This window comes from Hevea brasiliensis, chromosome 17 (assembly GCF_030052815.1).
Source record: "Hevea brasiliensis isolate MT/VB/25A 57/8 chromosome 17, ASM3005281v1, whole genome shotgun sequence".
NCBI classification, from domain to species: domain Eukaryota; kingdom Viridiplantae; phylum Streptophyta; class Magnoliopsida; order Malpighiales; family Euphorbiaceae; genus Hevea; species Hevea brasiliensis.
The window spans coordinates 56,755,533-56,816,480 of NC_079509.1; the positions used below are offsets into that span (position 1 = coordinate 56,755,533).

The 60,948-nt window shown below is 28.3% G+C and overlaps 3 protein-coding genes and 1 long non-coding RNA gene across 4 annotated transcripts; all 4 read right to left on the reverse strand.

Moving 5' to 3' along the window:
- Positions 1-33,510: 33,510 nt before the first annotated feature.
- On the reverse strand, positions 33,511-36,530 carry LOC131175567 (TMV resistance protein N-like). The gene is made up of 2 exons (XM_058140203.1): positions 35,763-36,530; positions 33,511-33,670 (listed from the first exon to the last, which is right to left on the reverse strand). Exons 1-2 carry the CDS (start codon positions 36,509-36,511, stop codon positions 33,625-33,627), a joined length of 795 nt encoding a protein of 264 aa, XP_057996186.1. The 5' UTR covers positions 36,512-36,530; the 3' UTR covers positions 33,511-33,624.
- Positions 36,531-43,902: 7,372 nt separating this feature from the next.
- LOC131175413 (uncharacterized) lies at positions 43,903-45,624 on the reverse strand. The gene is made up of 2 exons (XR_009145603.1): positions 45,566-45,624; positions 43,903-44,290 (listed from the first exon to the last, which is right to left on the reverse strand). It is a non-coding gene; the product is annotated as an uncharacterized LOC131175413 (long non-coding RNA).
- Positions 45,625-45,788: 164 nt separating this feature from the next.
- LOC131175316 (disease resistance protein RPV1-like) lies at positions 45,789-49,119 on the reverse strand. Its single transcript, XM_058139042.1, has 5 exons — positions 48,650-49,119; positions 46,960-48,028; positions 46,401-46,841; positions 45,946-46,302; positions 45,789-45,827 (listed from the first exon to the last, which is right to left on the reverse strand). The coding sequence occupies exons 1-5, from the start codon at positions 49,117-49,119 to the stop codon at positions 45,789-45,791; spliced, it is 2,376 nt and encodes a 791-aa protein (XP_057995025.1).
- A 2,204-nt stretch (positions 49,120-51,323) lies between these two features.
- LOC131175317 (TMV resistance protein N-like) lies at positions 51,324-53,733 on the reverse strand. Its single transcript, XM_058139043.1, has 4 exons — positions 53,448-53,733; positions 53,265-53,403; positions 52,574-52,643; positions 51,324-51,458 (listed from the first exon to the last, which is right to left on the reverse strand). Exons 1-4 carry the CDS (start codon positions 53,731-53,733, stop codon positions 51,324-51,326), a joined length of 630 nt encoding a protein of 209 aa, XP_057995026.1.
- Positions 53,734-60,948: the final 7,215 nt, after the last annotated feature.

Here is a 60,948-nt window from a genome sequence, read left to right on the forward strand (position 1 = left end):
GCTCCATTTGTGCATAATTTTCTTAATTCCTAATAGACTTAATTCTTTTGCTTTCGCTAAGCCCATGCAACCATAATGAAAGAGTTTCTGTTCTTTCCACGTTACATGCTTATTATGAACATGCTTCAAGATTCTAAAATTGATGAAATTTCTTGATTCTCTCATTGACACACCATAACACCCTTCTTGAAAAGAATTTGTCCTCAAATCCTTGCCAAGGACATTAAGAACAAGATCTAAAATGTTCACTCTTCTTCATTCTCAGTTCATCATTTGTTTAAATACAATATAATCTTTTTAAGGTAGAGGAACAAAAGTGTCAAACACTTGTGGTATCTTGACTTGCACCACTTCAAACCTGCAATTTGACAAAAATAATGAAACTTCTTTGGGAATTATTAGTGATAAAGACATTAACTCCTCATATTCATCTTGTACTATGGAATCTAAGGATAGCAATTCTCCCTCATCAATATACACAACAATTTCTTCCATAACGTCATTTTGCCCCTTCTCTGTCAAGAGTACTTCATACTTGTTTTTAACTTTTTCTTGAATAAGTTGTAAGCTTGTCTCCTCTTTTAGGTTGGAATTTGATGATGTAGAGGCTGATTTGGTATTATGCATACATTGTCATTACGCCTTATATGCAAATTGAATTAATTCATCCAAAGAATCAAACTGTTGCAATTTAACCATTCTTGCAATATCATGTCTAAAACCTCTAAAAAAATCTCACAATTATTTGCTGTTGAGACTCTTGACAATAATAACATCCAACGAAATCTATCAAATATTCTTCTATACATTTGTCACCTAGTTTTAATTTGCACAACCTAGTCATTCTCTCTGAAGCTTGAATGATATTGTGAAATTGTGAGAAACATCTTCATAGTTTGTTGTAAATATATATTTTTTTTGTATATATATAGAGAGAGAACACTTAATTCATGCACTCCCTCATGTGTTTGCACTCTCAAAAACACAAAGTGCTACCATCTAAGCTTTGATACAAAACTAATGTGCCTTGATAAGGGAAGAAATAACGCAATCCAATTGAGCAAAAAGGAAATTTGAATTAAGAGAAAGAAACAAGAAAATTAACATTAAACAAATAGGAAATAAATAAAATTAAAGCAAGAACACTCAAAACACAAGAATTGAATTCTGTCAGATTTTTACTCTTTTGGTATTTTCTGGTTTAACTTGCAACAAAGTAACAAGAAAAGATAAAAGAAAATCTTTTTGTGGTTTTAATGTTTATTAACTGAAACTAAAAACAAAACAAGAAAGATAAAAGGATAAATAGAAGAGAGAAATTCTTTGATAAGTTCAGAACACCATAAAGAACTCAATTTTTAAGGGTAGATGCCACACAAGGAACAATGTGATAAGTCAAGTAATTTGCCACAATTACACTAGATTGATAAGAATTAAAATTGATAACACTTTATTTTGCTAAAATTTCTCTTCATTCTCTAAAATCTCTAAATTGTGTAAAACATTATATATGTGAGCTTATTTATGGGCAAAGATAAGAAACTAAATTAGAAAATTACAAAGAAACTAATTAGGAAATTAAGAAAAACAAATCTGGAATAAATCCTAATAAAAATATGAAAAGAAAATAAATATTCTTAACTAATAAAGTGTTAGCCAAGATCTTTCAAGATATTAATAATCTCCAAATATTGTATTCTGAGTTAACAAGTCAAAATTTATTCATATTGTTCCTGGCCATAATCTTTGAAGATCTTGGAGAATATTTGATAGTCAACTATGCCAAATTGACTTCCAACCCATATATTAACATAAAAGGTATCAAAAATACTAAAATCTTCTTAATATAGGCTTCCAAAAGTAAAAAAATAATAGAATATTATGGACCCCTAAATTTCTAGAAGACTAAAGGGCCACTACAAGGTAGCCCAATACATGTCCCATTAGTGTGCTCCATTTGAGCCTAATTTTCTTAACTCTAAATAGGCTTAATTCTTTTAGTTTCTCTAAGCCCATGCAACCATAATGATAGAGTTTTTGTTCTTTTCACCTTACATACTTGTGATGAACATGCTTAAAGGTTCTAAAATTGATGAATTTTTTAACTCTTTTGTAGGCACATCAGTAGATTTCTCTTAGATATTCAAACCTGCAATTTGACAAAGACAATGAAACTTCTTTAGGAATTGTTAGTGATAAAGACATTAACTCCTCATATTCATCATCTTGTACTATGGAATCCAAGGATAATAATTCTCCCTCATTAGTATACACAACAATTTCTTCCATAACGTCATCTTGCCCCTTCTCTGTCAAGAGTATTTCATGCTTGTTTTTAACTTTTTCTTGAATAAGTTGCAAGCTTGTCTCCTCTTTTATGTTGGAATAAAATGATGTAGAGGCTGATTTGGTATTATGCATACATTGTCATTACGCCTTATATGAAAATTGAATTAATTTATCCAAAGAATCAAACTGTTGCAATTTAACCATTCTTGCAATATCATGTCTAAAACCTCTAAAAAATCTCGCAATTATTTGCTGTTGAGGCTCTTGACAATAATAACATCCAACAAAATCTATCAAATATTCTTCTATACATTTGTCACCTAGTTTCAATTTGCACAATCTAATCATTCTCTCTGAAACTTGAATGATATTGTGAAGTTGTGAGAAACATCTTCATAGTCTGTTGCAAATATATATATATATATTTTTTTTGTATATATATAGAGAGAGAACACTTAATTCATACACTCGCTCATGTGTTTTCACTCTCAAGAACACAAAGTGCTACTATCTAAGCTCTGATACCAAACTAATGTGCCTTGATAAGGGAAGAAATGACGCAATCCAATTGAGCAAAAAGGAAATTTGATTTAAGAGAAGAAACAAGAAAATTAACATTAAACAAATAGGAAATAAATAAAAAATAAAGCAAGAACACTCAAAACACAAGAATTAAATTCTGTCAGATTTTAACTCTTTTGGTATTTTCTGGTTTAACTTGCAACAAAGTAACAAGAAAGAATAAAAGAAAATCTTTTTGTGGTTTTAATGTTTATAAACTGAAACTAAGAACAAAACAAGAAAGATAAAAGAATAAATAGAAGAGAGAAATTCTTTGATAAGTTCAGAACACCATAAAGAACTCAATTTTTAAGGGTAGATGCCACACAAGGAACATTGTGATAAGTCAAGTAATTTGCCACAATTACACTAGATTGATAAGAATTAAAATTGACAACACTTTATTTTGCTAAACTTTCTCTTCATTCTCTAAAATCTCTAAATTGTGTAAAACATTATATATGTAAGCTTATTTATAGGCAAAGATAAGAAACTAAATTAGAAAATTACAAAGAAACTAATTAGGAAATTAAGAAATACAAATCTGGAATAAAATCCTAATAAAAATATGAAAAGAGAATAAATATTCTTAACTAATAAAGTGTTAGCCAAGATCTTTCAAGATAGTAATAATCTGTCAAGATTGTATTCTGAGTTAACAAGTCAAAATTCATTCATATTGTTGCTGGCCATAATTTTTGAAGATCTTGGAGAATATTTGATAGTCAAATATGCCAAATTGACTTCCAACCCATATATTAACATAAAAGGTATCAAAAATACTAAAATCTCCTTAATATAGGCTTCCAAAAGTAAAAAAAAATATTAGAATATTATGGACCCATGAATTTCTAGAAGAATAAAGGGCCAATACAAGGTAGCCCAATACATGTCCCATTAGTGTGCTCCATTTGGGCCTAATTTTATTAACTCTAAATAGGCTTAATTCTTTTACTTTCTCTAAGCCTATGCAACTATAATGAAAGAGTTTCTGTTCTTTTCACCTTACATGCTAGTGATGAACATGCTTAAAGGTTCTAAAATTAATGAAATTTCTTAACTCCTTTCTAGGCACATCAATAGATTTCTCATAGATATTCCTTTTCTGTTTGCTTGACATTAGTTATTTTAGAAAGTGAATGTTTATGCAGTTAAGAAGTTTATTATTCCTTTTTGTTTTCTTAGATTTTATTTATTTTAGAAAATGGATGGTTTCATTGTAATATCTGTCATTAATGGACAATGATAGACACTGCATTTAGACTTAAGTGTCTCATATGGACATTAGTTTTTTAATCTAGTTGGGCAATAAAAAAAATCTTTTAAATTATTATAATATTGATCCATCTAAAATATTAATTAATGGCAAATGCAACATTTAAATATAAGGACTAATGACAGATGCAATATTTTGACAGAAGTGTCTTGTATACCTTACTCAAAAAATTTTATAAAAATTCATTTTTTATTATTTAAAAGAAAAATAAAAAATAGACCACTAATTTTTCAATTTAGTTTTGACCAATAAAAAACCTTTTAAATTAATGGAATATGAACTTATTAAGTTTTTGTTTAATTGTGCCAGTAAAAAAAATAACATTTTAATTGTCCACATTAAAGTACTCTAAATTAAAAATTAATATTTGGAAGGAGCCAATAGACTTTTTAGCCCCCAAATTCAGTATTTAACGAATGTAACATATAAACTTAGGTATCTTGTGTATTTTATTTTAAATTTTTAATTTTTGTAATTTTCTTATTATTTAAAAATTGAAATTTAAAAAATGAGCCACTGATTTTTCAATTTAACTAGGCCAATAAAAAATAATATTTTAAATAATTTTTTGGAGTTACAAGTGAGAGTAATACATGTCTATTTTTAAACACTTCCAAATTAAAATTGATGGAGTTCACACCATGCCCGTTATATAAGAGAACAAGGTATAATTCCTTTTTCATATTCTTGGGTTTTCTTGAAAAGTGGATATTTATATAGTTAAGTAATTTATTCTTTCTTTTCATTTTATTAGATTTTATTTATTTTAGAAAATGGATGGTTCCATTATAATAATTGCCATTGATGAAGTTGACATCATTTTTACTAAATAAAATAACAAGATATTCTACTTTTCATTTTTATAGATTTTATTGGATTTTACAATCTATTGTTTTGACGTTGCTTCACATTAATTATTTCAGAAAAATAGTTAATTTCATTGTTGAATTTAGGATTGATGGAGTCTACACCACTTCTATTATAACAAAAGATGGTTTTCTTGAATTTTGCACATTGCTATCTAGATGGTTGCAACGCTTTAATTATTTATAGAGTTAATAACACTTATACTATGAAAGAGAGGACTTGTTCCTTTTTGTTTTCATTTCTTATATCTTTCGTTATTTTGATATTAGTTATCTCAAATTAATTATTTATCATAAACATTCTACTGGTGAAGATAATTGTGAGTCCACTAAACCAAGAAATGACTTAAGTTGAGATTTAATATTTGTAGGGCCTTAATGGAAAATGATTAAAACTGAGAACAATATTTTGTATTTGTAGAGATTCCAATCAAATATTCGTGATGAACAAAAATTGTAAATTTTTTTTATAATTTTATTATTATTTAAAATTGAAATTTAAAAAATGAGCCATTAATTTTTCAATTTAATTGAGTCAATAAAAAATGATCCTTTAAATAATTAGAATATAGGGTCATTGCCTTTTTAAAAATGGGTCAATAAAAAAAATTTAACCTTTTAAACTTTTGTTATAATTTTTTGGAGCTACAAATGAGAGTAATAGATGTCCATTTTTAAACACTTTCAAAATAACTTTGATGGAGTTGACATAACTCCTACTACATAAGAGAACAAGATATAATTCCTTTTCCTATTTTTGGATTTTATTAAAAAGCAGGTGTTTATGTGGTTAAGTAATTTATTATTCCTCTTAATTTTATTAGATTTTGTTTATTTTGAAAAATAGAAGGTTCCATTATGATAATTGCCATTGATGGAGTTGGCACCACTTCTACCAAAAAAAATAATAAGATATACTTCCTTTTCCTTTTCTTGAATTTTATTGGATTTTGTAATCCATTATTTTGATGTTGCTTCACATTAATTATTTTTAAAAATGGATGGTTTCATTGTTGAATCTAGGCTTGATGGTGTTTACACCACTTCTACTATAACAAAAGAAAAACAATATATACTTGTTTTGGTTTTCTTAGATTTTGCGCATTATTGTCTTGATAGTTGCATTTACATTACGAAAGAGAGGTATTATTCTTTTCTGTTTTTATTGCTTATATCTTACCTTATTTAATATTGGCTATCTTCAAATTAATCATTTATCATAAACAGTATGCTGGTGATGATAACCGTGAGTCCAATAAATCAAGAAATCACTGAAATTGAGATTCAATATTTGTAAAGACTCAAAGGAATATGATTGAAGTTAAGAACAGTATTTTATATTTGTAGAGACTCCAATCAAACATTCATGATGAACAAAAAATTGCAAAAATTTTATTCTATTATTAAACATTGTTGGTTATGCAAATCTTTGATGAGTGGCAATTAAACTTATGGATCTATATTACTAGTGAGCCTAATTTAATTCTATTTTGATATTAATTTTTTTTTATCTTTTTTAATATTAATTTTATATTGCCTGATTTATTAGTTTTTAAAGTACTTTGCGTTGTATGTATATCAAATAATTTATAATTATAATTTTTTTACTTGTAATATGTATATAATATTAAATTTAATTATTTTAATAAGAATATTATTTTTATTGTTAGTTTAATTAGTTTTATAAATAAAAATATTTACTAATTTGAATTTATTTTTTTAATAAGATTTTTTATAAAAATTTATATATTATAATTAATCTAATTAATAATATATAATATTAATTCAATTATTAATTCAAATATAATAAGTCTTTAAATATAAATAAAAGTATAATATAATAATAAGTCTTTAAAAATATTAATGTGTAAAAGTATTTTTTAATAAAATAAACTAAAATTTCATGCAAGTTTTCATATAGTATTAAATTCACTAAATTTTTTTTTTTTTAAAAAAAATATGTTTGATTTACCAATATCATAGTATTGTAATATTTTTAATAATTTGAAGCTGGTGTTGATTTTTTTTAGTGAGACTATATTATTTATTTTTAATATAAAATTTATTTATATATTTAGAAAATAAGGATAATTATTAAAATATATTCGATGATTTAAAATTATTTATAATTTCTTATCTAATTGATGCATTCACACTTTGATTAATTTATATTTATAATACTACATTTCTAATCCTAAAAAAAATGTATGTACTATTAAAATAATTTTTAGAGATAATTTCAAAAATTATAGCTCATAATTTAGCATATTATTATTAGAAGGATAAAATTTTTATTTTTATAAAATTAATATTATAAAATTTTATGATATCATGTTATTTTTATCTATTTAAGAAATGCTAGCATCACAATTTCTTATTTCAATAAGTATCAATGTCACGTTAATATTCTATTAAAATTATTACAAAAATATATTTTTATATTTTTTAAAATACATTTTTATACATACATGTTAAAAAATAGTTGTATATCAATTAATTATAAATAAATAAGTTTAGCTTTTTTTAATAGTTCATGTATTTTTCTATATAATTTATATTGTTTTAACAATTTATTGTGTTCATTTTATTTATAATCTATTAAATATATTCACTTAATATATTTTGTAGCATTGAAATTTTTATATATATTGACGATTTTACTAATTTATTCATAACTCATTTTGAACTGAACCAATTAAAGAATCTAGATTTCATTATACTAAATAAAGTTCATAGTATAATAGTTATTTAATTAATTAAGTCTATGACTTTTTTAAAACAACCTATTCATATAAAACCTTTGAAATGTTTTTCTAATTAAAGTAATAGTTTAGTCATAAATATTAATTTTATAATTATATTAAAATTATCATTTTTATCAATTGAAAAATAATTATTATACCAATAATTGTAATAACATAAATAAAAAAATTAAGAATATTTTATTCAGTTTAAAAGTTTATCCTTCATTCATATTTTTAAATATATTATTATGAAATATTAATTGTTATATTATATTTTAAAATATATAATTTTATAAGGATATTCAATTAATAAGTTCACCCCTCATTCATACTTTTTATAGATTCTAGAACTAGATTATAGACATTATAATATGTTTTTATTTGAGTTTTATGATGATAAATTCCTATGGCCATAATTGTTCCATTTTAAATTAAATCAACCTTAATTTAATAAAAACCGTCAAACAAATAAATTAAAAAAAAATCCAAAAAAGATAAAATATTATTTTAATTAAATATAAATGAAAGTGCAAACTTATAAATTAATAAAAAAATAATAAATTTATATTAAAAACTTGTCACTGTAAAATTATATTTCATTAAGAATTACTCTTCTTTTTAATAAGATATAAGATAACATTTTTTTAATCATAAAAATTCAATGACGTGGCTCAAATTGCTACCAAATATTTTTCTAGCTGTTTTAGTAGATATAGATTTTTGTTTTTTACTTTTGTAAAATTAAATAATTCTAAGATTTTTAGATGGAGAGAGGGCAATAGAAGATGCGAGAGAGAAAAAAATAGAAAAAGAAAAAAAATTATATTTATTTTCATTATTTAGTCTTTTATTATAAAATTAAGTTTTATTTATTTTGCTGAAATAATTTTTATATTTTTTAAATATTTTTTATGAAAATATTTTTCTTTATTTGATTATAATGTTAAATTAATTATATATATATTTATATTATATATGTATAAGTGTTTTAATATTTTAATAAAATTATTAAAATATAAAAAATAAAAAATTTATTTTTCCTTTGATATATATACACATATGAATGAGGGGCAAGCTTTTCAATGGGTAAAAATACTCTTAATTTTATATTATTTAAATTAATTACTTTTAGAGTTTTTGCAAACTAAAAATTTCAAGTCCTACTTCAACTTAACTCTATATTTTCATTGTAATATAAAACGAAATTAAAATTATATAAAATATTATATCTGAAAATTAATTTTTTTAAGATAAACGGATATATATAAAAATTAAAATTGTTACAAAAAATCCATAATTATAAATTATTTATTTTAATTAAAATTTTTATATAATTTTTAGTATTTATATAGACATGCAATTATAAAGGAATATTATTCCTATACGCCTATCATTTTAGCAATTCTTCCAAATCTAAAAGCAATCCTATTTTTTCCCACTATTTTTACCTTTTAACATTATTTTAATGAAAATTATTATACATTTATATTCAATAATTAATAAAATAATGATTATCCACGTTGCTTGGTTAGGCAAACAACAAAACCTTTTTCCTTATACTTAATACATAATAGTAAATAAATATATTATGATAGGAGTTCACATCTTATTTAATTATATTAAAATTTAAAAATATTAATTAAATATAAAGTATTTTTTTATCTATATTAATACATCAATTAAACAATTAAAATTAAAGTAAATACATTAAGATTTAAATCTAATTTTATTATTTATTTTTTTAATAATAATAATCTAAAATCTAAATATTTATAACCTCTGATCAATATATATATATATAAATCAAATTAAACCACTATTGGGATTAACTGCAAGTCTGATTTAATACATTTCTTATGCAAAACTATAAAAATAGCAACTCTTGGTTATTTTATTTCAAAACTAATACTGACATTGTAAAAAGTCATTCCTAGTTTGTTCAATGGTGAAATTACTTTGAAGCTCTTCTAGACCTTCTCATCTTAGAAGTATAAGAAAGTTTCATCTTATTCAAATAATATTTCAAAACCCTCAGAAAAAGAAAAAACAATTCTCACTCTTTTTCCTTTTCTGTACAAAATTCTTTCTACTTTGGGTTCTTGTTTGATTCCTTGAATACCATCAACAAGACGACATCAATATCCTTACTAAAAAATTCAAGGTAAAATGGTAGGACTCTTTTAATGTTTCGGAGTAAATTTTAGAGCCAGCTGTTTAAGATTGGCTCAAAAATTAAAACCTCCTCCCATGACCATCAAGCTCAAATTCAAACTTCTTGGCCCAAAAATCTCCTGCTAAGCTAAACTTACAGCAACTAAAATATAAGAAGAATACTTTGCAATTATGAAACAACTTTTGTAAGGTAAGTTTGATTCATTTGTAGCAGATTCATATTTAGAACCCATCATCGACCTTAGTGATAAAATGAAGATGACTGCTATGGGATCTTTTCTTAAATCAAATGTTCTTCTTCCTAAAAAAAAGGAGTAGGGGTGAGCACTATTCGGTTTAAACTGAAAAATCGAATCGAACTGCCTTAATTCGGTTATTCAGTTCGGTTTTTTATATAATTCGGTTCGGTTGAGTTTTGTATTTTAAAAATTTCTGTTATTTTGGTTCTGTTTGATTTTAGAGAAAAAAAATCGATTTGAATCGAATCGAACCGAATAATATTTTTTATTTTTGAATTAATTTATTTTTATGGGGAATTTATGAATTATATGTGTATATATATATATATAAATTGTTTAATTTCATTGATTAATGATTATTAGGTTCAAACTAAGGTTAAAATCAAACCAAATAACTTGAAAATCAAGTCTAAATTAAAAAATTAAGCAAAATTTGGAAATCGATTGGTTTGAACTGAACCTAACCGAAATAGAGTGGTTCTGTTCGATTTGATTTTTCATTTATTTCAATTTGATTCTAAAATATACTAATTTGATTTTGGTAATTTAATTCGGTTCGATTCGGTTTGAACTGAATGCTCACCCCTAAAAAGGAGTACAAAAGTCAAAAAAGCAAGATACTGTTCCTTAACATGTTAGTTTCTGACATTCCAAAACTATAGTCTTGACATATGAACTTTCAAAAAGTAGAAGCTTTAGGCGTATTCAACTAAGCTACTTTTACAAAAATCTTCGCTGCAAATCATTCCAGCTTTGGATTGATAGAAGATGCTCCTAGCTAGCACTCACGGACTGTGTAGTGAGTAATCATGGACTTAGGGGTGGCAATTCAAGTTAATGGGTCGTGTTCGTGTCAATATGCGACACGAATATGATTAAGGTCGACACGAACACGACACGATTAACAAATCGTGTCAAAAATTTAAACACAAATACGATCCTTCTATTATACAGATTACACGACATGACACGATATGACATGATTAATATTAAATTGTATTAGGTGTATTCAACATGATACGACCCATTTAACACGAAATAACCCATTTAACACGGTTTGACACGACTTAACCCATTTAACATGCTATATAAGTGGGTTCATGGGTCATAGTGGGTCAAATGGATTAGTAGGTCACGGGTCAACACGTGACACAAATATTAAATCGTGTCATAAACGTGTCAAGTTGGGTTAGCGGGTTAACCCGTAACATGACACGGTTATAACCGTGTCATAAATAGGTCGACACGAATTCGACATAAATACAAATAAGCCTAACCCAAACACTATATTTTCATGTCGTGTTCGCTGGTCGTGTCCAAAATTATCACCCCTACATGGACTGCACAACAATTTTCAAAATCCCAAAATTACCATTCATACTTCTTTAAAATGAGAAGTTCCTCCATTTGGGAGAAGAGCCAAACTGAAGACAGAGTCTTGGAAAAAGTTCAACAAAACTCTGCTAAAGAAACCTTTGTTAGTTTTAGCAAGCTCATGTGCTGAGCATTATTGTATCTCTTTTCTTGTAATCGCCACACCTTCTCTGTAACTCCTTCAAATTCAATAAAATACAAAACTTTTTAGTAGGTACAAATTCTTTTCTCTCTTATATTTGTGGACATTTGCTGATGTCATGAGTTTATATTTTCTATTCATTATTCATGTTTTGATTTTCATCTTCTTCATACATGCATTCACCTACTGTTGATTACCCCTTCAGATCCTAAGTAGTGGCATATATATCCTTAACTTTTATATTATTTATCATATTATTAAATTTAATAAAATGACAATCAATTTAATAATCAATTCAGTCGGTTGCAATGAGACTAGTTGCAAATAACAACTGACAACCAAATCGATTGTAAATCAGTTGCTATTTGTAACTAATTTAGCAATCGAAAAGTTGGTTGCTAATTTAAAAAAAATTAAATTTGCAAACAACAAATAAAAAACTTAAATAAATAAATTTTTCAAAAATTACTAAAATAATAAATTATTAATGAAAAATTAGTAGTAAAAAATTAATATAAAAATATTATTAAAAAATTAGTAATAATAACTATTATAAAAAATATTAACAAAAAATTAAATATAAAAAGATATTTATAAGATAAATTACTAAAAAAATTACCATATATGTTGAAGGAGCGGAAGCATGTAAATGGTTAGATTAGAGCATTGAATTTTAAAAATTTCTTCTAGGGTTTCATGCATCATGCCACATCCATTATGTGCCTAATTAATTTCAATGCTCAATTGCATATTAAAACACTTTTAATATGTATTAGGATCTCTGTTTGTCATATAAGATTTTTGAATTAACAAATTAATTCAATTGAACCCTAGTTTGAAAGAAGAATATGTGCACTAATCTTTTGATGCACTAGTGATGTTATTGCCACCTTTAGGAAGCACCTAAGACCCCAATTGTTGTCCCTCTAACTTGTCCACACTAAGATCACCAATGGGCAGCCCCTAAATCAGTTTCTCAAGTCTTGCCAACCAATTGTAATTTAGGTTTTTGCCTTTAGAGATGTTGTAGATGTGTATAGGATACTAGAAATAATTTCTAGCAATTTTAATTCAAAGGAATTTGGGCAATTCTCTTTGAATTGATGAAAAAAGAAGAAGAGGAGAGGGAGAGCTAAAAGTGGCAGCACCTTTGAGACAAAGAAGAGTGTGTTTTATTTTTCCTTTCTTTTCCCTTTTATAATTAGGTCATCACTTAAAACCCTTGCCACATGCCATCACCACATTGCATCTTAATTTTAATTGACTTAATCACATTAACCCAAGTGTCAAAGCTAAACTTAATCTTGATTTTGATCATCTTACATGATTGGAAGACAAATGACAAGCTTATATGGTGCCATATGTCACCAACTCATTATACTACATGTCACCCTGTGAAATGACCAAATTACCCTTATGTTGTAATTTTGAGTTATCAACCCAAAATCAATATTTCTCCTCTTCTAATTAATTTATATCAAATATAAATTAATTAATTAATCTCCATTAATTAATTTCTCACAATTAAATTTATATTTAAACACTTTAAATATAAATAAATATAAATTTAACTTATACTATACATCCAATAACCTAGATTTGGTTTCAAGCCATGCTAGGAACTTTGCAATCTTATTGCAAACCAAACCTATTTAATTAATCAATTAAACTCTTTAATTAATCAATTAAATCACATTTAACTTGGTGATTAACTTGTGTATGTGTGTGACTCACTAAGCTCATCACTAATTGGCAATGAGATATGATATTAACTCTTAATATCATCAGAACTCTTTCTTACCATAAATGATTTCTCTAAATCATTTTAGGCATCTCATAGACCATGGTTGACACCTAGCATAGCATGCTATGGCCACCCAATCAGTAACAAGGAATACCTTTAAATGAACCTTTAATCATATGTTACCATGCACTAGAATCTCTCTGTTACAAAATCTCAACTCGAGCTGGAGTCATAGTTTATGTCAAACCCCATTTGCTATGAATATTATGTTCTCTTTTAATTCGAGTTCTTGATTAATTAGATTTTCTTATCAGAAACTCTTTTCTGACTAAATCTGTCTGTCCTGACCAGGAACTTGAAACATCAAGAATAATTAAATGAACATAGGATTTTATCTCTATTTACTTAGGGTAACAGATTCCATCTTGATCAACACCTACCTCCATATATAACTAATAGGAGCTAACACTTGCCCATATACCCATACACAGTACAAGTATGAAAGCAGTATCAAACTCAAATCACCTATATATAAGATAACTGTGTTATCTCAAGTCTAAAGATTATATGCACTGATATTATATATGACAAAGCATTGACAAGAGTAAACTCCATCTGCTTGTCATATGCGTCACTGGTTCGGCCTACTTATTATGTATAAGTGCCTATCATGTTTATTATATGGCATGAGACTCACCATTCCATCTTATTTATAACTCATATAAATACCTTGGGAACAAACGTGATTACAATATTTTTGGATAAGTCATGTCCTTATTATGAAGTATCCTCGATTGTGAACCAATTTATGATACTTTGTGCTAGAAATACCGTCACTCATATTCTTAACAACTTAAGAATAGAATTTCTAATAAAATATTAATGGACCTTTTCTATTACACATAAATACATTATGTAAACGAAAAAGTAAAATTGCCTTTTATTAGTAAAATATGTACAAGATACATACTAAATGATATGCTCTAGGGCATACTACTAACAATCTCCCACTAGCACTAGAGCCATTCATTATAATATCTTAGACCCATCTTCTCAAGATGTCGGTCTAACTGAGCTTGTGACATAGGCTTCGTGAATAGATCAGCTGGATTTTCAGCTAATGCTATTTTCTGTATGGCTACATTGCCTCGTCCAACTATTTCTCTAATAATGTGGTAGCGCTTTTCTATGTGTTTGGATTTCTGGTGAGACCAGGGTTCCTTAGTCTATATGACTACTCCATTGTTGTCACAGTGGAGTGGAACTGTTGACTCAATGGAAGGAATTACTACAAGTTCTGTCACAAACTTCTTTATCCAAATAGCCTCTTTTACAACATCTGATGCAGTAATATATTCAGTCTCTATAGTGGAATCTGCAGTCGTACTCTATTTGGAACTCTTCCAACTGACTGCACCTCCATTACAAATGAACACAAACTCAGAGGTAGACTTTCTATCATCAATATCTGATTGGAAATCAGAATCAGTATAACCATCCAATTGCAAGTCACCACCTCCATAAATCAAGAATAAATTCTTAGTTCTTCTCACGTACTTAAGGATATTCTTGACAGCTATCCAGTGTTCCAAACCTGGATTGGATTGAAACTTGCTAGTCAAACTAACAGCTTATGCAATATCTGGCCTAGTACACAACATTGCATACATCAAACTTTCAATAGCCGAAGCATATGGAATCCTGACCATTTTATCACTTTCTTCAGGTGTCTTTGGAGACATCTCTTTAGAAAGGTGGATACTATGTCTCACTGGTAACAATCTTCTCTTGGAATCAAGCATGTTAAACCTCTTTGACACCTTTTCCAAGCATGGACTTTAGGATAAACCAATTATTCTTTTTGCTCTATCTCTGTAGATATGAATTTCAAGAATATAGGTTGCCTTCCCTAAGTCTTTCATGGAGAATGTATTTGACAACCATACCTTTACAGCTATCAACATACCTATGTCATTACCCATCAATAAAATGTCATCCACATATAAGACAAGAAAAGTGACAGCACTATCACTAACCTTCTTATATACACATGGTTCATCCTCATTTTTGATAAAACCAAATGACTTAATGGCTTCATCAAAATGGATGTTCCAACTCCTCAAAGCTTGTTTCAACCCATAAATGGATCGCTTTAGCTTGCATACTTTGGAACCATCTTGGGATTCAAAACCCCTAGGTTGTTCCATGAAAATGTTTTCTTCAATGTATCCATTGAGAAAAGCTGTTTTGACATCCATTTGCCAAATCTCATAATCATAGTATGCAGCTATAGCTAATAGAATCATAATTGATTTAAGCATGGTAACAGGCAAAAAAGTCTCCTCATAGTCGATTCCTTGCCTTTGGCGAAACCCTTTCGCTACTAGCCTTGCTTTATAGGTCTCTACCTTTCCATCAGAACCAATTTTCTTCTTGAAAACTCATTTATTCCCTATAGGTACAATACCTTCAGGTGGGTCAACAAGATCCCAAACTTGATTTTTATACATGGAATCAATTTCGGATTTCATAAAATCAATCCATTTTGAAGAGTCTATATCTGATATAGCTTCTTCATATGTAAGTGGATCATCTCCATGATCTACTTCTTCATGAGTAAACAACTCTTGTTCTTCTTCATGAAGAAAATCATATCTCACTAGTGGGTGAGATATCCTGGTTGATCTGCGAGGAATTACTGTAGATGTTTCATCAATCGGTGTAGGCTAACTAGACGGATCTATATCCATTTGATCTATTAGTTGGTCAGAATTCTCCAATTCTAACTCTATTTACCTTCCTTTGCCTCCTTCTTGAACAAAATGTTGTTCAAGAAATGTGGTATCTCTACTTACCACAACCTTTTGTGATGTAGGCAAATAAAAATAATATCTAAAACTCTCTTTTGGATATCCAACAAATCGACATTTTTCTGATCTGGTTTCCAATTTATCAGTGTTCAGCTTTTTGATATAAGCTGGACAATTCCAAATCTTAACATGCTTAAAACTTGGTTTTCTTCCGTGCCATATCTCATAAGGTGTGAAAGAAACTGATTTTGATGGAATCCTATTCAGAATATGCAAAGCTGATTCTAATGCAAATCCCCAAAAAGAGATTGGCATATCAGTATAGCTTATCATACTAAGTACCATATCTAATAGGATACAATTTCTCCTTTCAGATACACCATTCAGCCGTGATGTTCCTGGAGGAGTCAGCTGGGAAACAATGTCATGCTTTTTCAAGTATTCATCAAATTCAGTACTCAAGTATTCACCTTCACGATATGATCGAAGAGCTTTAATACTTTTTCCTGTTTGATTTTCTACTTCAGATTTAAATTCTTTGAACTTTTCAAAGGATTCATGTTTGTATTTCATCAAATAAAAATACTCAAACCTTGATTTATCATCAGTAAAGGTAATAAAGTAATGAAAACCGCCTCTAGCCATTTCTTTAAATGGACCACATACATTACTATGTATTAGCTCCAAAATATTTTCAGCTCTTAGTCCTTATCCAACAAAGGGTGATATAGTCATTTTGCCCTGAAGGCAGGATTCACAAGTTGGAGTAGGTTCAGAACCCAATGAGGATAAAATTCTCATTTTCTCCAGTTTTGCAATTCTATCTTGTGCAATATGACCTAACCTTAAGTGCAAAATATGTTTTGAACTTGAGTTGATTTTCATCATGGCATTGCATTCATTTAGATCGCTTGCATTCAATTTGTGTTTATCATTATTATCTAAATAATAAAGACCATCATGCATATAACCCGAGCCAACATATTCATTTCCAAAATAAATATTTGTGAACTGAAATTCATAGCCATTTCTAGTCAAACTAGATATAGAAATGATGTTCTTAAAAGCATCAGGTACATATAAAATATTATTCAAACACAAAACATGTCCAGACATTTAAAAAGATTTAGATCCTATGGCTAAAGCTTCAACAGTTGAGCCATCGCCAATCCGGAGTCTAACATCTCGAGAACGCAAGCTGCTATTGTTTGCTAGTTCTTGCATATCATAAGAAATATGAGAACTAGCACCAGTATCTAAAACCCAAGCTGTAGATGAACTATGAGCATCATCAGCATCTAAATAACAAGATATAAACATACCTTCTGAAGGTGTATCCTTCTTGTCCTTCAAAGAAGCAAGATACTCTAGGCAGTTCCTTTTCCAGTGCCCATCCTTTTGGCAGTGGAAACACTTTCCTTGCCTCCATCAGTTTTGGTTTTCCCTTTCTGTTTAGCTATCTTCTTGGAAGGACTAGGAAATTGAGGTTTCTTTTTCTTATTGCCCTTCTTCTTGTTGAACTTTCCAGCAGAAGAAAATGCAATCAAACCTACCTCTTTTCCTTTATTGGCCGGCATATTCTTTTGGGCAATAACTAGCATGTTAAGTAAACTAGCCAACGTGTTTTCCTGCTTAGTCATATGATAATTTATCACAAAATTCCCAAATGACTCAGGTAGGGACTGAAGGATCAAATCCATCTGTAGTAGGAAATCCATGTGAAAGTCAAGATGTTCCAACTGCTCAATAAGCCAAATCATCTTGTGGACATGATCCCCAATATTTTGTCCCTCAGACATTCTCATGCGGAATAGCTGTCTAGATACCTCATACCTAGCATTCCTGCTGTGCTCACCATACAACTCTTGCAGGTGAAGGAGGATCTCACTTACATATTGCATATTTTCATGTTGCTTCTGTAACTCATTACTCATAGAAGCAAGCATGTAACACTTGGCTCTCATATCATGCTCTTTCCACTTGTCCAAAGTGTCATGTTCCTCTTGAGTGGCCTCTGGAGGTAAGGGACCAGGAACCTTTGAGTCTAGAACATATCCAATACGTTCTAAGTTCAGGACAAGTTTTAAATTTCTTAGCCAATCAGAAAGATTAGGTCCCGTCAATCTATTGTGATCAAGTATGCTCGCAAGGATATTGGATGGTGGTGGTTGTTGTGTGCTCATTATTATCAGAAGAATAACTGCAGAAAATAACTAGATTAATTAGTAAATGTATCATGTAATTAACCAAAATGATTATGATCTTTTAATCAAATTGGTCCTCCCACTAACTTAACGAATTCTACACTTCTAAAGTAGGAAACGGAAATCCTAGTTGGATGGATTTCTAGTAGGTGATTGAATTCTTATAGTCTTATTGATCATCCTCAGTCACATCCATTATTGGAATTACAATAAACTGTAAGTGAGCAACTCCTTGCCCATTACATCTCATGTGAGGTTCAATCATTTACCTAACCCCTAGTGCTCAAAATCTCAGGCACATCTATTATTGACTTATCTTGCTTTAGTTAAGTTGATCCCATTGAGCCAGTAAACATGCACATAATTTTAATGTCCTCAGGCACATCCATTATTGGCCACCAAACCATTTACATATTTACAACATCTCATGCTTAACAATTATTCTTAAGAAAATCTCTTAAATTGATTGCATCATATGCAAGTATTTAAGATTTCTTAAAATAATTGTCTCAATGGAGGGCCCATGATATAATTGAAGGAGCGGAAGCATGAAAATTATTATATTAGAACATTGAATTTAAAATTTTTCTTCCAGGGTCTCATGCATCATGTAAGATTCATTATATACCTAATTGATTTCAATGTTCAATTGTATATTAAAACCCTTTTAATATGTATTAGGATATATATTTGCCATTTAAGATTTTTGAATTAATAAATTAATTTATTAGAACCCTAGATTAATACAAGAACATGTGCACTAACCTTTTGATGCACTGTAGATGTGATTGATATCTTTGGGAAGTACCTAGGACCCCAAATGTTGTCTCTCTAGTTTGTCCACACCAAGATCACCAATGGCAGCCCCTTAAACAACTTTTCAAGCCTTGCCAACCAATTAAAAATTAGGGATTTGCCTTTAGGGAGGTTGTAGATGTATATAGGACACTAGAAACAATTTCTAGTAATTTTAATTCAAGAGAATATTGGCAATTTTCTTTGAATTGATGAGAGAAGAAGAAGAAGAAAGGAAGAAGGCTCTATGGGTGGCGGCACCTTTGAGAGAAAATCAGAATGTTATAATTTAGTTTTCATTCTTTCCCTTTTATAATTAGGTCATTACTCAAAACCCTTGCCACATGTTATCTTCTGATTGCATCTTAGTTTAATTGACCTAATCACATTAATCCAAGTGTCAAAGCTAGATTTAATCTTGACTTTGATCATCATGCATGATTGGAAGACAAATGGCAAACTTATATGGTATTATATGTCACCATCTCATGGTGCCACATGTCACATGTGAAATGACCAAATTACCCTTGTGTTGTAATTTTGAGTTCTCAACCCAAAATAATTATTTCTCCTCTTCTAATCAATTTATATCAAATATAAATTAATTAATTAATCTCTATTATTAATTTCTCATAATTAAATTCATATTTAAACACTTTAAATATAAATTTAACTTATACTATATATCCAATAACCTAGATTTGATTTCAAGCCATGCTGGGGACTTTGCAATCTTATTACAAATCAAATCTATTTAATTAATCAATTAAACTCTTTAATTAATTAATTAAATTACATTTAATTTTGTGATTACTTGTGTATGTGTGTGACTCACTAGGCTCATTACTGATTGGCAATAAGATATGATATCAACTCTTAATATCATCAGAACTTTTTCTTACCATAAATGATTTCTTTAAATGATTTTAGGCATCTCATAGGTCAAGGTTAACACCTAGTATAAAATGTCATGGCCACCCAATCAGTAATAAGGAATACCTTAAATGAATCTTTAATCATATGTTACCATGCACTAGAATCTCTCTATTACAAAATCCCAATTCGAGCTAGAGTCATGGTTTATGTCAAACCCCATTTGCTATGAATATTATGTTCTCTTTTAATTCTAATTCTTGATTAAAAAGATTTTCTCATCAACTCTTTTCTGATTAAATCTTTCTGTCCTGGCCAAGAACTTGAAACATCAAGAACAATTAAATGAACATAGGATTTTATCCCTATTTACTTAGGGTAACAGATTCTATCTTGATCAACACCTACCTCTATATATAACTAGTAGGAGCCAACATATGCCCATATACCCATACACAGTACAAGTATGAAAGCAGTATCAAACTCAAATCACCTATATACAAGATAACTGTGTTATCTCAGGTCTAAAGATTATATGCACTGATATGATATATGACAATGCATTGACAAGAGTAAACTCCATCTGCTTGTCATATGCGTCACTGGTTCGGCCTATTTATCATGTATAAGTACCTATTATGTTTGTTATATGGCATGAGACTCACCATTCCATCTTATTTATATCTCATATAAATACCTTGGGAACAAACATGATTACAATATTTCTGGATAAGTCATGTCCTTATTGTGAAGTATCCTCGATTGTGAACCAATTTATAATACTTTGTGCTAGAAATACTGTCACTCATAATAACAGCTTAAAAATAAAATTTCTAACAAAATATCAATGGACCTTTTCTATTACCGTAAATATATTATCTAAACGAAAAAGTAAAATTGTCTTTTTATTAATAAAACATGTACAAGATACATATTAAATGATATACTCTAGGGCATACTACTAACAATAATTATCTTAATTATACCATTTCTAACTTAATCATTTATTTGGAAGATTTAGTGGTCGGCTTAATTACTATTATGGTCTCACTTTGCACATTATCCAATTAGTATGCATATATCATATACTTTTCATACATTCCCATACATCTCATACATATATGAATAAACATATAATATAGTATGATCATGGACTTTCTAAGGGATTCAATTATGAGCCACCAAGAATTGAATTAGGGCATTCCTAGGTGCATTTCATTCATTCATATTACAAGAGTTGCTGAAGGAGTACATAATCAACACTTGATCTTGAATTCCTCCTACTGGTCCCACCAATGCTCTTGACCTCCTTGATCTTCTTGCAATTCAATTGCATTGTAATCATTGGCATACCAAGGCAAATTTACAAGAATATGGACTTTAAAGTCCTCAAATAAATGAAATTACAACAAAAAAATATTACAACAATTATAATACAATGCCACCAAAATAAAATTAATTATTTTACAACCCAAAGAAAAATAAAAGAAATAAATCCAATCATATTAGTCTTTTATTATCCATGATCATCCATCATGCATATTAAATTTTAACAACTATATAAAATATACATCCTAAGAAAGTAAATTGAATATCTCATATTCAACTAAAAAATTCAGATTTAAATCTCATTCAACCAAATTTAAAAATTCAGATTTGAATCTCATTCAAACAAATTTAAAAATTTAAATTTGACTCTTATTCAAACAAATTTAAAAATTCAGATTTGAATCTCATTCAAACAAATTAAATTTAGAAACTCTTTCCAAATTTAATACCTTGAAAATAATTTTCAAAATTTAATTGTGTGATTAAGATACATAATTAAACAATTTAATTAGATATAGGCCTTAATATATATACAACAATTGTATAAAGGATCACCAAACCTTGCGCACCCTTTGTGCCCTATACATGCCTCCACCTATGGTGACTCCATCATGTATGCCGCCACTTTTGATGAACCAAACAGTAATGAATCAATCAAATTTAATCAAATCACACAATTAAATCTCATATCAAACAATCTAAATGGCAAATATAGTGGCTCTGATACCAATTAAAGGAGTGGAAGCATGTAAATGGTTAGATCAGAGCATTGAATTTCAAAAATTTCTTCTACGGTTTTATGCATCATGCCACATCCATTATGTGCCTAATTAATTTCAATGCTCAATTGCATATTAAAATACTTTTAACATGTATTAGGATCTATGTTTGCCATTTAAGATTTTTGAATTAACAAATTAATTCAATTGAACCCTAATTTGAAAGAAGAATATGTGCACTAACCTTTTGATGCACTAGTGATGTAATTGCCACTTTTAGGAAGCACCTAGGACCCCAATTGTTGTCCCTCTAGCTTGTCCACACCAAGATTACCAATGGGCAGCCCCTAAATCAGCTTCTCAAGCCTTGCCAACCAATTGTAATTTAGGTTTTTACCTTTAGAGAGGTTATAGATGTGTATAGGACATTAGAAACAATTTCTAGCAATTTTAATTCAAAGGAATTTGGGCAATTCTCAGGAATTTGGGCAATTCTCTTTGAATTGATGAGAAAAGAAGAAGAGGAGAGGGAGAGCTAAAGGTGGCGGCACCTTTGAGACAAAGAAGAGTGTGTTTTATTTTTTCTTTCTTTTCCTTTTTATAATTAGGTCATCACTTAAAACCCTTACCACATGTCATCATCACATTGCATATTAATTTTAATTGACTTAATCACATTAAGCCAAGTGTCAAAACTAGACTTAATCTTGACTTTGATCATCTTACATGATTGAAAGACAAATGGCAAGCTTATATGGTGCCATGTGTCACCATCTTATTGTGCTACATGTCACCTTGTGAAATGACCAAATTACCCTTATATTGTAATTTTGAGTTCTCAACCCAAAATCATTATTTCTCCTTTTCTAATCAATTTATATCAAATATAAATTAATTAATTAATCTCCATTAATTAACTTCTCACAATTAAATTTATATTTAAACACTTTAAATATAAATTTAACTTATACTATACATCAAATAACCTAGATTTGGTTTCAAGCCATGCTAGAGACTTTGCAATCTTATTGCAAACCAAACCTATTTAATTAATCAATTAAACTCTTTAATTAATCAATTAAATCACATTTAACTTGGTGATTAAGTTGTGTATGTGTGTGACTCACTAGGCTCATCACTAATTGGCAATGAGATATGATATTAACTCTTAATATCATCAAAACTCTTTCTTATCATAAATGATTTCTCTAAATCATTTTAGGCATCTCATAGACCATGGTTGACACCTACATAGCATGCCATGGCCACTCAAGCAGTAATAAAGAATACCTTTAAATGAACCTTTAATCATATGTTACCATGCACTAGAATCTCTCTGTTACAAAATCCCAACTCGAGCTGGAGTCATGGTTTATATCAAACCCTATTTGCTATGAATATTATGTTCTCTTTTAATTCGAGTTCTTGATTAATTAGATTTTCTTGTCAAAAACTCTTTTCTGACTAAATCTGTTTGTCCTGGCTAGGAACTTGAAACATCAAGAATAATTAAATGAACATAGGATTTTATTCCTATTTACTTAGGGTAATAGATTCCATCTTGATCAACACCTACCTCTATATATAACTAGTAAGAGCCAACACATACCCATATACCCATACACAGTACAAGTATGAAAGCAGTATAAACTCAAACCATCTATATACAAGATAACTGTGTTATCTCAGGTCTAAAGATTATATGCACTAATATGATATATGACAATGCATTGACAAGAGTAAATTCCATCTGCTTGTCATATGCGTCACTAGTTCGGCCTACTTATCATGTATAAGTGCCTATCATGTTTGTTATATGGCATGAGACTCACCATTCTATCTTATTTATATCTCATATAAATACCTTGGGAACAAACATGATTACAATCTTTCTTGATAAGTCATGTCATTATTATGAAGTATACTCGATTGTGAATCAATTTATGATACTTTGTGCTAGAAATACTGTCACTAATATTCTTAACAACTTAATAATAGAATTTCTAATAAAATATCAATGGACCTTTTCTATTACACATAAAAACATTATGTAAAGGAAAAAGTGAAATTATCTTTTATTAATAAAATATATACAAGATACATACTAAATGATATGCTCTAGGGTATACTACTAACATATATATATATATATATATATATATTATAATGAAAAATATATTTATATAAAAGTTTTTATTTTATATCAATAAAAAATAAATTAAATAAAAAAGATGAGAAAGAAAAAGGTGATGAAGAAGAAAATGGATGAGAAAAAAATGATGAAAAAACAGATGTGAAAAAAAATGAAGAAAATATATTAGAAAGGAAAAGATGATGAATAAAATATATGAGAATAAAAAAAATCATAAAGAAAAGGAGTAGTGAAAAAAGAAAATGAATAGTAATTTATATAAGTGAATTAGCAACTGATTGTTGATTGTTAACTTTTTATTTTTAAATTGGCAAAAATTTTTTGGTAAAAATTTTACAATCGATTTACAATTGATTGCAATAGCAACCAATTCATGGTTGCAAATCAAAATAAAAAATAAAAAAAAGGGCATAAATTTTTTGGGGGAAAAATTGATTGCAAAATCAATTACTAATAGCAATCAATTTTAATTGGTTACAAATAAAAAACGAAAACAAAAAATTAGGCGATAATTTTTTGACTAAAAAAATCAGTTATAAAGAAGATTACTAATAGCAACCGATTTTAATCGGTTGCTGCTAGCAATCGATTCTCAAATTGATTGCAAATCAAAAAAAGAAAATAAAAAATTAGCTAATAATTTTTGGAGGGAAAAATTTAACAACCGATTTGCAATTAGTTACAAAAATCGGTTGCTATTTAGCAACTGATAAGGAACCTGTTGCAAATGACAATCTATTTTAGCAACCAATTGAAAATTAATTGCTATTAGCAATTGATTTTTGCAACCGATTGTAAATCATTGCTAACTTTAGAGCCAATTAAATAATTCTTTAATTTAGCAATCAATTCCCTAATTTGATTGTTGTTAGAAATTGATTTTAGAATTTGTTATTATTAGCAATAGATTTTAGCAATCGATTGTTAATAGCAATCAATTTTAAAATTAGTTACTAATCATATATTTAAGATTTTCTTAATCATATATTTAGTTGATTGTAAAAATCGGTTGCAAAACTAATTATTTTTTATAACAAACTCAATTTGATTCTTGAAAAAGACATTGTTGGGAGGAGTAGAGTTTACCTATGTACCCTATGTGCCAAATGTAATTCCATTTCTGTTTTAGCTTTGACAGACTTAAATTAGCACTTAGTTTTGGAAACTGATGCCTGTCACAAAGAATTGGGAAATTTTAATGCAGAATGGGAGGCCCATTGTTTAAATTCCGGTGTATAAGGTTATTGAATTTTTTTGGTTTACTTTGTTTTTATATTTGGATTTTTTTTAGTAGATCTATCATTGTGTAAGATTTTGTTGTTTAAATCGCCTGCTGTGTTTTAGTTCAATTTCTTCAATGGTGATTCATAGCTTTATTTTGGGAGCTAGCTTATTGTTTGGTTAATGGGAATGTGAAAAACATAAATGAGATCAATTTTGGATTTTAGATGGATAAATTTCAACAATTATCCCTGAACTTATATAGTTGTAACACTATAGCCTTTTAACTTTAAAATGTAATATAAAACTCTCTAAACTTTTAAATTTTACACAGTAAAATCTCTCTGACTTTCAATTACTGATTTTTTAGTTAAAAATCGATGTGAATAGCTTTCGTATGACGCTTAGTTAATATTTCTCTCTATTCTCTTTTGCAAAGTGTAAAATTATTCTCTTTATGCATAAAAAATTATTCTGTCTATAAAGAGAAGAATGATTCAATTTACACATGACTTGAGAAAGAAAAGAGAAATACTAACTAAGCTTCATGCTGAAACTGTTTAGGTCAGCGTCTAACTGAAAAATTGATAATTAGAAATTGGAGAGATTTTACTGTGCAAAATTTGAAAATTGATGGGATTTTATGTTACATTTTTAAATTGAGGGACTGTAATATTATAACTAGATAAGTTCAGGGACAATTCTCAAAATTTATCTGATTTTAGACCTTTCTATTTCTATTTTTCCATGTCCTGCGATTCACAGCAATGTTGGACTTCACTAAACTTTTAGTAGAATTAAATTCTTCTTCTTTGATAACAAAAATTTTTCTTTGCTTCTTTATTCGATACCGTTTACTTATAGATCTTAAGATTTCTTTATAATCTATTAGTTCCTTTAATCTTAGCATTTTGATTTTAAGGTTGTAAGGGGGAGCATTTGGTCGGTTCAGTTTCGAACCGAATTGAATACAAAAAATTAAAAAATCGAATTGCTTAAAAATATAAATCGAACCGAACTGATCACCTAAGGATAATCAAATAGAAACCAAATAGAAAAATAACGATTTGATTTAGTTCTGTTGCATTAAATCGAAAATAGTAGAATTTTTATTCTTTGGGCTGGGCTTATACATCTTGAACTAAAAAATTATTTGAGTCATTTTACTAAACGATTTTACCAATTTTAACTGATAAAAAATCGAATCGAATTGAAAAATTGAATATATTAAAAATTTTAAATCAAATCAATAAAATTACAAAATGAAACTAATTAAATCAAAATGACTCTATTCAATTCAATTTTTTAATTTATACAAAAAAACTGCACAGACCTGATTGTATTTGAGTTTTTAGCACTCCTAAATTAATAATAATAACAATAATAATAAATAATATAAATAAATTTAATTAATTAAAATTTTAATTTTTAAAATCAAACTTTCAATGAATCCTGTCCGGAAGATCACAGCATGCTCGATCATGACAACTCCCTCGTATGCGTGCAACACTTCTGGCTATGAAAAGACTCTGCAATGATACCTTAAATTCCCACCAATGTCGCGGAGTACACGTGTTCGAAGATCAATCGACTTATCTTTTAAGTAGCACCAAATATTAATGGGTCTGCCTTGCTATTTTTGATGACAGTCCACGCGCAAAAGCTCGTAGTCCAATTTATTCTCAACAAGGTTCACAACTTTTTGAAAGAACGATGCGTTGAACCTACATGCCAAAATCATGGCAAGAAAGAAATCTAATAAGCATAAATATAGATTAGGAATTTATTAAGTTGAAAATGGAACATACATTCCTTTAGCAACTCACTCAATTTTATTAATTATTTTATTTTAATTTATTTTAATAAAATTACTCATTTTTATTTTTTTTTTTACCAATCATTCATACTAAAATTTGATAAAATTTTTATGAATTTCTTATATTAAGTAACTTACATAATTTTAAATCATAAAAAAATTATTTTCTTGCTAGATCATATTAAAAAAATTAAAAAAAAATAAATTTTATTTTTATGCTGCTCATTATATTTATTAATTCCTATTTTTAGATCTCTAAAAGAATAAAAAAAAATTTCAATTAGACCCAGTGAATGAATATATATATATATATATATATATATATATATATATGATTTAAAGATATATAAGACATGTCATAAGGATTTTATTAGATATTCTATCAAAAATTTGTTTTGAATGACTACTAATGAATAAAAAATAAAAAATAAGTGATTTTATTAAAATAAATTAAAATATAATAATTAAAATAAAATAATTAGTAAAATTGAGTGATTGAAATAAATTTTATCTGAAAAAATTACCTCTTTAAAACTTTCCACACAAAAGAAAAATTCATTGAGTTTTATTCATTATAAAATTAAAATATAAATATACAATTATATCTATTTTACATAGATTACGCTGCATATTATAATTCAGTTAGGTCTATATAAAAATTTTTCATAAAAATAAGACTTATTTTCCTAAAATCACCTCATTATATAATTCATAATATACATTCAGATGTATACATTTAATTAATTAATAATTATTATTTTAATTAAAATTATAATAAATCCTACTTAAAAATACATGTAAAAGATTTTTTTTTATTAACTAAGTGTTTATACAGCTTGGTGTAAAAAATATCATGCAAGATAAAATGAAAAACCAAAAAACCTCCATCATGACTTTTTGGTTTTCAGAAGTTTTTATTATTAAATGAAGACCTCATTTACTGTTGCCTGTATAATTAATTAGGTAATAACTTGACATTTTAATTAATAACATTTGCTACATGCTTCACAACGTAGGAATTCAGGATAGGATAAGGGCGGGGCATTTCTAGTGGGATGCAAGGCGGGACGGGTTTTTTAGTGGAGAATTTTTTTTTTAATTTATTAGTATATAATATAAATTTATTTATTAAAAAATAAAATATAATTAAAATGTAAGTTTTATATATTATTTTAATAATATATTTATACATTTTGTTAAAATTATAGTATTTAAATATATAAAAATAAATTTTTTAATAAGAAATAATAATATATTACTATACAAGGCAGGTTACGAGATTCCCCCCTTAAAACACATATCAAAGTCGAGACGGAGTGGGGAAAAATTAATCAGGTTCGGGACGAGGCGAATCGAGTTCAAAAACTTTTACTATTCTTATAAATTATTTATTAACAATGTCATTTAAAAAAAAAAATTGAAGTAACAATCTATATCTATATAAATATAAATAGGTATAATAAAGCTAATCTCAAAATAAACTTTACTAAAAATTTACAAATGGCACTCTATTAGATCTTTAACATATTTATCTATTTTACCCATATTCTCTAAGCAATTTTATAATATCAACTGATGATAGACTTATAAAAAGTTTAATAATAATAATAATAATAATAATTATTATTATTATTATTATTATTGTTATTATGATAATAATTATAATTTAATTAATATTAAAAAAATTAAGAATCATAATAATGATACTCAACTCAACTCAACTAAGCCTTTATCCCAAAAATTTGGAGTCGGTTATATGGATTCGCTTTCTCCACTCTAAACGATTTTGGGTTAAATCCTCAGAAATGTGTAATGCTTATTGGTCATGTTGTACTACTCTCCTCCAAGTCAATTTAGGTCTACCCCTTTTTTTCTTTCTATCATCTAACCTAATGTGCTCTACTTGTCTAACTGGAGCGTCTGTATGTCTACGCTTCACATGACCAAACCACCTCAATCTCCCTTCTCTCAACTTATCTTCAATTAGCACCACTTCTACCTTTTCTCTAATACTCTCATTACGGACTTTATCTAGTCTAGTATGGCCACTCAACCACCTTAACATTCTCATATCTGCAACTCTTATCTTAGACGCATACGACTCTTTCAGTGCCCAACACTCACTACCATATAACATAGCCAGTCGTATGGCAGTACGGTAAAATTTTCCTTTCAACTTATTAGGAATCTTACAATCACATAAAACTCCCGTGGCACGTTTCCACTTCAACCATCCGGCTTTAATCCTATGACTAACATCCTCCTCACATCCCCCATCTACTTGAAGGACTGAGTCTAGATATTTAAAGTGATTACTTTGGGACAGTACCACTCCATTCAAACTAACTCCTTCCCTATCACCAGTTTGGCCTTCACTGAACTTGCAATGCATGTATTCTGTCTTCGTTCTACTTAACTTAAAACCCTTTGACTCTAGAGTACTTCTCCAAAGCTCTAGCTTTCTATTGACTCCTTCTCTTGTCTCATCTATTAGAACAATATCATTCGCAAACATCATGCACTAAGGAATACTTTCTTGTATATGTTTCGTCAATTCATCTAAAACTAATGTAAAAAGGTAAGGGCTTATGGCTGATCCTTGGTGTAATCTAATTGAGATCGGAAAATCTCTTGTGTCCCCTCCCACTGTGAGCACAATAGTAGTTGCTCCTTCATACATATCTTTCAATACTTGTATGTACCTAATAGATACCCTCTTTTGTTCTAACACATTCCATAAGACATCTCTTGGAACACTATCATAAGCCTTCTCTAAATCAATAAAAACCATGTGTAGATCTTTCTTCACATCTCTATATTTCTCCATCAAGCTTCTAATGAGAAAGATCGCTTCTATAGTTGAACGACCGGGCATGAAACCAAATTGATTGAGAGAGATAGAAGTATCATAACGTAGTCGATGCTCCACAACTCTCTCCCACAACTTCATAGTATGGCTCATGAGTTTAATTCCCCTATAGTTTGAGCAACTCTGTATGTCTCCCTTATTTTTAAAAATAGATATTAAAATACTCCTCCTCCATTCATCAGGCATTTTCTTTGAGTTTAGAATCTTATTAAATAATTTAGTTAACCATACCACTCCCATATCTCCCAAACATTTCCACACTTCAATTGGTATTTCATCGGGTCCACAGGCTTTACCCACTTTCATTCTCTTAAGTGCTTCCTTTACTTCTAAAGATCTAATCTTTCTAGTATAATTCACATTCTTTTCTATTGTTCTATAATCTATATTCACGCTATTACCATTTTTACTATTATTAAAGAGATCATTAAAATAATTTCTCTATCTTTCTTTAATGTCCTAATCTTTCACCAACACTTTTCCTTCTTTATCCTTAATGCACCTAACTTGATTGAGATCTTGACATTTCCTTTCTCTCCTCCTTGTTAATCTATAAATATATTTCTCCCTTTCTTTAGTTCCAAGTTTCTCATATAACTTTTCAAAGGCCTATGCTCTTACTTGACTAACTGCCTTTTTTGCCTCTTTCTTTGCTATCTTGTACTGTTCATATGCCCTATTATTATCACATTTAGGTAATTTCTTATACCATTCCCTTTTTCTCTTCACTGCCTTTTGTACTTCCTCATTCCACCACCATTTCTCTTTTGAGGGTGGACCATGTCCTTTAGACTCTCCAAGTACTTTTCTAGCTACTTTTCTAATCTTTGATGCCATCTGTATCCACATATCATTGGCCTCCATATCCAGCTTTCATACTTCGGACTCGAGAAGCTCATTTTTGAACTTCACTTGCTTTACTCCTTTGAACTCCCATCACTTTGTTCGAGCTACACTATTTCTTCTGGACTTACTTGAATTATTCCTAAACTTGACATCCAAGACCACCAACCGATGTTGACTTGTTAAAGCCTCTCCTGGTATGACCTTGCAAGCCTTGCATAGAGCTCTATTTGTCTTCCTGGTTAAGAGGAAGTTGATTTGGCTTATATGTTGCCCACTTTTGAAAGTCACTAAATGTGACTCTCTTTTTATAAAGTAGGTATTTGCTAGTATTAGGTCGTATGCCATAGTAAAATCTAGGATGTTTTTTCCCTCCTCATTTCGACTGTCAAAACCAAAACCTCCATGTACATTCTCATAACCTTGTCTATCACTTCCTATATGTCCATTCAAATCTCCACCAATGAAAACATTCTCTTCATTCGGTATGCTTTGCATTAAATCATCCATATCTTCCCAAAACTTTTGTTTACTCTTACTGTCTAGTCCTATTTGTGGAGCATAAGCACTAACTATATTTATTGTTTATCCTTCTAGTGCTAGCTTTACTAATATAATTCTATCTTCTACTCTTTTCACAGCTATTACTGCGTCTTTCAATGTCCTGTCTATGATTATGCCTACTCCGTTCTTGTTTCTCTCCTTTTCGGTAAATCACAGTTTGTACCCTGAATTACCCACTTCCTTACTTTTCTCTCCTACCCATTTAGTCTCCTGAATGCAAGCAATATTTACCCTTCTCCTTTCCAAGGTATCTACAAGCTCCATTAATTTACCTGTAAGTGATAAGAATCATAATAATAATAAATAAATAAATTATGAAAATGGTTATAATTTAATTAATACTTAAAGCTAAGAGTTATAATTATAAATTATATAAACTAAAGTCATCTTTTTATTGTCAACTATAACTATAAAATTATATATTTAATTTTTTATAATAAAAAATTATAAAAATAGTTACAATTTAATTCATATTAAGAAAAACTAAAATTCATAATTATAAATCATATAAATAAATATCATACATCAAAAATTAAATTAATCATCTCCTAATATAATATAAAATACAATGTCAAATCAAAATTTTCTCTCAAACTAATCAAACGGTATTTTAGTAGCCAATACATTAGAAGAAGATGAATGCCAATTTGCTCAAATATTATTAAACCTATTTTCAACTTATAAGAATTTATTTAAATATAAATATATTGAAAAAGCTATATGGTGGGCGAAAACCTAGTTTAAATAAAAGCGTAGAGAAAATTACCTGTTTTCATAGCTGGCTAGACTTTCACGGCCACCGGAGATGTCCTCTAATTCAACACTCAGCAAGTCCGACAGACGTGTAATTGGCCTACGCTTTATCAAATTCAGTTCCTCTATATTAATAGGAACCTGTACAATAACGTCGAGGCTGTTGCACCGCAATAAATCAAGATATTCGAGTGAAGGGAGGCTCAGGCCTCCAAGAATTTCAGCCGATATAGTACGAATTGAGTTATCACGCAGAACTAAATGTTTCAAAGAAGGCAAATGAAGATCCGTGGGAAAATCATCATCTGATAAATTGCAGTGTGGAAGGATTAAATGGGTCAAAGAACGTGGAAGAAAAGCAAATGAAAACATAGTGGATTCTGGAACTTCTCTGCCTGATAACCAAGACCAAGGTTCCCTTACATCTCTCGAACTAAAGCTTAATTCATTCAAGGTAATTCCACCAGCAAAAAACACCGTCAAGGATTCCATCTGAGCCAGCTGTTTAGGTAGCACTTTAAGTTCTGAGCAACCAGTCAAATATAGTTCTTCAAGTGATTTCAAATCAGCAATTGTGTCTGGAAGCTTCCCGAGTTTTATGCAGCCTTCAAGATTTAACAAGACAAGTCTCCTTAAGTGTCTAATAGATTTGCCAATCTTGACTAAATTTATACAATCTTTAAGCAGCAAACTCTCAAGACCAGGTAGTCCCGTGAAGTCAGGGGTTGTAGTGAGTAAATAAGAGTGACTTAGGTCAAGGATCTTCAAGCATGGAAAGGACTGAAAATTTAGTGGGAAAAAAGGTTGGATTCAATAGATTGTCATATAATTTGATTGATTATAAAGAGAGAGACAAGAAGAGTGAGTCGCACAACTTTCCCTGCCAAGCATCTTTTAGCCTGCTATGCCGCATATCAAGAACAACAAGTTTCTCCACATTTAAACACGTTGGCATAGAGCTCAAAGGGAGTCTGAGCCAACGCAGGCACACACCAAGTGTTTTGGAAAATCTTCATATCCTCCATCAAGCTTAACATCATTGAGCAGAAGCACATTTAATTGGCGCATATTTGCAAATGCCTCTGTTTTTATCACATCTGATGAGGTAGACGAAGTTTTTGAGATACAATTCATGATCAGTTGCCAAAAGCCACCAAGACAATTAAACATTGAATAGTTTATCTTCACAACCAAGCATTGATTCCTCCACAGAATTTTCATAAATATGATTTCCATAATTTGAAATTGGTCTGACATGTTTATCTTCTCTTAACATATGCATGTCAAGAATGAGGCCCTTAATTGTCTGGGTACCCTGCACCAAGCCAAGAAACACACACAAAAAGAATTACAGGTAATTGCCTGGGTACCCTAACCAAGAAGCATACACAAAAAGAGTTACAGGTGAAGCATGTAAAAACCAAAAAAAAAATGTGCATGACAAGTTTAACTCACTGTTTTTTCTGTCAACACCCTAAACGCCTCTTTATGATTCCATATTCTACTAAGATTCCCCGGTTCATCAGGAGATTCTTGGAGAACGACTGCTCTACCCATGTTTCTAACCAATTGATGCATCGTAAGATTGTTACTTTCATTGATTTCAATGAGACATCTATCCATGACACTTTGAACTCCCGAATTTGTTTTGAAGCCACAGCCATCTAAAATTTTTAAGTACAACATCTTTATCCCACCCAATAAAGAAAAAAACTATGTGAAGAAATATTTCTTTATGACGATCATTTTGCAGAGAATCATAGCTTTTTCTAAGAACCTTCTGAATTTGACTACCAGGAATTTCTTTCAGTTCTTCAATTTCACTTTTCCATTCATCTGTACTTCTGCAGCCGAGAAAGGAGCCTAAAACACAAAGAGCTAATGGAAGACCATCACAAAACCTCAACACACATTCACAGTGCTCGTTGAAATTTTCAGGATGATCTTCTTGTCCAAAGGCATGCAAGGCGAAGAGCTTACGTGACTCATTAGCATTCAATGGCTCAATGTGAAGTTTCCAACGACCTTTAGTTAACAAACTCTTAAATTGAGTTGTCATGATGATTTTACTTCTAGAGGACAGCCATTCTTGCTCACCGATAAATGGATTTGAATTGTTCCGGATTATCCACATTATCAAGAACAATAAGAACTTTCCTGCAACACATAGCATCCTTGATCTTCATAACTCCCTCATCTACATTATATATCTTTACTGATTTCCCCTGGTGCATATCTGAAAGAAGTTGTTCTTGTAGGCTATTCACAGCTTTTGGCTGTTCTGATGTTTCAGCAACGTCCGCAGGAAAGCAGCTCCTTTCAAACTTGTCATAGTTCTGGTTATAAACAGTCTTTGCAATGGTGGTCTTTCCAACCCCACCAATCCCGTAAAGTACCAATATCCTAACATTTGTCGACTCATCTTGCAACCACTGATTAATCAGGCCTACGTCAAGTCAAAACATCCACAATCCACAAAATTGAAATTATTTTAAAAAGGTTAAGCATTTCAGGTTATTAGTTTTCAGTTCATCCTCTTACTATCATTTTGCAATGATTTTAGTCATACTCAGAAGTGCTAAATTTATTAGTGTCACTTTGCACTAAGTTCCTTTTCCTAGTCTCTAGTCCTAAATGCCAATGATTAGCTTCAATTCTTTATACACCACCCTCTTGCAAATAAAAATAATAATAATAAAGTCATTCAATCTACAAAATAAAAATTTCTCCCCATTTCCCATTTCTACAGAAAGCAATGACACTACAAAACTATACTGAATACTCAAATCATATTGCTCCCGATAACAATTTGATCTACTCAATGCCTAATTCATTTCAAAACCCTATCATCAATTCCAACTAAGTGGGAAGCCACATGCAAAAGCTTGCGATCCAATTTATTTCCAACAAGCTTGACAACATTTTGAATGAATGATGCCTCGTACCTAAAAGCCAAAGTCATGGTTAAAACTAAATTTAAATAAATAAACTAAAGTGCCCATATATTTCTTATAAATACATCCACTCTTGCTTTTTTCTTTCCCTTTCTCTCTCCTCCCTCTCTTTCCTACCTTTCTCTCTTTCTCTCTCCTATCATTATGCACTCACATAATAAAACTTTTATGCTGTTAAATAGAACTTTCATATATATTATTAATTGATTAATATATTTATTAATTATTATAAATTTATGAAATATAATATAATTTTTTCTAAAAAATAACAATTATTTTATTTTATTATTGAAGATAATCTATGAAATAAGAATAAATAAATTTCTATAGTGAATAAGAATAAATTAATTTTAATTATAAAATATACTAAATATAAATTATATGAAATTCAGAATTCTGTATTGTAAGTTTTGTATTGATTTGAACCAAACACAAAGGAGTTGAGAAAATTACTGGTCTTTTAAAACCTCCCCGCCTAGATCTGCAACTTCTTTGAGAGCTGCCCTCCATCTCTCCACCTTGTCTATCTCCACCTTTAATTGCTCTTCATGTCTAACAAATGCTTCCATGAAGCTTCCTGTCTGCCACCTGACCGCATGTGGATCGACATGGTAGAAAATTGGCAAAATATGCATAACACCAGCTTTCCTAACCTCATTGATCTTCAAAAGCTCATTAAGGCACCATCTTGAAGAGGCATAGTCTGGGGAAAACACTATTACTGCTACTTTTGATTGTTGTATTGCTTTCTTGAGTTCTTGCTCAATGTTTTCTCCTCTCTCTATTTCATCATCGTCTCTGAAGGTGTGAATCCCAGCTTGAGTCAGAGCTACATAGAGATGATCTGCAAAAGTCTTGCGAACGTCTTTGCCTCTAAAGCTCAAGAACGCATGATAAGAACAACAAGATGATGAAGAAGAAGAAGAAGAAGAAGAAGATGCTTCAGCTTTTGAAGCCTGACGGGTGGTTTTGCCTCTAAAGCTCGAGAACTCATCATCAGAACAAGAAGATGAAGAAGATGAAGTTGCTACAGCTTTTGAAGCAGACATTATAGTGAAAACTTCCAAGCCAAATAGATGAGTAAGGAGATCCAAAGCAAGGAACAGAAGATATGAGCCACCAAATTTCTGAACACAAAACCATATGAAGAAAAAAGAGAACTTGTTCATGAGACTGCGAGTCTTCAGCCTCCCATAGAGCATTACATTCAGGTTAACCAAGAAAATCAAGAGCAGAACTACCAGATCAATGAAAATGGGAGGAAAATTCTGGGAAGTTTCACTCTGGAAAAGCCACTTGACTTGACCACTAATATTAGTGTGAAAATGCATAGTAGGAAAAACTATTATTGAAAGACCACATGATTAACGGCCGAAACATTAAAAATATATATATTTAAATCTTTCTAAGATTTTTCCGATTTAGTTAATTAAAACGCTTTAGTTTTATCAATTTAATTCTTAAATTTTATATTAATCTTAATTTTAATAATTAGTTTAATTAAATAATTTAATTAATAAACATAATATAATTGTTTTCCTATATTATTACTAGTAGCTAATTTTTAAAATTTTTTTTTATCAATTTTAATAATTATTTTCAAATTGATAAAATAGTATTTTACTAAATTAAATAAAATTTTATTTTTAACTAATTTCGATTAATCTTTATATATGAACTTATTTTAAGAATACATATTGTTTTAAAAATTACTAATTTTTCATGTCATTATATTCGTTATAGTGACTTAATTTTTTTAAATAAAAATTTATTATTTTTTATATATAATATAATATTATCATAGAATTATAAATATTATATTTAATTATTTAAATTAAAATATTAATTTTTATTTTCATTTTAATTAATCAATTTAAGAATTATTATTTTTTATTTGATTATATTTTTAGGAAAGTTATGTATTGTATTATTAATATATAATATTAATTTAATTATAAACTTAAATGTAAGATAATAACAACTTTTAAAAATATAATGGAAAAAAATATTTAAAAATTAAAATAAATTAATAATAAATGTAAATTAGCTCATTAAATTAATTTGGTTAAAACTCTATTATTTTAATTTTTTTTAAGTTTGATTTACATATATTTTATTTTAATTTTTTTATAATTTAAAATAATATTAACTTGTGTAATAAGGTTGCATAGTTAGATTAATGTGAAAGATAATTATTTATAAAATTAAAAAATAGAATAATTTTTAAAATGTATTTTGGTTAGTTTGGGCATTATCATTATAAAATTTATATTTTTATTATATTAGTGTTTAAAAATTTTATATTATCGCATTGTTTAATATAAATAATTTTAAAATATATTTAACATATTAATTATTTAATATATTTAATAAGTATTTTTATTTTTTTAAATTATAAATTATGTTATATATGTTATAAATACATCATTGAGTAAAATATAAATATAAACTTAATTATACATTTTTAATTATTTCATATTAATCATATAAGAATACTCTTCTTTTCCTTTTTTTTATCTTCCTCTCATTTTTGTTATTTTTAAAAATCTAAAACATAACAATTTAAAATAAAATTAAGATAGGCATAATTTCTCACATAAATATATGCAAAAATATAATTAGACTTTCTTACAATATCATGGTTAAAATTAAAAATTTAGTTAAGATTAATTAATAAATTAAAAATTAAAAAATATGCTAATTCATATAAGGATATTAACAAATTATAATTAATCTACAATTAAACTAAGCAAACTCAATAAAATTAAAATCTTATACAATAACATTTAAAATGCACTTTTTTTAACGCAAAAATGATATTGATAATCCTAAATATTTTTCGATGCATCAATATTAAATATGAAAAAAAAAATCAATCTATTTTAACCTATACAAATATCATTGAATTTGAAAAGATATTGGTTTTATTTAGATATAGCAACGGATTGGATATTTGCAAATACTCAATCTGGTAGAACAGAAATAGGATGGATTTAGGTAGAGAATAATCGAATTCAAGATGAGTTCAGTTTAAAAAGGTTAAATTGACAAAATTAAAATGTTTGCCTATATTTGAAAAACTATGTTTCGATTTCTTTTTAATCATTTAGCCATTAAATAATAATATAAAATTTATTTAAATAGATAAAAATTTGAAATAAATGAGTATCTAAATTTTATATTATGATTTTTTATTATATTTTAATAAAAAATAAAAATTCATTTTTGTTTTAAATGATTAATTATTCAAATAGAGTATAAATAATTTTTATGAATAATATTTATTTTAAATTTTAAATAAATTTATAAATTACAATATTTTATTAACATAAAAAAAATTTATTTAAAAATTGAATAATCAATAAAAAAATTCAGAGCACTTTTCTAATTTTATTCAAAATTTTAATTATTTTTATTCTATTTATAGTTTTATTCTATTTACCTAAATTAGTCAAAACTCAAATGCAATTATAATAATTTCATTAAAGTTTTCAATAAAAGATATTTTTTAATTTATTATACTGAAAAATAATTTTAGAATATAAAAATATTTATTTTTTATTTTTAATAAAAATAAAATAAATGAAAATTTGTTTATATATAAAAATAAATTGTAAATTTGGTTAAATTTATATTTTTATCAATATCAATCATTTTAAAATATATATATAAATTTTTGACTGAAAAGTAATTCTTCTACTTGAATTGAATTTAAAATTTAAAATTTTAATTTTAATATTTAGTTAATATATAAAATTAAAATATATTTATTCAAAAATTAAAATAAAATTTTACATTATAAGTTTTAAATATTTAAAACAATTAAAAAATAAATTAGTAAAGTAGAATTATTATATTAAAATATCCTTAACTTTATATTATTATAATATTATTAAATTTGACAAAAAATAATAAAAAATAAATAAAAGTATTGTAAAAAATTACAATAAAAGAAAAAAAAACCAATAGCATCATATAAACCCTATACTATTTTATATATTGACAACTAAAAATTTTATAATATAATAAATTATTGTAACACCCATAATTTTTAAATTTATTATTTTTGGGCAAATATGGATGTTTTAATTTTATTTAAATTTTAGGAAATTATTTTAAATTTTTCTGATTTTCAAAATCGGGTTTGATTTTCCGAAAATAAAAACTTTGATGATTTTTAAAAATTAATTTAAAGATCACGTGGCAAAACTAAAAATATATTTGGAGTCTATGAATTTTTCTGAGTTTTCTGAAATTTTTTCGAAATTTTTGGACCTCGTTTTCGGTCTCAAGGCAGAGTAAAAATTCAAAATTTTGTATTCCGAATCAAACCGGCCGAATCGAACCGGACCGGATCGGACCGATCGAATCGGACCGGCTCCTTCTTCTTCTTCTCTTTTTCTCCCGCGCGCGTTTCCTCCTTCCTCTCTTTCTCTTCCGTTTTCTCTCTCCTCCCTCCTCGCTGTCGCCTCCCTCGCCAACCTGCCTCACCGGCGCACGTCCCCCGCCCGCCCGCCACGCCGCTGGAACGCCGAAAATAGGCGCCCGAAGCGACGCGACGCGCAAGCGCGCCGCTTCGTCTTCCCGGCCGATCCGACCACCAATTGGACCGGGTCTTGTGTCCAAATCCATCTACTCGTCAAGAGCTTTCCATAGACACCAAAAACACCGAAATCCATCGAGTTTTTTATCCAATTTTTACCAGGAAAATTTTAGCCCATTTTGATTTTTGGGCTAGATTTCTCGCAAACCGTGAACCCCACGAGAAAACCGAGAGTACCAGAGCGCTCCACTCGTCGAGAGCTTCGCGGCAATATAAATTTTGAAATTTTTCGACACCGTTTTTCGGTGAATCCCACAGAACTTCGCAGTGTTTTTCCAAGCATTTAATGAGCTTAGAAAATTCCATAAAATTTATGTACTAACCTCTGTATTGTGGGCTTCGTGTAGGTATCTTCAATTCGCGGAAATTCGACAGTTGTCCGGTAAGTCGTGAATTTCTGCTGCATGCACTGCCACGGAAAAAAGTCTTCGAATTGAATCGAGGTTTTGGCCACCCCACCATTGTCAGATGTCCCGAGTGTGTCCCCGGAGTCGAAATCGGCAAAGGTAAACCCGAACCTTACTTTTTCGTAATTTTCTAGTGCTTAAATAGGATTAAAAATCTATAAAATATTCGTGGTAGCTCAGAAAATTATGATTCTTTTTGCAATAGCTTAGTAATATTGCTAAGGACCGTGGGGCAAAGTTTTAGAATTTTTAGAGCTTATTTGGGCAGTTTTTGCAAAAATGATCAATTATAAGGACTAAATTGAAATTTTACATATTGTGATGGATGACTGATTTGATGGGCCCAGGAGGGGCTATGTGATGTGATTGAGTTGTGGATATATGGGTTGTGAGTATAGAAGTGTGTTTTGAGCCATTTTGCAGGTTGGGTAGGTTCTAGGTATAGGGGAGACTCTGCCGGATTTTCGGCACGACTTAGGACGTATTTGGTCTTTTCTTGATTTGTATTGAGTCATTTGTATTAAATAATTGTAATATAATTTTCAGGTGAGCCGGGACAGCCTTCTTCCTCCGCTCAGCCGCCACAGTGATTGCTGTCAAGTCTGTGAGTAAAATATTAATTTTAATTATAATTTTGATATTATTATATGTTTAAGCATGCCCATGCATCACTTATATGTATATATCTATGTAGTTAAACTCTAGGCACGTTTTATGTTGCATTCATAACTGTTAAAGTGCCATGGATGTTGTTGTGGTAATTTGGAGCAGTGTGCGTGCATTGGCGTGCGTGTGATCTGGTGTGGACTATGGATAGGACGGGTAGACACGGCTTGAAATCTTCACTGGGACCCGGTCCTTCGGGGTAGACACGGTTTGAGTTCTTCGCTGGGACCCCGATTTGGTTTATTAAGCGAAAGTCCGGCTTGAGTTCTTCGTTGGCACAGGTTGGATTTAAGAGAGCTGTATAGGGGATTAGCTCTCATATATTATGATTGATATTACTGGGTGTGTGAGTGCTCCAAATTACCTTTTTGCTGTTATGATGTGAATTTATTGCTGATGTTGCATTTCATTCTACAGGATGCATTAATTTTAGATAGTTATAGAGATTATGGTTAAAATTGATATTTTACTCTTTGAGTCGAACGCTCACTCATGTTCAATATTTTTCCAGGCCATAGGAGGATATTTTTTAGGTTAACCTGCTTTTCTCCCTCACAGGTCATCTATTCATGTTTGTGTAATTCTATAAACTTATAGAATTTCCGCATGTGTTAGAAGTGTTTAATTGATTTGGGTCTGTAATATAAATTGTTATTTTGGACCTGTAAAATTATTATCACATGCATGTTTGATGGACTGGATGAGGGAACTGAGCTCCCATTTATTTTTATGCTGTATGAGGATGTGGAGGGTGAGCTGAGCCCCCAATTGATTATATATTGTGTTTACAGGTCGGGTGAGTCAAAAACTCCCCGTTGAAAGGTCCCTTTTATGGCCGGACTCTGTCCGGTTGATTTCTTGAAATTGGGCCCAAATGGGCCTTAGAGTTGGGTTAAGGAATAGTTAGGCTTACTACGGGCCTCGGGGGCTTTAGGCTGGCCCAAGTCCTAGTGCCGGTCCGGCCCATAGGTTGGGTCGTGACAATTATACATTTATTTTCATATAATAAATTATTTATTAAGATTATATTAATATATAAATTCATTATAATTAGGTTTACATACTCGTTGATCTTCTGTAATTTGTTAAATAATAGATCTATTATTAGGAATACCACAATAAAATATTATAGAGAAATAAAATATATTAAAAATAAATTGAATTGGGCTTTTTATAACACTTTGAACTAAAATAACATAATACATACAAAATTATGAATATTGATTAAAACCCAACATTTTAATTTTTTTAAGACTACGAATTAAAAAAATTAAACAAAATAAATATAAATCAACATATATATATATATATATATATATATATATATATATATATATATCATAAAAAAAAATGTTATTGTGGAGTTAGCGTTATATATTACTTAATTAGATGAATATTTATGTTATTATATTTACTAATTTTTGTAACTTTATTTTTTTTTAGCATTAAAAATAAGGTGTGAATGGTTTATAAAAATTAATATTTTAAAATCCAAACTATTTATATCCATAAAAATCACAATTAAAAAAATTAATTTTATAAATTGAATTACATTGATGTGAACTTATTTTATGATTTTAATGCAATTATCGACAATTAACTAAAATTGTATTAAATTATGTCAAGTAAAAAAGTCAAAATTGATTCTATTTATGAATTTTTCTTTTTTTGGATACTTTATATAGTTTAATATAATTATGTGTTTATATATAATTAATACATATTGTGTTATATTTTGTTAATTTGATGCTTTTATATATATATAATCAATAACTCTTACATATAAAATAATTAATAACTTTTTTAGTTTCATTTATTGCAACTTAATAATTTATTCTATTTGTATGTTAAATTATTATTATTATTATTATTATTATTATATAAATTTTTTCATTTATTATGTTCTATAAATTAATATATTATGTTTATTGTTCATTAATACGAATAAAATTATTATAAAAGATTTCAATTTTAAACTTTTTTTGTTGTAAACAATTAAATGTTATTATTTAAAAAATTTAATGAAATATCTAAATTATTTCTTAAAAAATTACATATCAAAATTTAACTAAATTTTTTAATAATTATTTATAAAATATATAAATGTATTAACTATAATTAAATATCATTATTAATAATTTTATAATATTTATTTAATAGTGTACTGGTTTAACCCCTATTAAACTTTAAACCCTTATCTCTCTATCTTCCACCTGTTTTATGATCGGTTCAAGTATGAAAACCTTGATATTTACATTTTACATTTCTTCACTTTTTAAAAACTTTGTTAAATATATATATATATAAATTAATATTTTACTTTAATACTAATACATTAAATTAAAATACATTTTTTGTAGTATCAAATTTTCAATTAAAAATTATAAAATATATTTTACATTATAAGTATATTTTATATAATAAATTAAAATATTTAGATATAATTTAAATTTAAATTAATAGACTATGTTGTTAATCAAATAAAATTTTAGAAATTACATTATAATTTACTATTAACTTTCACTAATTAATTTAGTCTCTCTAGTTAAAATTGTAATTATAATGTTTAGGCTTATATATACATAAAAAAATTATATTTTTAATATATTATATAATAAATTAATAACTATATATTTATTTTAATAGTAAAATAAATTATATAGTATTTATCATTATTAGTCATTTTATCATTAATCGAAACAAGTGCTCATAGTTTTGCTAAATGCTTATGGTATATTAATTACAATTAGTTATCAATTACCGACTATCAATTATTAATAACAATTGCAGTTATTAATCTGCTCCATACAACAATTAAATCAATTATCAATTACATTGTTTAAGTCATATATAAAAGTAAAATTTAACTTTTAATTAAATTTTAATATTATTTAAGTAATATATTATTTAAGTAATATCAACTAATCATATAATTAAGCACACTAAAATCCATTGTGAGAAATCTCATAGTAGCTTTTTCCATCAAAATTTCAATTAATTGAATTTTTAATTTTTAAATCAAACTTTCAATGAAAACCCTCAGGATAGCCAAGAAACTCCCGGTCTTCATATATCCCTCGTCCGCCTCTACTAATTTTCCCTTATGCATATCCCAAAGAAGTAAGTTATGCGCAAGCGAAGGACCCGAAGTATTCTCCTGTAGTATTTCACGTGACCGAAGACCATCCCCCAGAAATTGTAATTGGCACCAAACATTATTGTTCATCATAATGAAATTCCTCCGGAAATACGGGCAATCCGATTGAACAAGCTGCACAACATTTTGGCAGAACGATGTCATGAACCTAAAGCCAAAGTCATGGTAAAATGGAAATCTAATAAGCACAAAGATTAGGAATTTATTTAGTAAGTTGAAAATGAAGGATAAATTTGTTTAGTACTCACTCAATTTTATTAATTATTTTATTTTAATCATTATATTTTAATTTATTTTAATAAAATTACTTATTTTTTATTTTTTTTATTAGCAACCTTTCACACCAAAATTTGATAGAATTTTTATAAAATTTCTATGTGTGTGTCTTATATGATTTTAAATTATAAAAAAAATTTCTCCCTGCTAGATCATATTAAAAAATAAAAAAAAATTATTTTTATACTGTTTATTATATTTGTTAATCCCTATTCTTAAATTCCTAAAAAAAAATAAAAAGATAAAAACAAATTTCAATTAGACTCAGTGCAGATATAATTTCTCTTTTTATGAGTTGTACCAGAGATTCTCTCAAAACTTGGCCTAAATGAAATAATAATCACTAAAATAAAATAATTAATAAAATTGGGTGACTATAAACAAAATTTATCCAAAAAAACCTCTTTAAAAATTTTCATAAAAAAAATTCACTTATAAAGTTAAGATATAAATATATAAATTCTGTTCATTATACTTTCATTCATGTATATATATATAGTGATTAAGTTAAATCTACACAAAATTTTTACATAAAAACAAGGTTTATTTTCATTTTATAAGAATTTATTTATATATATATATATATATATATATATATATATATATATATATATATATATTATCAGTATATTATTATTTATTCTTTATATTCACATTCAATTTATATTTATTCCTCGCATTTGTTTTCTCTTTCACATAAATTTTCACAATTTTTTTACAAGTCATTCTTAAAACATTCAGTGACAAAATTTGCTCATAAAGTTTAGGGACTAAACTTAAGTGTATTTTTATATTATAAAAAATAAATATAAATATAATTGCATATCTTTCTTTTTCAAAAACAATCCAATTTTTTTTATTTGTTCAAAGTTATAAAAAAAAAAACAATTCAAATAAATTTTTGATAAAAATAACCTGTAATTTGTTAATAAGTTAATTTAAAATGATAGAAGAAATTACTCACTTTTGGCAAAATTTTTTAGAGGGGAGAAGAATATGGAACTCACCCTCTTAAATCAAAATATTTTGAACGCTACTTTTTAAAGCTTCAAAATATTTTAGAAATATTCGTCAGACCAACTGAGTCCACTTGAAAGTATTTTAAATAAATTAAATATAAATATATTGAAAGAGTTGAGAAAATTACCGGTTTTCACGACCACTGGAGATGTCCTCTAACCCAAAAGGCAGCAAATCCGACTGACGTGTAATTGACCTCCCTATCCAATTCAGTTCCTCTATACTGATAGGAACCTTTATAATAACGTGGAAGTCGTTGCACTGCGTTATATCAAGATATTCGAGTGAAGGGAGCCCAGGAATTTCAGCCGATATAGTATCAAATGGGTTATCACGCAGAACTAAATGTCTCAAAGACGGCAAATGAAGATCCGTGGTAAATTTACCATCTGATAAATTGCAGTTTGGAAGGATTAAATGGGTCAAAGAACGTGGAAGAAAAGCAGATGAAAACATAGTGGATTCTGGACCTTCTCTGCCTGATAACCAAGACCAAGGCCCCCTTACATCTCTCGAGCTAAAGCTTAATTCATTCAAGGTAATTCCACCAGCAAAAAACACCTTCAAGGATTCCATCTGAGCCAGCACTTTGGGTAGCACTTTAAGTTCTGAGCAACCAGTCAAATATAGTTCTTCAAGTGATTTCAAATCAGAAATTGTCTTTGGAAGCTCCTTGAGTTTTACGCAGCCTTCAAGATTTAACAAGACAAGTCCCCTTAGGACTCTAATAGATTTGTCAATCTTGACTAAATTTATACAATCTTTCAGCAGCAAACTCTCAAGACCAGGTAGTCCCGTGAAGTCAGGGGTTGTAGTGAGTAAATGAGAATGACTTAGGTCAAGGATCTTCAAGCATGGAAAGGACTGAAAATTTAGTGGAAAAAAAAAAATCGGCTTCAATAAATTGTCATATAATTTGATAGATTATAAAGAGAAAAAGACAAGAAGAGTGAGTCACACACCTTTCCCTGCCAAGCATGTTTTAGCCTGCTATACCGCATATCAAGAACAACAAGTTTCTCCACATTTAAACACGTTGGCATAGAGTTCAAAGGGAATCTGAGCCAACGCAGGCACACCAAGTGTTTTGGAAAATCTTCATATCCTCCATCAAGCTTAACATCATCGAGCAGGAGCACATTTAATTGGCGCATGTTTGCAAATGCCTCTGTTTTTATCACATCTGCAGAGGTAGATGAGGTTTTTGGGATACAATTCACAATCCGCTGCCAAACGATGCCACCAAGACGATTATGCATTGAACGATTATCTTCACAACCAAGCACTGATTCCTCCACCGAATTTTCATGACTGTAATTTCCATAATTTGAAATTGGGCCGACATGTTTCTCTTCTCTTAACAAATGCATGTCAAGAATGAGGCCCCTAATTGTCTCGGTACCCTGCATCAAACCAAGAAACACACACAAAAAGAGTTACAGGAGAAGCACGTAAAAACCAAAAACAAAGATGTGTATGAGAAGTGTAACTCACGGTTTTTTCTGTCAGCACCCTAAATACCTCTTTATGATTACATATTCTACTGCGCTTCCCCGGTTCATCAGGAGATTCTTGGCGAACAACTTCCCTACCCATGTCTCTAACCAACTGATGCATCGCTAGGTTGTTTCTTTCATCGATTTCAATGAGACATCTATCCAAGAGATGTTGAACTCCAATTATTGCTTCGAAGCCACAGCCCTCTAAAATTTTAACTACAACATCTTTATCCCACCCAATGAAGAAAAAAACTATCTGAAGAAATATGCTTCGATGACGATCATTATGTAGAGAATCAAAGCTTTTTCTGAGAATCTTTTGAATTCGACTATCAGGAATTTCTTGCAGTTCCTTAATCTCACTTTTCCATTCATCTATACTTCTGCGACGAAGAAAGGAGCCTAAAACACAGAGAGCTAATGGAAGACCATCACAAAGGCTCACTACACGTTCAGAGTGCTCATCGAAATTTTCAGGAGAATCTTCTCGTCCAAAGGCATGCAAGGCGAAGAGTTTATGTGACTTTTTAACACTCAATGGCTCAATGTGAAGTTTCCAACAACCTTCACTTAACAAACACTTCAATCGAGTTGTGACGATCATTTTACTTCCCGACGACAGCCACTCTTGCTTACCAATAATGGATTTGAATTGTTCTGAATTATCCACATTATCAAGAATAATGATAACTTTCATGCAACACATAGCATCCTTGATCTTCATAACTCCCTCATCTACATTATATATCTTTACTGATTCCCGCTTGTGGATATCTGAAAGAAGCTGTTCTTGTAAGCTATTCATACCTTTTGGCTGTTCTGATGTTTCAGCAACGTCCGCAAGAAAGCAGCTCCTTTCAAACTTGTCAGAGTTCTGGTTATAAACAGTCTTTGCAATGGTGGTCTTTCCAACACCACCAATCCCGTAAAGGACCAATATCCTAACATTTGTCGACTCATCTTGCAACCACTGATTAATCCGGCCTACATAATCATCTATTCCTGTTAAGTAGGAACCCACATGCAGAAGCTTGCGATCCAATTTATTCGCAACGAGCTTGACAATGTTTTGAATGAACGGTGCCTCGTACCTAAAAGCCAAAGTCATGGTTAAAAAGAAATATAATGAGCATATGTAAGGATTATCATCCTTCTAATACAAATAAATTTATGTAATTGATTTAATAATACTAAAATGGCAGGAATTTGAGTTGTCGAAAAAAATAATAACAATTTCAACTTTAACTTTGATTTGGATTATAATTCAATTAACTGCTTCAATTCAATTAAAATTCAACACCTTCAACATCTGTGTTATTAGTATTGTTTTTTTAACAATGTCAAGTAGTAGTCCTTGGAGATTGTAGTAGTTTAAATAAGTGGTTGTTTGGTTGAAATGAATTTCACCAAATTTTGTTAGCATGTAAAAATTTTAGGATTGAATTTCATAAAATTATTAAAATCAATTCTCATCAAATTTAATGAAATTTGAAATGAATTGGATTAAAATGCTCTTATATTTCTTACAAAAACATATACCCTCTCTCCTACCTTTGCTACTTTTCTCTACCATTATGCACTTAGATAATAAAACTATTTGTTAAACAGACCTCTCATATAAACTGAATTCTGCATTTTAGTGAAATTCTAGTTAAAATGAATTGTATCTTCGGATTAATTTGAACAAAACACAGAGGAGTTGAAAAAAATACTGGTCTTTTAAAACCTCCCCGCCTAGATCTGCAACTTCTTTAAGAGCTGCCCTCCATCTTTCCACCTTGTCTATCTCCTCCTTTAGTTGCTCTTCATGTCTATCAAATGCTTCCTTGAAGCTTTCTTTCTGCCGCCAGACTGCACTTGGATCGACATGGTAAAAAATTGGCAAAATATGCATACCATCAGATTTTCTACGCTCATTGATCATCAAAAGCTCATCAAGGCAACATCTTGAAGAGGCATAGTCTGGAGAAAACACTATTACTGCTACTTTTGATTGTTGTATTGCTTTCGTGAGTTCTTGGTCAATGTTTTTCCCCCTCTCAATTTCTTCATCGTCCCTGAAGGTGTGAATCCCCGCTCCAGTCAAAGCTGCATAGACATGATCTGCAAAAGTCTTGCGAACGTCATCGCCTCTAAAGCTCAAGAACGCATCAAAAGGACAAGAAGATGATGAAGCAGCCATTCTATAAAAGAGAAAACTTCCAAGACAAATATATGAATGACGTTATCCAAATCAAGGTACATCCATGGAACAGAAGATATGAGCCACCAAATTTCTGAACAAAACCATTAGATCCACAGAACGCACTTGTTAGCAATATGAAGAAAAAAGAGAATTCTTCAAGAGACTCTGATTCTTCAGCCTCCCATAGAGCAGATCGTAACATGTAACCAAGAAAATCAAGAACAAAACCACCAGAAGACCAGAGGAGGAAATTTCTAGGAAGTTTCACTCTAGGAAGCTATTTGACTTGAACAATAATATTGGCGTGGAAAAACTATAATTGGAAGGGGAAATGATTAATTAACTTTATCAATTTAATTATTAAAATTTTAATAATTAGTTTAATTTAAATTATTTAAATATTTTTTTATATTACCAATATTACCTAATCCATTTGTAACACTCCAAAATTTTAGATAATTATTTTATATATAAATATTAATATTTTATTGTATTAAATATTTTAAGATTTTATTTAAAATTTCTGAATTTTTGAATCAAATTTGATTTCCTAAAATTATTAAACTTCGATCATTTTTAAAAATTAATTTAAAGATTACATGGCAAAAATAAAAATATATTTAGATTCTATAAATTTTTTTGAATTTTCTGAAATTTTTCTGAAATTTTTGGACCTCGTTTTTTGTCTCAAAGCAGAGTAAAAATTTAATTTCGAGTGTTTTGAATCGAACCGGCCAAACCGATCAAATCGGACCAGATTTCCTTCTTTTTCTTCCTCCCTATCGTGCACCTGCTGCACCTCCCTTCCCTCTCTATTTTCTCTCTCCTCTCTCCTCCCCTTGCTACCCAACCGCCGCCTAGCCCTTCCCCGATCACCGGCGCCCCACCTGGATGTCTTCTCCTCGCCGGAAAGTCGTACCAAACTCCCTCCAGCGCGTGCGCGCGATGTTCTACCTTCTCGAGCCGATTCCAGTCGATTCGGCCACCAATTAGACCAGTTATTGTCCTAAACCTTATCTACATCTCGAGAGCATTCCATAGACACCAAGAACATAAAAATTCATTGAGCGTTTTATTCAATTTTTGCCCATAAAATTTTAGCATATTTTGACTTTTGGGCTAAATTTCTCTCAAACTGTGAACCATACAAAAAATCCGAGAGTATGGGTGGATCGAGCCAGACAAATTGAAATTAGTTATATGGGTGATGATGGAAGCAGAGTAAAGAAAAACCGAGCTGAAGGGCCATCCAATGTGCCACAAATAAGTAGTATGGGTGGCAGTCAAAGCCACTATAGTGGAAAGGTCAGAGGAAGCAGGAAGGCAGGCAGTAAACACAAAGTTAGGGGGTTTAGAGGTTCTAACAGCGGTCTGAGTTTGGGCTACAGTAGTTCTGAGTCTGGTTCAGGATCTTCCTTGGCACCTTACACACAGTGTGAAAGAGGACATTTAGGGCCCTATATGATGAGTTCAGGAGGATGTTTCCGATATGGCCAGTAGGGTCACTTTGCTAGAGAATGCCCCCTGTTCAGTGAGCCACAGATGGGATCACTGGGTTCTGTTGCAAATGTCCCTCGTCAACTATATCCTGGTGCTTCTAGCATGGTGGGCAGTTAGTTCAGTGGCCAACAGGGCCGAGGACAAGGAGGACGTGGATTTGGAGGCAGATCAGGAGGCAGGAGTCAACTTCAGGGTTCTGCAATGTAAGGTAGGGGTCAGGCTCGGGTTTTCACCTTGATCCATCAAGATGCTCAAGCTTCAAATGCAGTTGTGGCTGATATTCTTCTAGTCTGTTCTTATGAGGCTCATGTTTTGATAGATCCAAGTGCAACGCACTCATTTGTCTCCTCCATTTTTGCCATGAGGTTGGGTAGGAGCCCTACAACTTTAGAATGCCCATTGTCTGTAGCTACCCCTCTTAGTGACAACATAGACGTAGATATGGTTTTTTCGGGTAGCCCAGTGGTAGTGGATAGAAGGATCCTCCCAACATACTTGGGTCCTCTACCAGTAATGGATTTTGATGTAATTTTGGAAATGGATTGGCTGGTAACTCATTATGCCACTTTAGATTGCATGAACAAAAAGGTGTATTTTCATATACCTAGTGTGGAAGAGTTTAGCTTTGATGGTGACAGGAGCATGGCTCCCTAAAACTTGGTGTTAGTAATTAGTGCTAGGAAGATGTTGAGGCGTAGATGTCAGGGGTATTTGGCATTAGTGAGAGACACATCTGTTGAAGGTGTTAATATGGAGGATGTTCCTGTTATCAAGGAATTTGTGGATGTCTTCCCAGAGGAGCTTCCAGGGTTGCCTCTAGAGAGGGAAATAGAATTCTGCATAGATATTATGTTGGTACAAACCCCATATCAATGCCACCCTATAGGATGAAACCTGCAGAATTAAAGGAACTGAAGGAGCAGCTACAAGAGCTTCTGGACAAAGGTTTTATCCGTCCAAGTACTTCCCTCTAGAGCGCTTCTGTTCTATTTGTAAGGAAAAAGGACGAGTCCTTGAGGTTGTGTATTGATTATAAACAGTTGAACAAGGTGACTGTGAAGAACAAGTACCCACTTCCTCGTATCGATGATCTGTTTGATCAGCTCCAAGGGGCTAGGTTCTTTTCCAAAATAGATCTACAGTCAGGCTACCACTAGTTAAGAATCAGGAGCGAGGACGTACCAAAGACAGCGTTCAAGACTAGATATGGTCATTATGAGTTCCTGATGATGTCTTTTGGACTCACTAATACACTAGCGGCCTTTATGGACTTAATGAACAAGGTATTCAGGCCGTTCCTAGACCGCTTTATCATTGTTTTCATAGATGACATTTTGGTATATTCTCGGACCGAGGAAGAGCATATTTGGCATTTGAGGGTGGTGTTGTAAACATTGAAGGAGCATCAGCTATATGCTAAGTTTTCAAAATGCAAATTTTGGCTAGAGAGCATCTCATTCTTGGGACATATAGTTTCTAGTGAAGGTATTCAAGTGGATCCCAAGAGGTTGAAGCAATAACAGATTGGCTTAGACCTACAACGGTCACTAAGGTGTGAAGTTTTCTGGGCTTAGTAGGCTACTATAGATGTTTTGTATAAAATTTCTCCAGAATAGCAGCTCTCCTAACCAAGTTAACTGAGAAGAATGTCCTGTTCATCTGGACTGATGATTGTGAGGGAAGCTTTCAAAAGCTTAAGGAGTGCCTAACTACAGTCCTATACTGACATTACCAGTAAGTGGTGAAGGATATACGGTGTACTGTGACACCTCTAGAGTTTGATTGGGGTGTGTTTCAATGCAGCATGGGAAGGTAGTGGCTTATACATCAAGACAACTCAAGAGGCACGAGAAGAACTACCCTACCCATGATTTGGAGATGGCAGCTGTAGTCTTTGCATTGAAGATATGGAGATATTACCTGTACGATAAAGTGTTAAGTAGGAACCCACATGCAGAAGCTTGCGATCCAATTTATTCGCAACGAGCTTGACAATGTTTTGAATGAACGATGCCTCGTACCTAAAAGCCAAAGTCATGGTTAAAAAGAAATATAATGAGCATATATAAGGATTATCATCCTTCTAATACAAAATAAATTTACTTAATTGATTTAATAATACTAGAATGGCAGGAATTTGAGTTGTCGAAAAAAATAATAATAATTTCAACTTTAACTTCGATTTAGATTATAATTCAATTAACTGCTTCAATTCAATTAGAATTCAACACCTTCAACATCTGTGTCATTAGTATTGTTTTTTTAACAATGTCAAGTAGTAGTCTTGGAGATTGTTGTAGTTTAAATAAGTGGTTGTTTGGTTGAAATGACTTTCACCAAATTTTGTTAGCCTGTAAAAATTTTAAGATTGAATTTTATAAAATTATTAAAATCAATTCTCATCAAATTTAATGAAATTTGAAATGAATTGGATTAAAATGCTGGTATATTTCTTACAAAAACATATACCCTCTCTCCTACCTTTCCTACTTTTCTCTACCATTATGCACTTGGATAATAAAACTATTTGTTAAACAGACCTCTCATATAAACTGAATTCTGCATTTTAGTGAAATTCTAGTTAAAATGAATTGTATTTTCGGATTAATTTGAACAAAACACAGGGGAGTTGAGAAAAATACTGGTCTTTTAAAACCTCCCCACCTAGATCTGCAACTTTTTTAAGAGCTGCCCTCCATCTCTCCACCTTGTCTATCTCCTCCTTTAGTTGCTGTTCATGTCTATCAAATGCTTCCTTTAAGCTTTCTTTCTGCCGCCTGACTGCACTGGATCGACATGGTAAAAAATTGGCAAAATATGCATACCATCAGATTTTCTACGCTCATTGATCATCAAAAGCTCATCAAGGCACCATCTTGAAGAGGCATAGTCTGGAGAAAACACTATTACTGCTACTTTTGATTGCTGTATTGCTTTCGTGAGTTCTTGGTCAATGTTTTTCCCCCTCTTAATTTCTTCATCGTCTCTGAAGGGGTGAATCCCCGCTCCAGTCAAAGCTGCATAGACATGATCTGCAAAAGTCTTGCGAACGTCATCGCCTCTAAAGCTCAAGAACGCATCAAAAGGACAAGAAGATGATGAAGCAGCCATTCTATAAAAGAGAAAACTTCCAAGACAAATAGATGAATGACGTTATCCAAATCAAGGTACATCCATGGAACAGAAGATATGAGCCACCAAATTTCTGAATAAAACCATTAGATCCACAGAACACGCTCGTTAGCAATATGAAGAAAAAAGAGAATATTTCAAGAGACTATGACTCTTCAGCCTACCATAGAGCAGATCCTACAAGTTAACCAAGAAAATCAAGAACAAAACCACAAGATCAATGAAAATGAATGAGGAGGTCCAAATCAAGATCGATCCACAAGAAATTCATCCATGTGAATGGATCAGAAGTTCAGAACACTTCAACCACAAAAATCAGGAACAAAGCCACGAGAGCACCACTAACTTCCGGGAAGTTCATTCTGTAAAGTTAATTATACTTTACTTGACAGCTAATTTTTGTCTGAAAATAATTAGAAAAAGTAAAAAATTATTATTTAATTTTTATATTTTAATAAAATTAATTATTTAATTCTTAATTTTTAAATTATGTCATTTAATTTTTATATTTTATTTTCATTAAATTTTTAAATTTTTTATAAAATTTTTTATTTAATATCAATAAAATTATTATTTAATTTTTTATTTTAATAAAATTAAGTAATTATATATATATATATATATATATATATATATATATTTGAAAAAAACACTTGTATGCACTTCAACCAAAAAAAATAGCACCTGGAAGACCAGAGGAGGGAATTTCTTGGAAGTTTCACTCTAGAAAGCTGTTTGACTTGACCAATAACACTTGTGTGGAAAATCTATAAGTGAAAGGGAAGTGGTTAAAAAATATTTAAGGTTGAAAAATATTTTTTTTAAAAATTATTGTTTATATTTTTTTAGTGTTTAAAAGTTCTTGAAAAAATTAATTAATAAGAAATATTTTTTCAATTAAAAAAATTAAGCCATTTTTTAAAAAATGACTTTTAAAAGTTATTTTTTAATTTTTAAATTTTAAAAATCTTATTAAAATGTGAACACATTTATATATGCATAAAATTAATAAATATTATTAATTTAACATTACAAAAACTCAACTCAACTAAGTTTTTATCCTTAAAATTTGAGGTCGGCTATATTGATTCGTTTTCTCCACTCTAAACGATTTTAGGTTAAATCCTCAGAAATGTATAATGTCTTTAGGTCATATTGTACTATTTTCCTCCAAGTCAGTTTAGATATATCCCTTCTTTTCTTTCTATCCTCTAACCTAATGTGTTCTACTTGTCTAACTGGAGTCTCCATATGTCTACTCTTCATATGACCAAACCACCTCAATCTATTTTTTCTCAATTTATCCTCAATTTGCGTCATTCCTACCATTTCTCTAATACTCTCATTACGGACATTCACTAACATTGATAAGTGCACTTTTTGCATGGATAAAGTAATTTTTCTTGGTTATAAGGTTTGTTCTAGAGGAATAAGGGTTGATGAAGAAAAGATAAAAGCAATCAAAGAATGGCCTATTTCTAATAATGTAAGGGAGATAAGAAGCTTTCATGGTCTAGCAAGCTTTTACATAAGGTTTGTTAGAGATTTTAGTACTATTACTACACCCTTAACTGAAATAATGAAGAAAGATGTAGGTTTTAAATGGAGTAAAGAATAAGAAAATTCATTTAATGCACTTAAAGAAAAAACTTTGTTCTGCACCTTTGTTGTTGTTGCCTGATTTTAATAAAACTTTTAAAATTGAATATGATGCTTCTGAAAAAAGTATTGACGCTATTTTAATGCAGGATAAAAGACCAGTTGCATATTTTAGTGAAAAATTGCATGGAGCCATGGACCAGTTGCATATTTTAGTGAGAAATTTAACATTACAAACAATTAATAAAATTTTTTTTTATGAAAAATAGTTTTCAAATGCAAGCCATTTTCTGTAAAACAAACGGAATTTTAAATATTTTAAAAAATTTTCAATTGAAGTTAAATTTACCAATTTAATTATTAAAATTTTATGTGAATTTTAATTTTTCAGTGCAAGATAAATTTTTAACTTTATCAGTTTAATTATTAAAATTTTCTCTGAATTTTATTTTTAATAATTAGTTAATTAAATAATTTAAATATTTTTTTATATTATCAATATTACATACTCCTTTTAATTTTTTTAACAATTTTAATAAGACTAAATGATTAAAAAAAATTGAACTCTTTGTTTTTTTTTTCAATTTTATCCAAAATTTTTAATTTTATTAATTTACTCTCAAACTTTTATATCAGTTTCAATTTTAGCGATTAGCCAAATTAGATAATTTAATTGATAAAAATAATTTAAATATATGCCAATGTTATTAATTTTAGTCAATTATTTTAATTTTTTTATCATTTAAGCAATTATTTTAAATAAATCAAATAAAAATGTTATTTTACTAAAACAAATACTTTTTTTTGGAAGTAATAATTAGATTATTTTGATTATATTATTTATAAACATTTTATGTTTAAATATTTGAATTTTTTTTTCATTTGTTAAGCCTTAAATTTGAGACACAACAATGAGAAATATGCCAATTAAAAGTATAATAGAAAGAGATTAAAAAATTAAAATTAAGATAACAACATTAAATATATTATTCAATTATTATATTTTTTTATCAACTTAAAGTTTATTAAAATTAATAAAAAAAATTAAAACTATTGAACAAATTAATAAAATTAAATAGATTAGTTAAAATTACTAATATATAAATGAAAAGAATTGAATAATTTGTCAATTAATGAGTTTAAATGTTTTTAATTAAATTTATTGCTAAAATTGAAAAGAATATGGAAAACTTATAATTAAATAGATAAAATTAAAATGTTTGGTTAAAATTAATAATTGACAAAAAGGTTTTAATTTTTTTAATCATTTATCCTTTAAATAATTATTTTCAAATTGATAAAATATCATTATACCAAATTAAATAGAATTTTATTTCAATTAACTTCTCTCTCTCTATATATATATATATTAAAAATACATATTGTTTTGAAAATTATAATCAAATTTCTTTCAGTTATATTATTACACTTATTTTATATCTAAATTGTTAAGAATTTTTTTCATTTATTAGGCTTCAATTTGTGATACAATAGCAAAAAATATGTAAATTAAAAGTACCAATAAAGAGAGAAATTTTAAAAATTAAGATAATCATATTACACATGTTTAATTGTTACATATTTTCCTACCAATATGATATTTTAAAATTAATAAAAATACTAAAAATTATTAAACAACTTATTAAAATTAAAAGGACTGGGTAAAATTGATAATGAGTGAAAAGATTTAAATTATTTTTGTTAATTAATGATGTCAATTATTTTAATTAAATTTATTATTAAAATTAAAAATAATAAAAAAGATTTAAGATCAAATCGATAAAATTAAAATATTTGGTTAAAATTGAAAACTTACAAAGGTTTGGATTTTTTTTATTTTACTTTATTACAATTATATTTCCTTTTCAAATATGAGACTAAATTTTAGAATAAATTTTTTTTAAAAAGTATTATTTTATTTATAATTACAAATCAGATTTAAAAACTAATATTATAATATCCTTATACTTAAAATTTTATTTTATTATTTTAATGTCCTTATAATTAAAATATACTAAATTTATATTTTTAATTATTATTTAATATTTTTAATTAATATATTTAAAAAAAATACATTTTTCAACTACTCTAATAATAATATCAAACAAAAGTAAGTAAGTAAAATACATTTAAATATATGCAAAAAATTTTGGCACTTTAGGTAATACCTGATTGGGAATCACTCGATCTAAAGGTTTAAACTTATAAATGAGAGCTCCAAAAATAATTCTATATCTCTCTATTAATATCAACTTTATTAATATCAACTTAGAAATGATGAGGGATAAAGAGAAATCTTATTTATATATATATATTTCTTTTTCAATATTAAAAATACATGTTAAAAGTGAAAATATTCTCAAAAGATATTAATTTTTTTATATTATTATAACTTTCTTAATTTTTTATAATAAATTTTTTCGACCATTTTGTTATTTTAATGTAAACAATATAAAAACATAACAAAATAATTTGCACTTTTTATTTTTTCATCCTTAATTTTCTTGTAATTGGTTATTTGATCACGATTATAATCAATAAATAAAAAAAATATTAAATACCTTTTAAAAAATTATTGACTATAATAATAAATCATATTAAAATATAAATAACAAGTAAATACATGATTTGATTAAAAATTATATGCTTAATTTATATATTTTTAAAAAATTTTATAATTACACAAAATTAAATTTTATTTTATTTATAATTTATTCACGGTATAGGGAATAAAAATTCTATTCACTTGGTGTAGGAAATAAAAAATTAAATGTTTAAGAATAAAAAATTTTTATATTACTAAGGGCCTTTTACTTATGAAAATATTTTTTATTTTCTAATAGTATTATCTTTATTTTTTTATGAAAAATAAAAAAAATAAAACTATATTCACCTGTCAACAATAAAAAAATTCTTATCTTTTATAATTTTAAAAAAATTATTATAAAATATATTTAAAAATTTTTATTTTATTTAAAAAATTTTTATTATGTATTACTTATTTATTTTATAATAATATGATTAATATTTTATTATTATAATGAAATGATTTTTTAACTAATTATTTAATTTTAATTATGAAAAATTATAATGTAACTATGGTTATAGAAAAATTATTATTTCTATTTGAAAGATTGTCAGAAAATAGAAGTTTAGCTATAAATTAAAGGAAAGTAGTAGAAGTAATTTAAAATTATTTTTCATATTTTCGTTAAAATTAAAAAAAAAAACACAAAACTCTATTTTTTAATTTTTTGCTAATTAACAGTTCCTAAAATAACATAATATAATAAATAACATTTACATATATTTTATTTTGCTCTGCTTAATCTTAATCTAATTTATACTATTTTTAAAAGAATATTCATAAAGATAAATGAAGCAATTTGCGCTAAGGGACTAATGAGATAAATTTATATGAATTCATTCATCACATGAATGAATTAAGATTTCAAATATGTTGAATAAAAATACACAATTTGATGAGCCTGGTGTCACATAATTAATAAGAGCACTTAGAAATTGCTATGGGGCATATCCTAAATTTTTATATTTATTTTTATATAAAAAAGTGGTTGGATTATCATTTTAAATATTAACTTTTATTTAAAAATTTTCAAATTTAAATCATTAAAATCTTATCTCATAAAAAAAATTATTATTGTATAAAATCTTTTTTTAACATCTTTTAAAAATTTCAAAACTTTCATATTTATAATTATCATTTTTAATCAAATTTTTTGGTTAGATTAAAAAATGATAAATTATATTTAAAAAAAATTATATATACAAATATATTCAAAAAAATTATGCACGAAATTTTACAAATTTTTTTAAAAAACATTTATTATGTTTAAAGTCTAAGAATTTTCATAATTATTTAATGTGAGCACTTAAAAAATTTCACGTGACATATCCTAATTTTTTTTTATTTTAATTTTTATATGTTTGAAAATATTATCATATTAAATAAGAGTCTTTTAATTAAATATTTAAAATTTCAACTATAAAAATTTTTATTTCATCATAATTTTCTTTTACATTTAAAATTTTTTAAATACTTAAATTTACAATTAGCATACTATATATCTACAAAAATGAATAATTTTTTAATTCAGTTTTCAATTAGATTAAAATTGGTAGATTATTTTTTTGAAAATTATATATATATATATATAATTCTAAAAATTATTAATAAAAACATTTCTTATATTTGAAATTTGAAAATTTTAGTAATGGTTAAATGAGAGCATTTAAAAAATTGCCATGTAACATACTATAATTTTTTATCTTTATTTTACATTGTTGTTTTATAAAAAAGATAAATTATTTTACATTGTTTTATATAAAAAAGATAAATTATCATATTAAATAAGAACCTTTTATTTAAGTATTTTTAAATTTCAACTCCTAAAATCTTAAAAACAATTATTGTCTAATTTTTTTTTACGTATTTTAAAAATTCTAAAACACTTAATTTTACAATTTCCATATTATATATTCATGAAAATATATTATTTTTTAATTAAATTTTTGGTTAAATTATTTTAGTAAATACATATATATAATTTTAGAAATAATTTTTAAAAACATTTCTTATATTTAAAAAGTCTAAAATTTTAATAATGTTTTAATAAGAGTACCTAAATAATTGTCATGTGGCATATCTTAATTTTTTTTGTCTTTATTTTTATATTTTTATATTAAAAAATTAGATTATTATATTAAATATTAACTTTGATACAAATATTCTCAAATTTCAACTATTAAAATATTATTTCATAAAAAATAATTATTATTTAAAATTCTTTTTTCTTCATCTTTTTAAATTTTTAATATTCTTAAGTTTATAATTATCATATTATATATCTATAAAAATGAATTATTTTTTAATTATATTTTTTATTAGATTTAAAAATAGTAAATTATTTTTTAAAAATTATATTATATTTAAATAATTGTTCAACAAAAAATTATTCATAAAATTTTAAAATTTTTTTAAAAACATATCTTATATTTAAAGTCTATGAATTTTAATGATGATATTTAAAAAATCATCATGTGGCATAGTATTTTTTTTTTCCTACTTTGTTTATAATTTTATTGATATATGGCTATTTTAATTATTTTAAAAATCGTAATTAATAACTTATTTATTTATCAACACTTGAAATAAAATTAGAGTTAATCAAAAAATTTATCATCAACAAAATTTTATAATGTGATTATAAAAATAAAAAATATAAAAATATATAATATAATAAATTATATGAAAATAAAATAATAAACAATCTGCATAACCCATGAACAAAACTACTAGTTTAATCTTATTTTCAAACTATATACACATAGAGAGAGAGAAATTTCACACTAATATCTAAAAATTATAATGTTGACATTACTTTCCTCAACATCTTTTAAATCTCTTCATTCCCTTCTTAATCCTTCCACCACTAGCTTATAACACTTTTACACTAGAGGCAATCATGCTCTGTAGATAATTGATCATCTTTCGTTTTATTTTCAATGTGTTAGATAATATTTTCATTATATAAAAGAACAAAATAATGCTAAGTATTGATAATAAGTTATATA

Excerpts from the sequence above, each read along its gene's own strand:
- LOC131175316 (XM_058139042.1), bottom strand. The coding sequence starts at position 49,119 with ATGGCTGCTTCATCATCTTCTTGTCCTTTTGATGCGTTCTTGAGCTTT. Across the intron at positions 46,842-46,959 it reads GAATATGTAATCATAAAGAG|GGTACCGAGACAATTAGGGG; the intron begins GTATTTAGGGTG and ends GGTTTGATGCAG. Across the intron at positions 46,303-46,400 it reads AACATGCTTGGCAGGGAAAG|TCCTTTCCATGCTTGAAGAT; the intron begins GTGTGTGACTCA and ends CTAAATTTTCAG.
- LOC131175567 (XM_058140203.1), bottom strand. The coding sequence starts at position 36,511 with ATGCTCTATGGGAGGCTGAAGACTCGCAGTCTCATGAACAAGTTCTCT. Across the intron at positions 33,671-35,762 it reads GGGGAGGTTTTAAAAGACCA|GGTACCCAGACAATTAAGGG; the intron begins GTAATTTTCTCA and ends GGCTTGGTGCAG.
- LOC131175317 (XM_058139043.1), bottom strand. The coding sequence starts at position 53,733 with ATGGCTGCTTCATCATCTTCTTGTCCTTTTGATGCGTTCTTGAGCTTT. Across the intron at positions 52,644-53,264 it reads GGGGAGGTTTTAAAAGACCA|GTACGAGGCATCGTTCATTC; the intron begins GTATTTTTCTCA and ends TTTGGCTTTTAG. Across the intron at positions 51,459-52,573 it reads TGGATCGCAAGCTTCTGCAT|AATTCTATTTCCCTCTCTAG; the intron begins GTGGGTTCCTAC and ends ATATCTATGCAG.